Below are 72,089 nucleotides of genomic sequence, written 5' to 3'. Positions count from 1 at the left end.
GGATCTTATCTTGGGGAGGAGGCTAATCTTGAAAATCCTAGGGTTTTCAAACCCTAGATTTCGAAATCCTCAGGCTTAAGGAAAGGATTTGAAAACCCTTTCAAATTTTCGCAAATTAGGGTTAAGAAACCCTAATCTCGAAATTTCTTGCCTCCTAGGGTTTATTGGCTATAAACCCTAATATGTCAAGTTCATACAATTGTATAATACTTATTGAAAACAAGTTAACCAAAGGCTCTAATACCACTGATGGGTTTTATACGAACAATCCTATGTGTGCATGTAACCCTAGAGTTGGATCTATGTTATCACTATTAGTTATACAACATTATGAACACTTGAAGAACCCTAAAAGGCTTCTAGGAATTTCGAAATCCACAAGGAAAGATGAAATACATACCTCTTGTTGTTATATTCTAATAACAACTTAAATCTTGAATCTTCTTGTCTTTGAAAGCAAGTACCACAAGTGTAGTACCTCTAATGAACACCAAGAGCAAATGGAAAGGAAAGAGAGAGAGAGAGAGAGAGAGAGAGAGAGAGAGAGAGAGAGAAGAGGTATGAAATTCGTCCCTAGTAACCCTAGACAAGGCATGGACGAATTCTTCTGGCCTTAGGGGTCTTTACATAGGTGTAGAGATTAGGGTTTCAGTCCTTATCCTTATCTAGTTGCTTGCCCACCAAGTAACCATAAGATAATCCTTGAAAACTCTTATCCTTTATCCTTTGGACGATTTCAAGGATAACTTATCCCTTGAATTCGTCCAACCCATATCAAGGATAACCATTACCCTATTTTGTAACTATCACATAATTACAATACAGCCCCTCTAATTTAATTAATTACATTTGATCTCAAAATTAATTCTTAATTCATTATTGACCAATATTAATTAAACAAATATGATTTCTCCTTTAATATATTATTCTTATAACATATTAATAAATCATAATAACCTCTTTCTATATTATTTCTCCAGTCAAGTTACTTTGGTGAAGGCAACCCAAAAGGACCATGCACAATCGGGTCAAGTACTTACCAAATATGGTTACGGGCTTAGACACTAATCCAACAGTCCAAAGCCTTATTGACTCATTATGTATGAAGCCCTAATGAAATATTTTTAACGGAAATTTCCTCCTAATAAGTTGTATTTGCAATAGTCCTCGAGTTGTCTTTCTCTTCTCAGTTTGAGTTAAGAGATGGTTACATGGTCCTAATATTCATATAGTTAAAATGGATTTTTGTAACCAAACTTTTTCATCCTAAAGTTCCTTCACATGCACACACGATGATGCATACCCAAGACATTTTTGTTCAAACCTAATCAGGATTTAGCTATGCCACATTTACGTGTTTATGATCCTTAATCATTTTTCCATGATGAGGGTGAGACCGAACAAACTTCAAATTTATGAATTAATGGTGAAAATTTTTTTGTTCAAGATTTAATGAAACCGTATGTTTCCATGTACCTTTTTGTTTAAAATCTCATTCTTAATTCTTTTGAGTGGTCTTACTGAAATGTAATAAACCCAACTTATTTCTTCCTAAAAGATCTAGGTTTTTAATTTTTCATGAGATGAGATTTCTGTTTGAACATTCACTTAGGGCTTTACTTACTCAAAATGTTCCAATGCTTACTTGTTGTTGACTAAACTGGTCATACAAGTATTTTCTTACAAGCATTCGTTCTTATGTTGAGTTAAGAATTTATATGAAAATGAAACTACCCAAAGAGCTTATTAAAAGAGGCCCTTCAAAACTTCTTTATAAGTATTCGATTGTAATCCATGAGACACCAAACAAGGAATTCGACAACTCTTTTGACGACAAATTAAGAAACTTTTTCCACGATATTATTGCATTTATACCAAAGATCCTTCGATATCACTAAATCCAAAATTTTCTTATTTTGATTCTATCTTTTCGATTAGAACACTAAGTACTGAAATCCTTGAGGTTATGGGTATTACCAATTTAGACATAGATTTCACAAAGTCTGACGTATGATTTCGCTTACAATTCCCATAAGTGAATGAGCCCAACCTCAATACCGACAAATGGTTCTTAACTAGAAACGAAAAGGGGTCATGGTTCAATTTCATTTGGAATACATGATTAATCATTGGATGGGATGTTACTGTTACTTTATCGTGGCTCGATAAAGCACTCATTACTTCTGCATGTGGCAACAAGCGGTGATTTCATTTCAACTACCAACTTTAAATGTGGCATTTGGTTATTTAAATTTATTTTAAATTCAAATTTCATGCCGGTTATAAAAGATTGGGTGATCATTCCATCTAACTTTTCTGCTTCCCGGCATTTATGCAAGAACCCTAATTTTCTCTCTGCTATCAAACTCAAAGATTCATCCATCATTATGCCAATTTTTGATCAATGAAGATTCAATCGAATAATGTCTGGTTTGATCCAGTTGTTGAGAATTACCCTGAAGAATTGCAGATGCTTGCTTAATGTATGAAGGATTCTTGTATCGCTCATTCTTTATCTGTGTCGTTCCCAATTCCGATGAACTGGTTGATATTTGTTGCTACTATTGTTGTTCACCACAAACCGTCGGAGGTTATCACGTTTCAGATTGAATCTCACAAGACTAACTGTGTGATGAAGAAACAGTTCACCCAAATTTTACAGTTACCGCTAGAAGGTCTGTTTCAAACTCCTTCAACTGATACAATTCTTAGATGTTTTATGAAATGGGGTATTAACCTCCAATCACACTTGTAAGTAATTTCAAAAAGGCAAATCTTCCAACTGTTTGGTGTTTGTTCTTTCGAATTTTGCCTAAGTGTTTGACTGTTCGAACTACTAGTATGGATAAAGCAAAGCACTAGTTCTATTCAGTCATGGCAGGTATATACTATTGAATACATGTCGATTGTGCAACATTGCTTTAGGCAGAGTTTGTTGTGTCAATTTCATACTCTAAGATGACTATTGAGATCTCGAATACTCGATTTTGGAGTTTTATTTTAAAAGCGGTATATAGTCAATCATGTATTCTTATCCATCGCGTGTTGAGGTTGCACAATTTTCTCATATTTTCATCCCTAAATCTGATATCGATGATCCACTTACTTTCCTTATGGTTAGTCGAATTCCTGATGTTATCTTCAACCTCGTGTCTCATACGCATTCGATTTTGGTTGCTTACAAAGAATCTCTGAATATTACTTCTTCTAGTGCAATTCCTAAGAAAGTCACTTTTCAATAAGGAACTTCTACGAAATCTCAAGTTACAAAGAAGTAACTTATGTCTAAGCCTAAAGCTGTTGAGAAAGAGGCTTTTGTGAAAACTGTTTTTGAGAGGCCTTCAAAACGAGTTTCAAAGAAAGTTACAAAAGAATTGTCTCAGAAGTCTAATAATGTTAGTTCTAAGCAACCATTAGAGAATGCTGTTGATAAGCAAATTGAGAAGAGTGATATGGTGGATTTTACTTCAGAGGTTGTCCCTCTGAAACCTAAAAAGATTAAGAAGAAAGTCAAATCACGAAGAGAAAATTATGATGTTGTTGATCCAAAAATGAATAAGCGTAAAGTAGTTGGTGTTTTAAAATGATTTCAAAAGTTTTGAGCTTTATATGTTGATGAGTCTTCTAATACAGCTTCCACACCATTATGAACAACTGAAACAGACGAAGATAGTAAAGAAACAGAAGATGACACAGTTAAGAGTGATGCATGTTTATTTCACACTTCACCACGAAACGATACAATTGTAGAACCGAATTTCGAGGAGATATGTATTCCTGGTGTCATTGGTAACACATCTAATGTGGATCCAAACATCGATTCTGGTGAACGTATTATCACTTCAATCCATAAGAACAAAATGGTTAGACCACCCGAATTTGATATTTCCAGTTCCAATATTGAGGAGGGTATTACTTCAAAAATCACTAAAAACGTATCTAATATCAACTGAAATGCTAAATGGGTGAAGGGATTTCGACATCCATTCTCAGTAATTCAAATGTTACACCGCCACCTTCACCACCGCCATCTACTTCTACAATCATTCCTACTTTTGTTCCTATGGTTTCTCCAACTTTTCAAAAAGTGATGCAAGAACCTATTACAAATTTTTTTTCATCCCAATCAACAAAACCAAAGGTCACATTCATGATGATGAAGACAAAGATGATGTCATTGTTGGTTTGGTAGAATTGGAGTTTAATCTGTAATAAGATGATGTTTCTGATAATGCTATCATGAGTGGTAAACAATTCAAGATTTTGAATTCTATGTTGAATTTGTTTATTTAATTTTTAAATGATAGTGCTGGAGAGTCTTCTATTAGTGGGGTTGAGGTCCAGTACCTATTAAAGTTTCAAGAGTCGAGGATTAGGGCTTGAATTGAAGGTACAAAAGTATTGATGAAATATTGGCTATTCATTCTTGTATTTTTTTTTATTATGAACTTATGAAATCAGAAGATGCTACTCGTGAGTGTCATGCGGTATTTGAGAAGCTTTTGACTGATTCAAAGGATTCTATCGAGTTGAAGATAAAGGAGTTAAGTGAATTATTTTCCAAAGAGGTTGAGAAACTTGAAAGGTTTAGTGATGTTGTTACCCAAAATGTTAATGTGTTGATTGGAGCTACAACTCGTTTCGTGGAGGATATTTCTATTGGGTTTTGAGCATTTTAACACTCCTAAGTGTACATGCAACCCTAAATACCTTGGATCTATGTTTCCTCTATTATACATGCAAATATGAATATTCCAAGGTATTTTTTCTAACTAGCATACAATCATATGTATTAGGATAAAAAAAAACTAGGTAGAATACATACCTCTTTGTTGTAGCTTGATTCCATTGAGCTCAAGAGCCTAGTGCCCCAAGTGTGACACCTCAAATGGTTCACACAACATCAAATACACTTGGAATAACTTGAGAGAAATTATACACTTTATGAAATCGAATAGCACTCACCATTCACACATCGTGGCCGATTTTTGGGAAGAATAAGATTCTTATATAGTATGTCACAATTAGGGTTACAACATGTACACCCTAATTGTCATGGACTTTCATTTCCAAGACCCATGGGTACAAAACACCATGGAGCATCCATGGAGCATCCTATGGGTTTTAACCCAACTTGATTATTCGTGGAGCATTAGCGCACTATACAAGTATGGATGATTTACACAATCAACCCATATATTTAATTAATCTCCTTTTGATCACTTAATTAATTCCAGATTAATTCTTGAGCAATACTAATTAAATAATCTTATTAATATATATTAGAACTTATAATATATAATAAACCTTAAGTGTTATTTCTCTCATTTTAGTCTATCCAAATGCATGATGCCATGCAACCCAAATGGACCATGCCACTCGGGTCAAGTACATACCAAATATAGTTATGGACTTAGACACTAATCCAACAGAATCCCACTTGGATAAGTCTAAAACTATTATTGCGTATGACTTCAGGAACCGATCAGCAATCGTAGCTCTTAAAAGCTGTTGTCGAACTCTGACCTCGTCGATGAACTTCGACCTTTGTCAATGACTTGTCCATTAGATAAGGGATCATATATTCCTCCATTCTAGATATCATATGGATTATTAATCATTCTCTCTGTCCATTTGTTTCCCGATTTCCGATTTATGACGACTGACTGATTGAACAGATCAAATCAGTCATGGCTTGGCCAACCACTCACATGTGTCATCACTAAATCATCGAGGGGCCCACAGATATTGCTTTTATCTCGAAGATAAAAGAAATGGATAAACTTCGACTTATTTCGCTTGTTCTACTACTTGTTGAATCGTACACAAAGGCACATTTTATGACATCGAGTTGCCAATGCATCTTTCGCGCAATCAATGTAGAACCAACTCATAGTAACAACTCATATCTCTAGGTTTATAGAATATAATATATTATCGTCTCATGATCACCCGTGATAAAAATCCATGAAGTGATTCAAATGAGTGTGGGTTGAATCCAATACTTGAATCCCTTATTCCAGGAGTACTCATGAACACTTTAGCCCCTTTGTCCCAGACAAACTACAGACCCATTCATGACAGTCTTACCTTAATACCTACTTCCAACGTATTATTGACTGTGGATGCTTTGAATAACTTAGTCATTCGGGAAGAAGAACCTAGTTATTCTGGAAGTCAAAACATGCAAAGTGAAACACAAGAATAATCGAATCCAATATGGTCTCAGAACTTATGAATATAAATAAAACACCTTTCTTTATCACCAATTTGATTACACATTATTCATTGCATACTGTTTCAAACTATCAACTTTATACTTGAATGAAAACAAGAGTTGTCTCATGCTCCAAGCATGGACACTCTTTTTTCTAAACACTAGTCATGCCATACATCAAGTATGCACACTATGTTTGTCTAAACATTAGTTATGCCATACACCAAGTATGCATACTAAGTTTGTCTATGATCTTTACTTTGTGAAATAGATCGATTGAGCATAATCCCAATGATTCTCATTTCACAGTCCCAAATTCTTATCATAAATGTAAAAATTCCAAAAATCCTGTCATTTACCGAAATTTGTTAGATTCTAAACTTATATGCACTGATCCTCTATAATGATTGTGCACAAAGTCACAAAGACTTGTCAACAGTCATTACAAAGTATTCTAATGGATAACATTCCATGGAAATGAAGTCTCATATTCAAAGTCACTTGCTCTGAACATCCTTCTGGCATTAAATTTCCTAAGCTTACACAAATTGAATAACTTCCACCTATGGAAACATTTCCATATTCCCATTTTGACTATCACTTCTGAACAAGAGTTGCCTCTTTTCAGAATATGTCAATATGGTCCTTCCAAAATTAACACTATACTTCCAACTGTCCCTGAGCAACCAATCTTTGGTAAACCATAGATTGTCCTCGACACTTGCTTAATCATTTTAGTCATATCCAATTCTAGTTTTTTCCTCTTAATGCCCAGAGCATTTGGAAAATTTAGAAAGGATGAATATTATAGCACATGCAATCGATCCTATATCTGAAGCATATGGGACATGATTGATGATGTCTCATATAAAGACATGATACTAGACTAGTCCTTTTGCTACAATATTTCTATTTGCCAAGTTTTCACAATTCAAATGATGAAAAGGGATGTCGTAATCATAATCGAATTTTAGAACGCAAATAATGGACCCATATATAGAATTTCCTTATGTTGATCCATTCCAACACAAAATTCATATATATCCTTGACTAAAGATGATTAAAACCTCAGTCTAAGCTTTTAGAATTGAAATGAAGTGTAATTTGCTCTCCCTTAATTATAGCAGAACAACTTATTCCCAATTGAAACTTTTGTTTTCTATAATTAACATTGCTAACTTGCAATACTTACCATAATTATCATGCTCCCACTAACATGAAATTTATTAGCATAACACTTATGCTCCCACTAGCTTTGACATGTACTCAGAAATTAGCTGGACTTCTAGAAATCAATATTGTATTGACTTTCTAACCAAAGTTCAAATTTCTGATACGAGATGCTTTCATAAAACTTTATCAAAATCATACACCTTTTCTCAGATAGCACACAAGTGTGTCTAAACAATTTCAGAACTATGAAAAGGGATTTCGTAATCATAGTCTCAATTGTTTAGACCTTTTACATTTCTCACAAGTCTATGTTAATGTGTCGGTTAACCACACACGCTCCACTAACGACTTTAAGAATGCAAAGATCACAATTGCTATCTTACTTAAAATCTACTTGGTGGAAGTGTTTCCTCGGCATCATTTTCATGAATTGGAGAGCAACCTTATGAACCTTAGATTTTATGGTGTATGTGTTCTTATCCACATGAATTTGTCGAAACCAGAATCACAAGACTAGGTTAGTGACAAATCCAAACTCTTATCGATTGAACTTCTGCAGTCTTAACTTTTTGCCATCTGGCAGCACAAGGGCCAGCCATTGCTTCCAACTCATTATGCAACCAATTGAGAACTCTCAGAACTCATATGCAAAGCCAACTTTAACTACAATGGGCACATAAATAGAAATATGTCAACAAGATAGGTTAGAAACCTCATGTCGCATGCTAGTGATAAACCACAAGTTTTTTATTCTTGATTAGATCTTGAAACTCTTCCAGGATATTTTAGACTCCCACTGTCCTCTTGACATATAAGACTCACTTGCCAAATATTCAAGAAATAGTGTGGATCCTTTATCAAGACAAACACTTCACACAATTGGCCTAAGTTGGTCTTTGTTTTATCCAAAACATCACAACTTACCAATTTCAAATGTACAAGAGTAGAAAACATTTTACTCTTACATTTGACAAGTGTTCTAAACCTTCTTTGAGATGTATCACTCAAGTTACAATCTTGGAGTATGACTCTAACACTTGTTTTGGAACAAAGTATAACTCGTCTTCTTGATTTAACTCTTTCAACAATTCACGATTCCTCTTCTTAGCCATAGGAATGCACTAAGATTCCCTTAGAGGACTAATTGTGATATAATTTCTAAATCATCAAGATGATCACAAAACAAGATACTAAAGTACTCTCCCATCTTTTTAGATTTGAGAAACTTCTATCTTTCAGCCAAATTTGATTCTTCTCATTCATTCTGCCCTTCATCGAAACTTTTCCAATGTTTTAGAATTATACTTAAACTGGTAAGTATACCCATATTAACTAAACTTTAGTAAATCATGGTGAATAATCTTATCGATCTTCTGTGGTGGACTTAACCAGTGCACAAGAATGTGTACTCGATCCCTAAGTCCTTCACATGACTCACATATACATGTGGACAAGGAATTAGTCTTAATTTTCCAAACATGAAAATTCTCATTCATTATACTATACATCTTGCATGATTCCATGTTTCAATTCGATTAAAACTTGGGTGATGAGAATCTTTCCATATTTGGAAAATTATACATTACCACAAATGAAAGAAACAAATCCATTTTCCAATTTTGCAATCATTGGTATCATATAAGCAACAATTTTTCACAAATTCGATTGTAAGGATACTTAGAGTAAATAAAGTCAAAAAAATTCCCTTTTATTTAAAACTTTGCGGAAAAACATATCCTTATAGTGCAAAGGCATATGAAAAACTTGTTGTTATCTATTCCTAAGCAATATATCATAACTCCTAAGCAACAGCTCAAAATTCTGATCACTGAACCATGCGATCGAAATCCATCTTCACGATCAGAATCAGCATATACTTCCTTTAAGTTTCTTCACTTTTCTTCGATTCTTAAAACATCAACATGTGACCCAGTCACATCATGTAATAAGTGTTGGATATAGTGTCTAACCCATAACTATATTTGGTATGTACTTGACCCGACCCAGCATGGTCCATTTGGGTTGCACTTCACCCGAACAATTTATGGATAAAATTTGAGAATAGTACAAGTTATGATTTATTAATATATTATAAGTTCTAATATATTAATATAAGATCATATTATTTAATTAGTAGTGATCTATAATTAATCTAGGATTAATTTAGTGATCACAGATATTACTAATTAAATATGGGCTTCTATATTTATATAGTGTGGGCTTATGCTTATTTGGAATGGGCTAGGCTTGCATGGAGAAGTCCATGGATACTCCATGGAGCTTTAACCCATGGATCTCATGGAAATGAAGAGACATGGGTATTAGGGTTTACATGGATGTAACCCTAATCCACCACACTATATAAAGGAGGTCTTGGCTCTTGAAATCATACTAGTTGTCACATGTTGAGGTGAGGGCCGATTTCAAGAGAAGTGGTGACTATTCTCTCAAAGTTCCAAGTTTGTGGTGATTTGTGACTTTCATTTGAGGCATCCACACTATTGGTGATAGGCTCTAAAACTCCAAGCAATCAACTACAACTACAAGGTAAGTGTTTCTACTAGCTTTATTTGATTCAAGTTCCCCATGCCATGCTAGTTAGGATATAAGCCTTGGAAAAATAATTATTTGCATGTATCTTAGACAAACATAGATCCAAGGTTTATTAGGGTTGCATGTACACTTAGGAAGTGTTAGAATGCTCAAAACCTTACAGTGGTATCAGAGCCTAGGCTTTGTTTGTTTGATACTTGTTGCAATATGTTTGAAAAAGTCGAAAATTTTGCTGTCTGACTGCTGAACTCGCCGAGTCCATGGGGGGACTCGCCGAGTTCACTTGGATCTTCAACCTACTCACCGAGTAGGTTCATGCACTCGGCGAGTAGGGTCCACAGAGTGCAGATTTTCGACTTTAGTTGCTGGAAATGGATTAGAAACATTACCCTAAACTGTTTTGGTACTTGAAAACTTGTTTTAGAAGGTGTAATGTCTTTTCTAACTTATTTACAACAACTAGGTATCAGAATTACAAAGATTAAGTGTGATTTTGATATATGAAAGTGTTCATGTTCATGATCTTGTTCTTATGATGTTTAGATGATCATAGGAATTATTTGTAACCTATGTGGTAAATTAATTCTTGATCATAGTGTGATTTAATGGAGTCCATGACTTGTCCTCAAGTTATGGAAAACCAAAAGTCTCTTGGATTGAAAACCATTAAAATAACACAAGAGTTGGAAAAGTGAAGAGTCTTCATTTTATTACTCTATTAAACTCATAAGTTACAAGATATGAAAAGTTTTGAAAGTTTACAAAACTTGCCCTCAAGTTTTGGAACAAGTAAAGTCAAGTTAAAACATTAGTTCCAACCCTTAGAATTTTAAAAGTTAAAATTCAACCCTTATACTTATATTATTATGATTTAATAATTATATATATATATATATATATATATATATATATATATATATATATATATATATATATATATATATATATATATATATGTATAAGAACAAAGTCGTCTTACCGCTAGTACGCCTCATTCATGAAGCCGGTCTATAAGGTGGGTATAAGGTTGTTGCCTATAAAATGGTGACTTAATGGGTGTCCACTCTCACCCACCGCTTGCTTGACTGGTGGAGGGTCGTTAGCCGAACGGGTAAGACAAGGACTTATAAATTCTCATTTAAAGTATGATGAATATTATAAAGTAACTAAATGTTTTATTAAATTCCCAATCTTAGTTACTTTAGGAAAAATGTGAATAAGGTGCTAATCCATGAAATCACACTTTACACTTTGATTAAGTCGTTGGTGGAGCGTGTGTGGTTAACCGGCACACTAACTTGGACTTAACAAGGTAGGTAAAGGGTGACTTAGGGTTTATTATAGTATCGATGGAGCGTGTGTGGTTTACCGCCACATCGATTGAGTGATAAACCTTAAGGGTACCAAGTGATTTGCATGGTTACTTCACACCTCGTTTTGTGATCCTCGGCATCCCAGTCACAAAACTTGGAGGGCACACTCGAGATTGAAACATGCCTTTGAAAAGTTCATTGAATCTCAAAGAATTTAGGAATTTCTAAGAACCAATCAAAAAAACCTAATATTTATACATTTCGGTTTTCGTGGTGGAAATTGGTGAATCGTCATTCACCTACCTTTCAATTATGGTATAGCTTAGATTATGACATACCTCTTCTAAGTAATATTATATTGTGATTGGATCCTAGCCTTAATATTACATTTGGGTGTTTTATTAAGGACTCTCTTATATCTAAACTAATCTTGTTCTCTTCTTTTCAGATGTCTTCAAACAATGCTGCTTCTAGCTCTAATCCTAATGGCTCCTTTACCCTTATGAACTTGTGTGGGAAAGTCACCTTTGATGGATCCAACTTCAATGAGTGGATCAGAAACATCAGGATGATTACCCACTATGAGGACAAAGAATATGTCCTTGACAAGGAGCTTAAGGAGATTGATGAGACCACTGCAACTCCTCAGGAGATCGCTGACTTTCGGGCACATGAAAGGGATGCTACGAAAGTGGATTGCATCATGATGGCCATGATGACAGCGGAACTCCAAAAGTCTTATGAGGATTTCTACCCTTATGAAATGCACCAAGATTTGATGGAAAGATACCATCAAAGTGCAAGGCAAGAAAGGTATGAAATCATCTGCTCCATGATAACAACCATGATGAAGGACAGGGAATCCGTCACGAGCCACATGCAGAAAATGCAAAGGTATGTGGATCGTTTGCTGAAGCTTAGTGTGAACTTCCCTGAGGATCTTGCAATAGATATCATTTTGCACTCCTTACCATCGTGCTATTATCAATTCCGCATGACATATCACATGAATAAGGAAGAGGTCACACTCAGTAAACTTTAGGGACTTCTCAAGACCGCAAAATCAGGTCTTAAGGGGAAGTCGGTTGCTATCACTCCTACTCCAAACTCAACTCCGGTTTTGGCAATTGGGAAAGGTCGATGGAGGAAGAGAAAGAGATCCTCGAAGGGTACCAAGGCTCAGACCCTTGATGGCTCTTCTTCAAGTGGAACCAAGAAAGGTTTCGTCACTCCTTCTTCTGACCCAAAAGAGGCTGAATGCTTCTATTGCCATGAAAAGTCTCATTGGAAGCGGAACTTCCCAAAGTACCAACAGGATGTGAAGGATGGGAAAGTCAAACCCAACCATGCAGGTATTTACACTATCATTTCTAATAACTCACCCCATTCTAAATCTTGGGTCCTTGATACCGGTTGTGGTATTCATATTTGTTGTGACTTGTAGGGACTAAGAAGAAGTGAGAATGTGGAGCAAGGAAGAATAAACTTGATCATGGGGAATAAGAAAGCTTCACCTGTCACCAAGATTGGAGTTTATACTTTATCGCTAAGTAGTGGGTTTAATTTAGAATTGAATAAATGTTGTTATTCGCCAGGAATGGCAAGAAATATTATTTCCTTTCATGCTTTGTACAAACAAGGGTTTACCATTTCATTTAATAATGAAGTTGGTTCTACTGATGTTTTCTATAATAATTTCTTTTATTTTAAAGCATTACCTTGTGACGGTGTGTATGAAGCTGTATCTGTTGTAGATAACTTAGGAAATAATGTTTTGTGTATTGATTCTACTAATCATAATAACTTGGATAAAGCATCATTATGGCATTGTCGTCTTGGACATATAAGCAAGAAACGCATAGGCCAACTCCAAAAGGATGGAGTCTTGGAGTCATTTGACCTAAAGTCAGATGATAGTTGCGAATCATGCTTACCTGGAAAAATTACAAGGTCACCCTTCACAGGCTCGTGTGAGAGGGGTGAAGGTTTGTTGGACCTTGTACACATGGATGTGTGTGGACCATTCAAACATGCCACAAGGGATGCTAATCGTTATTATTTGACTTTTACTGATGATTACAGTAGATATGGATATGTCTATTTAATCAAGCATAAGTCAGAGACTTTCGAGAGGTTTAAGGAATTTAAACAAGAAGTCGAGAATCAATTGGGCAGGAACATTAAGATGCTTCGATCCGATCGAGGAGGTGAGTATCTTAGTTCAGAGTTCCTCGACTATCTTAGGGAATGTGGGATTGTCTCACAATTGACACTTCCCAGGACACCACAGTTGAATGGTGTGGCTGAGAGGCGTAATCAAACCTTGTTGGATATGGTTCGTTCCATGATGAGTCGAGCTACGCTACCAATCTCATTCTGGGGGTATGCCTTAGAGACTGCCGCCCATATTCTTAATCTTGTCCCTACAAAGAAAGTTGCCAAAACTCCTCACGAGATGTGGACTGGTAAAGTACCTAAGCTAGACCACATCAAGATTTGGGGTTGCGAGGCTTTCGTGAGACGCGAGACTCATGATAAGCTCGAACCTCGAAGCGAGAGGTGTATTTTCATCGGCTACCCACAGCAATCCTTTGGTTACCTCTTCTACAGACCTAGTGATAATGTGGTCTTTGTAGGAAGAAGAGGAGTTTTTCGAGAGAGAGAGAGAATTTATAAGCCAAAGAGACAGTGGGAGGCAAATTGATCTTGAAGAAATTCAAGAGTCAAGCGGTGAAGGAACTTCGAACCCAAGCCCTCAACTTGAGGAGGAAACTCCAGTTGATGTGCCTGTACCTCTGAGGCGTTCCACGAGAGTTAGGAATGCACCTGAGCATTATTATGGCTTCCATATTACTGCGGAAGGTGAGACACTTATTAGTGATGAGACACTAGTAGGTCTGGATGAACCTAACAGCTACATGGAAGCCATGGCAGGCCCTGAGGCTGCTAAATGGAAAGAGGCTATGGATAGCGAGATACAATCCATGTATGACAATCAAGTTTGGAACTTGGTTGAGAATGTACCTGGTCGTAAGACTGTAGGGTGCAAATGGATCTTCAAGAAGAAGACCGACATGGATGGTAATGTACACACTTATAAGGCACGACTGGTTGCAAAAGGTTATTCTCAAACTCCGGGAATTGATTATGATGAAACCTTTTCACCAGTGGCCAAGATAAAGTCTATTAGGGTTCTGTTAGCCATAGCTGCATTTCATGACTATGAAATATGGCAAATGGATGTCAAAACCGCTTTCCTTAATGGAAAGTTGGCTGAGGATGTTTACATGGTTCAGCCAGAGGGTTTTGTCAGTACAGAGTACCCCAATAGAGTGTGTAAACTCGAGAAATCCATTTATGGATTGAAACAGGCACCTCGCAGGTGGAATCTTTGCTTTGATGAGAAAGTCAAGGAATTTGGCTTTTCAAGGAGTGAAGATGAATCTTGCGTCTATATCAAGGCTAGTGGGAGCATAGTCAGTTTTTTGGTATTGTATGTGGATGACATACTACTTATAAGAAATGACATCCCAACCCTGCTGGAAGTAAAGTCCTGGCTTGGGAAGTGTTTCGCTATGAAGGACCTTGGTGAAGCTGTCTATATCCTAGGGATAAAAATTTTGAGAAACAGGAGTAAAAGACTAATTGGACTTAGTCAAAGTACCTACTTGGACAAAGTGTTGAAAAGATTCAACATGCATAACTCCAAGAAAGGTGAGTTACCCATTCAGTGTAACGCTAGATTGAGTAAGACACAAAGCCCTTGTACTGAGGCTGAGATAGCAGAAATGAGTCGATTTCCTTATGCTTCAGCTGTAGGATCGATCATGTATGCTATGACGTGTACTCGACCTGACGTAGCCTTTGCTTTGACCATGGTTAGCAGGTATCAGGCGAACCCTGGCAAGGAACACTGGACTGCGGTAAAGAATATCCTCAAGTACCTGCGAAGGACTAAGGAATGGGTCCTTACCTTCGGTGGGAGTGATGACTTGAGAGCTGTAGGGTATAGTGATGCTAGCTTCCAGACTGATATGGATAATTTCCGCTCTCAGTCGGGCTGGGTCTTTACCTTAAACGGAGGAGCAATCACTTGGAAGAGTTCCAAGCAGGAGACAGTGGATGATTCTACTTATGAATCAGAGTATATAGCGGCAAGAGAGGTAGCAAAGGAGGCTGTATGGCTAAAGAACTTCATCGGAGACCTTGGAGTTGTACCAGCTATAAAAGAGCCAATGGAGATTTTCTGTGACAGCAATAGTGCGGTTGCCTTAGCCAAGGAACCAAGAGATCACGGGAGATCCAGACACATCGACAGAAAATACCATTTTATCAGACATCAAATCGAAGAAGGACTCCTCGTGGCGAAGAGGGTATCATCGGATGTGAACCCAGCAGATCCCCTCACGAAGGGACTGAGTAGGGTTAAGCATCTCCAGCATGCTCGGAGCATAGGGCTAAAGGATGATATAAGTTTTAGTAGTTAGATAAATTATGAAATTTGTAAAGTGTAATTGACATTTGATGATGAATAAAAGGTGTTTTATTTATGAGTAAAGTGTTGCTATCTCTTGTCGATCGTTTACTATATTTCTTTTGCATGTTTTGACTTCCAGAATAATTATGTTTGGTATATCATATTATTCGAACCTCCACAGTCGGTCATATGTCGGAAGTAGGTATGAATCAAGACTGTCATGATTGGTTGCAGAGGTCCAAGGTGTTGGACATGGCTACAACAATCATGAGTGCTCATAAGTTCTGAGCATTGGACTTAACCCACGCTCACTGGAATCACTTCATGGAATTTTATCTCGAGTGATCGTGAAACGGTAATATCATATAAGTCTTCAAACCTAGAGATATGATTTGTTACTTACGAGTTGGTTATGCATTGATTGTACGAAAACGCATTGGTAACTCGATGTTATAAAACGTGCCTTTGTGTGTAATTCAATGAGTGGTAGAACAAACATATGAGTCGAAGTTTATCTGTTCCTTCTTGGATTAGAAGCTGATATCTGGGCCCCTCGATGATTTTGTGTTGACCTATGTACCGGGCCCGGTCAGAACTAAATTGATGTGTTCAGTTGGGTTTTATGTCAAACAAATCGGAAATCGGGAAACAAATGTTGGACAATAAGCAAGACAATGTTCCATGTATTTGTCCAGCTGATATCTAGAACAGAGGATTATATGATCACTTATCTAAATGGCGCGTTCTAGTTCAACAGAGTTTAAAGAGCTACGATTGATGATCGGTTCCCGAAGTTATACTTGCAAATATAGTTACTAGACTTATCCAAGTGGGAGACTGTTGGATATAGTGTCTAAGCCCATAACTATATTTGGTATGTACTTGACCCGACCCGGCATGGTCCATTTGGGTTGCACTTCAACCGAACAATTTATGGATAAAATTTGAGAATAGTACAAGTTATGATTTATTAATATATTATAAGTTCTAATATATTAATATAAGATCATATTATTTAATTAGTAGTGATCTATAATTAATCTAGGATTAATTTAGTGATCAAAGATATTACTAATTAAATATGGGCTTCTATATTTATATAGTGTGGGCTTATGCTTATTTGGAATGGGCTAGGCTTGCATGGAGAAGTCCATGGATACTCCATGGAGCTTTAACCCATGGATCTCATGGAAATGAAGACACATGGGTATTAGGGTTTACATGGATGTAACCCTAATCCACCACACTATATAAAGGAGGTCTTGGCTCTTGAAATCATACTAGTTGTCACATGTTGAGGTGAAGGCCGATTTCAAGAGAAGTGGTGACTATTCTCTCAAAGTTCCAAGTTTGTGGTGATTTGTGACTTTCATTTGAGGCATCCACACTATTGGTGCTAGGCTCTAAAACTCCAAGCAATCAACTACAACTACAAGGTAAGTGTTTCTACTAGCTTTATTTGATTCAAGTTCCCCATGCCATGCTAGTTAGGATATAAGCCTTGGAAAAATAATTATTTGCATGTATTTTAGACAAACATAGATCCAAGGTTTATTAGGGTTGCATGTACACTTAGGAAGTGTTAGAATGCTCAAAACCTTACAATAAGAATCTTAGAATAAAAACTTAACAGAGTTAGATAGTGAACTTTACTTGAAGTAGAGTCAAACTTTTGACTTTCCCATCCTTATGATCTTTTAGGTAAATTGGCAGCTTCGCAATCAATGCCCCTTCCTTTGGCAAGAGAAACATATGGACTCTTTGGGAATGGTACATGGGACTATCGCAGACTTAGCCTTTCTCCTTACCAATTGATCAACGGAGTTGATTGTGGCCGATCCCTTTCAATTGGTAAGAGAAAGCCTTTTCTATATATCCAATGTTACCATTGTCAATGTTCATGGGGAAGTTGATCTCCTAATCAAATTTGCCTTACTAGTCCTCAAACCATTGTTAATTCAGCTGCACCAAGCAAATAGATAAGATTATTAAGGGTCATGTCATAGTCTGTTTCATAGTAGTCCCAAAGGAAGTCACTATGTAACTTAGAAAGTGATTGAACATCCAACTTTCTTAAGACTTTGACACCCAACTCTCCAAGCTTTTCAGTATGAGACTTCATCTCCAAGATGCGATCACACATAGACCTTGCTTGCCAATAGAGGTTGAGTGACCTTGAACTTGTGGGTTAGGGAAAATAATTGGAGGGGGTGGAGGAAGTGAAGTTCCAAGAGATTTAGGAAGATCATAGATGTCTGAACTAGACATCTTTTGGGAGATATTCAAGATTGTTGATCTAAAGTCCTTAACATAACACCCAATATGAAATATTAAGGCTAGGACCCAACACAATACTTTTATAACTTGGAAGAAGGATGTCGTAATCCAAGCTATAAAATATTTGAAGGTAGGCGAGTGACGATACACCAATTTCCACTATGAAAACATAATAATTTAATTAGGTTTCACTTGGATTTGCAACTCCTAGATCTTTTGAGATTCATTAAACTGTTCAATGGCATGTTTCAATCTCGAGTGTGCCCTCTCAAGTTTTGTGACTAGGATGTCGAGGATCACAAAACAAGGTGTGAATAACCATGCAAATATACTTGGTACCCTTAATATTTATCACTCAATCGATGTGCCGGTTAACCACATGCGTTCCACCGATACTATGATCAACATTAAGTTACCCTTTGCCTACCTTGTTATATCCAGCAAGTGTGCCAGTTAACCACACACGCTCCACTAACTTACTTAAGCAAAGTGCAAAGTGTAATTTCATGGGTTAGCACCAAATTCACATTTTCCTAAGTAACTAAGATTGGGAATATATAAAAGTTTAGTTACTTAGTATTTATCTTTACTACTTTTAATGAAGGGAGAGTTCTAGTCCTTGTCCTACCTGTTCAGCTAACGACCCTCCACCAGTCAAGGAAGCAGTGGGTAGTAGTGGATACCCATTAAACTGCCATTTTATAGGCAGTAACCTTATACCCCCTGGTAGACTGGCTTCGTGAATGAGGCCTACTAACGGTAAAACTAACTTGCTCTTACATATATATATATATATATATATATATATATATATATATATATATATATATATATATATATATATATATATATATATAGAGAGAGAGAGAGAGAGAGAGAGAGAGAGAGAGACTTAGGTTCAAATGTTTTCACTATCTATTGTGTGCATGCATGACTAATTCTGGTCCAATCATTTTAGTTATTTTAATAAAGTAATTAATGCATATTAAATGCTGAAGATGTAATTAATATCCATTATATCTTTAACATGTAATATTCATTAATTACTTTCTTAAAATAACTAAAATGATTCGTCCAAAATCAATCATACATGCACACAATAGATAGTGAAAACAAAATAACCTAACCCTATATATATATATATATATATATATATATATATATATATATATATATATATATATATATATATTAACTTATCATACTATAAAGTATAGGGGTTGAATTTTAACTTCTGAAATTCTAAGGGCTTAACTTGGAATTAAAGTATTCATTAGGGAAAACTTTACAAATTCCAAAACTTGAGGGCAAGCTTTGAACTATTCAAGTTTAAAGTAGTTTTAATGAAAAACTCTTCAAGTTCCATAACTTGAGGACAAGTTATGGAAGACTTTAAACTATTAAAAGAATGTGACTCTTCCTTATTCATAACTTAGGGAAATCTTTATGAGTTTTATGAATCTTAAATGTGACTTTTCATATAACTTGAGGATAAGTTACAAAAACACATTTTATGATAAACTCTTAGATTAATTTGGATTTAAAACACATTATCACATAACTTTTCTATTAATCAAAACAACTCATAAGAACAAGATAATTCAAATCAACCTTTTTCATGTAATTAGCCTAATCCTTAAACTAATACAAAACATGAATCTATTGACAATTATCTTTGAATTTGGATTAGAATGAACATTACCACATCAAAAATAGGTTTATAAGTTCAACAACAGCTTAGGATAATGTTTCTAGTTTAATTCCAACCAGAAACCTCGAAAATATGTTGTCTGGGGGTCAAACTCGTCGAGTGGATGAACCAACTCGACGAGTTGGATGGTTTTCTTTATGGACTCTGCGAGTCCAGCAGTGGATTTGGCGAGTCCGGTGCCCAAAAAGCTAGAAAATCGATTTTTTCAGCTTTTTTCAGCAATTTGCATCAAGTATATTTGAAAACAAGCCTATGCTCTGAGACCACTTTTGGGTTTTGAGAATTCTAACACTCCTAAGTGTATATGCAACCCTAAATACCTTGGATCTATGTTTTCTCTATTATACATGTAAATATGAATATTCCAAGATATTTTTCTAACTAGCATAGAATCATATGTATTAGGGTAACAAAAACTAGATAGAATACATACCTATTTGTTGTAGCTTGATTCCATTGAGCTCAAGAGCCTAGTGCCCCAAGTGTGACACCTCAAATGGTTCACACAACATCAAATACACTTGGAATAACTTGAGAGAAATGATACACTTCATGAAATCGACTAGCCTAACCATTCACACATAGTGGCCGATTTTTGGGAAGATTAAGATGCTTATATAGTGTGTCACATATAGGGTTACACCATGTAAACCCTAATTGTCATGCCCTTTCCTTTCCAAGACCCATGGGTACAAAACACCATGGAGCATACTATGGGTTTTAGCCCAACTTGATGATCTATGGAGCATTATCCCACTATACAAGTATGGATGATTTACACAATCAACCCATACATTTAATTAATCTCCTTATGATCACTTAATTAAATCCATATTAATTCTTGATCAATACTAATTAAATAATCTTATTAATATATATTAGAACTTATAATATATTAATAAACCTTAAGTGTTATTTCTCTCATTTTAGTCTATCCAAATGCATGATGCCATGCAACCCAAATGGACCATGCCAATTGGGTCAAGTACATACCAAATATAGTTATGGACTTAGACACTAATCCAAAAATTTCTGCCTTCAATAAATATTACTCTGGTGATTTGAAGTTAAAGATTGAAGCAGTTGGCAAAGTGTTCGATAGAATTGAGAAGTCTCTCATTGGATTTCAAGAGACGTTAACGAAATTTAATCTTACTTTACAATCTTTGCTTTTCCAAGAATCTCATTATGCAATGGTTTCCTCTACTAAATCAAGCTTTAAGTCTATATTGGCACCCATACTAGATTTGTTCCTTCGACTTCCAACAAATTCTCTACATTTTGTGAATGTGTCACAAGGGAAAGAAAAAGGGGTTAGTTCATCGAAGGCGAGTAGTGAAGATAAAGGAAAATTTGTAGGGAAATTAACGTCTACACAAATTTCAACTTCAATACCAATGAAACCAGTGGTGACCACATCATCAACAACAACAACTACTCCAAATGTCAATTTCGACATATCCAAGTTGCAAAAGAAATGCATAAGTATTGGAGAATGAGGTTCGAGTTATGTCGTGGTTGAGAATACTTCAAATGTTGATCCCAAAGATAAAGGGAAGGCTATTCAATTTGAGCCTTCAACTGAAGAAAAGAAAAGCTTGCAAGAGATCCTAATGGAAAAGATGAGGCAGTTGAATAACATTATGTGGTAGAGGAAAGATGGTCCACCTGGTCTTAACAAGGGTGATCGAAACGATGTTTGGAATTAAAAGTTTAATCAACTGGATTTTCCTGTTAATTACTCATCATTTGTATTTTATCAATTTAAACTTGCTGAGAATTACAAGGAAAAAGAGGAATTTAAAAAGCTAAAGATTCAATTTCATGCAGTGCCTATAAAGAACAAGGAAGAGTTGTTGCCGTTAGTGAAAGTCATCAAGTTCATATCGATTACTCCTGATGTGTTATTTGAAGGATTGTTGCAGAATTTTCAATACATGGTTGTTCGTGCAAACAATATGCCATTTGAATTCACGATTGCAAATTTTCCACCCATGAACATGAATGATCTCATTTCGACTGCATTATTGATAGGCGATTTTAAAAATATTGAAATTCCAGACAAATCTACCAATGTTCTTGGATATTGGCATATCAATACTTTTCTGGATGTTTATTTTGCTCATTTGGCACTGATTGATATCGATCTGTCTACTCACTTCAAGAAAATATCGAAAGTTCCTAAGCCATTGTTAAAAGGAAAAATAAGAATAAAATATTATGAATATGGAGAGATTATTCATGATCCACTTGGAGTTGTGTTTATTGGTAAAGGAAACAAGGAGAAGAAGAAAAACTTCTTATTTTGTTTTGATGATGTTGAAAGATACATGAATTCACATCCTACCAGTATACTACTTCGCATAAACAATTGTCAAAAAACGAGAATGAAGACAGAGCGAAGATTAGGAAGATCATTATTAGTATATAGAAATACAATAGGTTCTGCTACAGACTATTAAGATACTACAGAAAGTTTGAAGATTCGAAAATTTATCACAAAGGGGAGAATATTGGGTCATTTTTTTTGTGATATTTCGAATAGGTAGTAAACTCATTATCGAGAAGTATGTAAATAACAAGTGGTCACATATACTCGTTATGTAATGTATTTAGTAGGCGTTTTACGATTAGCAATGTAATCTCGAGTCCTAGTATCTTTTGGTTCCGTGATTATCCTATAAATAGGGTAGGTACTTAGAGGGTAGAGTAACTTTCACAATAGCCTTTTTCACTCTTGTACTCAAACTCTTTGTGCTTATTCCAGAATATATATGCTAAAACCATATTTTATTTAAATTGTCGTGTTCTTACTATGTTTTTCTAATCAATTGGTTGAAACACATTCTTAAACAACTTATCACAACACCCTCAGAAAGTGTCAATATTGGGGCCTCACATAACTTTGGTCTCAGCATCTCAAATGTGGCATGCTACCTAGGCCCCCAATGGTAATCCACACTCTTCTTTTTCAAGCGAGTCAGAGGAGTGACAATCCTCGAAAAGTCATGAAAGAACGTTCGATAATAACCTGCTAACCCCAAAAAACTCTCGATCTCAGATGGAGACTTCGGGACCTCCGACTGCATGACTATCTCAATCTTGGCCATATCGACAAGAATCTCATTTGTATTGACGAGGTGTCCTAAAAACTGGACCTCTCATAACCAAAACACACACTCAGAGAACTTGGAATAAAGCCTATCCTGCCTCAATACCACATGTAACTCCTCCATATACTCCTCACGCTACTCCCTGGTTCTATAGTAAACCAGAATATCATTGATGATAGCAATAACCAATTAGTTGGACATCGGCTTGCATACCCGGTTCATCCATTCCATGAACATTTCCAGTGTGTTATTAAGCTCAAACGACATCACCACGAACAGACAATGACCATAACGAGTCTGAAATGTTGTCTTCTCCACATCCTCCTCTTTGAATCTCATTTGATGGTATCCTGACCTCCGATCAAACTTGGAGAACCAAGATACCCTGTAACTGACCAAAGAGATTATCAATCCTAGGAAGTGGATAATGATTTTTCATTGTTAACTTGTTCAACTCCCAATAATCTAGGCACATATAGTGAAACACATCCTTTTTCTTCACAAATATAATTGGTGCTCCCCAGGGTGAACTGTTCACTCTGATGAACTGTTTACCCAACGGCTCTTGAAGTTGAGAGAACGAATCAGTCATCTCTGGTGGTGCGAGGAAATACAGTGCCTAAGAAATTGGGGTTGCATCGGGCGTCAGATCAATCAGAAACTGTACCAACACTATGTAAATGCGTAAATGCATAAATGCTCCAGGAATACATGTCGAAACTCTTTAACTAATGGCACATCTGAAACCGAAGCTCTCCCCCCATCTTGAGTGTCAACCACATATGTGTGGTAATCTGAATATCCACTCTATAAATACTGCCTCGCCTTTGTAGCTAAACATAATGTTGAACCAACCCTAATACCCTCACCGTAAATGGTTACCTCTCTCCCACTTGGGGTTCGAACCACCACTAGCTGCCTCTCACAATCTATCACTGCCCCAAACCTGATCAACCAGTCCATCCCCACAATCACGCATACATCCCTATAGGGATGGGAATCAAGTAAATCATGTAGGACACCCTGAAAATCTCCAATGTACAATCACGAAAAACACTGTAAGTCCTAATATATAGATCCAAGTTAGTAGTCAATGAATTGCAAGCAATCGATCAGAGTGTAGAAGGAGTAGAATGAGAATAACATCAAGGATGCACACATCTATTACACATAAATGTCAGGTACACCTTGAAACACACATACACATATGTCACTTTGACTGACACACTGACACAACCTATTTATACTACAAGTAGTAGCACATAAGTGTGCAGCCGCACACACCCACTAACATGTTATGACCACCACAACACACTCTAAAATCTCACCAAGACCTATACAAGATGGATGCCTATCCCAAACCTTATATTTATGACCTAACAATCTCCCCCTTTGTTTGTGGCTAGCATGAACTCAGGTCTTCCTAATCAGCATCACAAAGGTGTGTATGTCTCGCTTCCTGGACTGCAAAAGATCTTTAGCATCAACAAGATGAATAGCGCAAATGCTATATTGAAACTTGATCTCTGTAATGGCACAAGGCTCTTCAACTGTGGTCTTGAACTTGTCACCAAATTCTGCAATAAGCTTGTTCTTTAAGTCAATGTAGCATGTTGATATGGCACCAAGATTAAGCTGGAGATCGGAGATCTGTTTAGACTTCTGAAAATTTTTCTTTTTCAAGCTCGGAAACTAAAATATCGCGGTTTCAGATCATAAAATCTTTCTCAATGATCTTCTGTTTAAGAGTAGTGATCTCCTCCTTGAGCTCTAAGATAGATGGTTCTGCTCCCCTTCAACTTCCTTCACCTGTTGATATTCATTCTCCATGAGGTAAAGGATCTGAATCTTGTTGAGCAAGAAACCTGGCAAGCCTCACATAGGCAGCATCATGTGCAGGTTGTGGAGGAGCGAAACCCCCAGGAGCAGAAGAACTTCCGACTTCAAACGTAGATCTAACATTACTTGTTCCTATTAGGGTCGGTTGAGTTGATTTAGCAGCTCTGGAGGTTTGTTGGACTAGTGGTGCTTGTTCTTGGATAAGTGCTCCCTTCCACAGATCAAGTCGTCTTCATTTCACTGGAGGCTGAGAGGTTTGTGTCAGTATCTGCTCACTCAAAAGGGAATAGTTACAAATAGAGTGTTGAGTTTTGGGAATGTCATCTACGCTCCTAAGTTAATGTGTAGCTTGTTAAGTGTCTTGCAGATCAACTTATGCACTACAGATAATGATATAAGGTTAAGCAATGAAGACCTCAAAGCTATCTTTGACACTGTCCATGATGTTGTGCAACCAAGACATAAGGAGTTAGTGGTCATCCCAAATTGACGTCTCCAACTTTTGATCAGATGGTCGATGCCTTTCAACTGATATGGATACAGCTTCAGGGATTCCTCCCCTTGTAAGTGCCAATGTATAGATCCAAATCAGTAGTCAATGAATTGCAAGCAATCAATCAGAGTGTAGAAGGAGTAGAATGAGAATAACATCAAGCATGCACACATCTATTAAACATAACTGCCAGGTACACCTTGAAACACACATACACATATGTCACCTTGACTGACACACTGACACAGCGTATTTATACCACAAGTAGCAGCACACAGCGTGTGCAGCCGCGCACACGTGTATGGCCGCACACACCCACTAACATGCTATGACCACCACAACACACTCTAACATCTCACCAAGACCTATACAAGATGGATGCCTAGCCCAAACCACACAATTATGACTTAACAAACACTCAAAGCAGAAATTTGGTGTTCGTTGGCGATGGAAGCTCGCAATAGAAACTCCAACTCCCCAACGATCATATCGAAATCTCTAAAGAAGGGATGAGATACAAACGACCAACTGGCACCCAAGTCAAAAAGCACAAGGCTAAGTAGGGAATTCACTAAGAAAGTATATATCAGAAATACCAACATAAGGATACAGAAAATAACTTAACATAATAAATAATAAATGCATAATAGTAACAACGTTAAGCGCCCCCTAGCTTCCTCTAATGTGATATGAAACGCACGACCCCTGACACTTAGGGTCTCGGCTCTCCCATGGCGTTAGCCTGTGATCTGAAGAGTGGTTGGATCAGATGCATGCACTGGTCTAGCGGCGAGCAAGGGACAGTTGGCATTCATATCATGAACCCGATTACAATGGTAAAAAAATCCAAGCGCCCAGTGGTGAAGCCTACTACCAACAACCCCTCTCATAATTCCCCTACCTACCGCAATTATTGCACGTTGTCGCTGATCGGTACACCCTCTCATGCATCTTCCCACACTTTGCACAAATGCAACCCCTTTGTCCTACAGATTGTGATCCAACGGGCTTAAACTGCTTCACTATTGGTCGTGTCTACAGTGGGGTTTCCCTTTTCTCTCTCGTCTGGGTCTCAATCTCAATCTCCCTCTGTCGAGCAAAATACTACAGCTCATAGAGAAAACTATACCTTTGGGTTGATACAAACTCACGGATCTCTGTCTTTATCATGCTCAAGTAGTACGACAATTGAACCTGCTCCGAAGCAACATACTTGTGGAAGAACAGGGCTCTCTCTTTAAACATATTGGTGATCTTCGTCACTGACTTTTTCATCTGCTTCAACGACATAGACTCCTAGGCTAACATCTACCTCTCAACCAATGGAACGTACTCAATATGGAACATCTATGACAACTACTCCCATGTCACTATGGCCTTCTCTGCAGGAGAATAAACCTCGGTAACCAACTTCCACCAATCCTTCGCTCCTAAGTGAAGAAGGTTCACAATGAACTTGACCTTCTAGTCCTCTAGGAATGAGCAAGTAAAGAAACAACCCTCCATATCAAATAGCCAACTCACGACAATGATCGGGTACTTGACCCGATTGAACTCTAGGTGCTTCGTGTTACAGAAGTCTCGATAGTGAACCATCCAATTCCCCTAGATTCCTACACCAACAGCTATTGTAGTGGTTGCGATAGCAATAGCCTTAGTAACGGTGGTGTATTACTTATCAAAAAGCTCAATTATAACGGTCTTGACAAACCGAAAAATCTCCAGGATCACCTCCTTAACTTCCATGGTCACCTGAGTGGTGATCATCTCGTGTACCTCATCATCAGTCAACCTTGTCTTCTCTGGGACAACGGCTCCTGATCCTGATCCTCTAGTGATCGCCATAGTGAAAACAAACTGGAATACATTAGAAAACCCACATTTCATACTAACACATCACTACAAAGTTACTAGATTCTTGTAATTCGTGACCTCCTTGACACACATACGGGTCCTATGCTTTAAGTGGTATGGGCCCATACTACCTTCCACACCTACCGTTATTTGTCTCAAAGGATCATCACGAACTCCACGGCAATAAAGCCTAAGAAACTAGGATACGCATACATCCTATACTCACCCTCTTGCGGTAGCTAATCAGTCCTTATGCTAACCTTCTAACAACCATAATCACTCATACAACTTCCACTAACCCTGCAACCACCTTGTGTATGCTAATCTTACATTACACTAGATTCGATAGACAGTCAAATAATTAATTATATCCTAAACCCAAAACCAAAAAAGGAACAAGAAATAAGGCTAAATTAAACATTCTCAGGCTATAAAATCTTAGTTATGTATAAATATGAGGCACACACTAAGCAACCATAGTAATAATGCCAATTCCATATAGCATATCAAAAAGTTCTCTTAGGTTATCATGCATCATAAATCTGGAAATTCTATAATGCAATTCATGAATATCCCTAGCCTACAACTAGTAAGTGAGTCTATCATGTCATCAATATACAAAAAAAGTGTGGGTAACTTGGGGAATAACTTTCCTTGGGCTTCGGTTGATTGTACACACCACATCCTCTCCTTTGTTTATTTTAAATGTATTTATGAAAAATTATTTTGCAGTTCCATAGTTTGAGTCTGGAATCACATGGATGTTCATCTAATTCTGTCAAATCCAGGGATCTAATACCAATTTTTAACAATAAAAAATCATGATAAAATTTTCATTTTTGTAAACCATTTCTAGAAACCATAATATATTAAGCCATTATTTTCAAAACAAATCCACAAAATAAGAGTTTCAAAAATGTCTTAAACATATATCTGCAGGAGGATGTGTACAATCACACCTTTGCTTTGACCTATCCATCTAATGTACCTGAAACCATGAAACCAAAAACTATAATCCAAAGCTTAGTGAGTTCCCCCACAATTAAACAATACACATACAATGCATGCATACTAGGCCCACAACATCAGACTGGATTGCCCCTGAGCCCACAACATGAGACTCGATCGCCCACTCCTGGCCTACAACCCATGACTGGCTTGCATCCAATCCCACAACATAATATTGGATTTCCCTCTCGGCCCTCGGCTTATGACTGGATCGCTCCCGGGATAGTTAGCTTATAACCTAAAGCAGTATCGCCTCAATCTAACCACACTATGTTGATATATGCAAAAGATAAACAATAACCAGCAAGTACAGACAATCATACAAATTAATAATCTAAAAGATCACTATGGCATAAAACCATCCTTTACACAAGGATACATAACACAATCTAGTGGCCCAACATTGGTGCCTTCAACCCCACAAGTACAGTGAGGAAAGCTCACCTTGAAGTCTAGAAGATTGTTAAACTAATCACTGATCCAAATACCGACTCTACAGGTCAGATATACAAAAATATGGACCAAGTCTCAATCTACATCTAAATGTTCCCCATTTGACCTAAATTCAAACTTGGTCAAACTCAATGGTCAATGGTCAAAAAGTCAACGGTCAACTTCTAGCTGGCCTACGCTTGGCGTAGCAGCTCTATCCCCTGCGTAGAGCCTAAGGTGGAAAAGACGGTGAAAATCAGGGCTACATCCAGGGTAAGGAATTTTACTCCTTACGTAGACACTTGATGACCTACCATAATTATTAAGTCATCAAAACATAAATGATCAACCATCCATACTTTCATATCTAAACTAAATGAAAATCTTAATAGATGAAGTCTCTAAATTTATCGATTTGCATGCATACCAAGAGAACTAATCCAAACCCTAAGTCCAAAAAGCCATTTATTGCTTAAAAACTCATGTATAGATGGATGACAGTGACCAAGATCTCCTTTTTGTGACTTAACAACCTTAAGAACGCATGGAAAAGATACACACATGGTATGGAGTAGCTCATACTCATAAGAACCATTTATGGGGACAAAAGCATGAAATTCTTCAGCGTTACTAGATCTAACACATGACAACATCAAGGTCGAAATTGTATACCTTATGGAGATGGATGAGTGATTGACACTTCTAGATCTACACTGATTTAAGCTCAAGTGGTTCCACAATGCTCTTCTTCTTTCAATGTTGAACACAAAATACTCCAAAGGCTCAATACTCACAAATGGGGATTAGGTTTTCTAAGGAGGTCATTTCGGATGATCGCGGATGAGAATGGAAAGGGCCTCAAGGGGTTAGAGCCTTTAAATAGGGCTCAGAACCCTAAGATTAGGGTTTTATTTATGGGCTATGTGGTTGTTATTAATCGAGTATATCAAAAGAGATCAGAGTTTTGAAAGAATATGAACACACTATTTAAATATGATTTGTATGGCTCGATTATGCTTTAACAAGATATAGAGAAAAATAGAGAGCACAAGTCGAAAACTCTAAGAACTTCTCTAACTCTAGTACCCATCCCATATTTATTGGGATAACTAAAGCGTACAAAAAATATAAGGGACTAAAACATTAACGCTTCAATACAAATATGCCCATATAATAAACAAACAAACGTGCTTCGAAACTAATATAGACTCAGATAGACTTCGACACCTCACAACTACTTTCGACCTCAACATTCTCCCCTTTTGTGAGAAGTGTCGAATCTAAGTCATCAGCATCTGAGAAACTTGATGTATCGTCCTTCAAACTTCTGCAAACCAATTGGTTATCTTCTTAATCTCTGCTTTGTCTTCATCATTATTCTTCTCACAACTATTCATTCGAGCAATGAGATTTGTATAATGAGACGTGGTGTATCTTTCAACATCACAAGCTTGAAACAGAAATTTTGTGACCTTCCCCTTCTTGTTTTTCCCAACAAACATAATCCCTAATGGCTTCAAACATATTTCCCCATCTTCATAACTTTTCAAACTAGCTTGACTCTTCAACATAGGTTGGGGCACTGTGATATGTTTCCCTATCGCCAAGGCTAATTCGACATCAGTTAATGCAAGATACTCATAGTAATTATCTATGAACAACTTGATGTGAGCAAATCCAATTAAGAAATCTTCTTTTCTTTTTAATTGAAGCTTTGAGATATCAACTCCTTCCAAAATCCTTGCAACACAAACCATCTCATGAAGATTTATCAAAGGGAAGTTAGCAACTGAATAATCAAATGATATGTTGTTTGCTCGGACTACACAAAAGAGATAATTTTGCAACACACCCATGAACAAAACGTCTTTAGAAATGTTGAGAACTCAAACTATCTTGACTAAAGACCAAATCTCCTCCTCCCTTTTTCCAAGAACTGCATGGAATTGAATCTTTAATCATTTATATTCTTCTATATCCTCATACTTATAAACGATTTGATATTGTGCAACCATGAACATCATTTTGTTGAATGGGAAATCCAACTGATTAAAATCAGAATTCTCAGTATCAAAGCTTTTCTTGGGGACCTTTTCAAAATCATGCATTTCTCCACCTAAAACCAGGGCTTAAATGTTTTCATAGCAATAATGTTTCAAAGGATCACCCTTATCAAGACCAGGAGGGTCATTTGCTCTTTGACGAAGAATGTTTTGTATATGTCTTTGCTTTTCCATTTCTTTTTCAATGGAAGCCTTTTTCTCTTCAGCAGTTGATTCTGTAGAGATACCCTTCCCCTTATTTTTCATTTCTTCTGTTGATGGAAGTGGCTTTGATGAACTTGATCCTTCAACAACATAACCAATCACTACACCTTTCATCAATGGCCTTGTTGTTGTTGTTGTTGTTGTTGTTGTTGTTGTTGTTGTTGAAGTAGTTGTAATTGAATTCTTTGGTAAAGAAGTGGGAATTTGAGTAGATATGACTTTCCCAACTACTTTCGCATCACTATCACCTTTCCTGAAATACTTCCTCCCAAAATTGTTTTCGAACTCATACCAACACCACCCTTATATCCCTTGCACCCCTGTGTGAACAGGTGGGCCATCAGTTGGCATCAAATTAATCAAATTCGCAAGTGGAGCTAGTTCAACCTTCAGTGTGGACTCCAAATACAAAAATTTTTGATACACAGATTTCGGAGTAATCAACAAAGATGATGAAGAACCAATCATCGAAACTAATTCCTTAAGAGTGTTCAACGTCTCTTCAATTTTGCTAAAACTCTGAACATCATGTTCAACCTTCTTATCAAGCTTAGGAAGTAATGAATGATACCACTTTAACGACATTTGTAACAACATCATAAATGATATCCAACTTAGTGTGAAGAGAAGAATAATCATGAGTAAGAGCTGCAAATTCCTTTGCCATATCAACCCTGAGTTCCTTAATCTTCATGTTTACATCCTCACGAACCTTTTTAACATCTTGAACAAACAAAAGATGCCTTTCTCCGGAAAGTTCTTTCAACTCTTTAAGATCATGAGTGAAAGAATCAGACTGAGCTTTCACTCTCAACTGATTACATTTATCCATTTGATCCAACTTGTTTTGCAAATGAAGCTACTAGGCCTTATGCATAACATCAACTTCAATCCCAGAAACCATATTCCGACTCCCTACATCAGCCTGAAATTGTGATAAGGAGTTGAGCTTTCTGTTGAGAATCTTGAACTATTTTCCAGACATTAACATATGATCTGGAATGTTCTCTTCTTCTGGATCAAATTGAATGTCAGCAAAAGATCCCCTAAATTCTACATCTTCTGCGGTATCATCATTTGCAATAGATTTGTGACCTTCTGTGGATTGTGATGGAAATAAAGAAGTGATGGGTTGATTGATGATGTTTTCAAATGTTGGGGAATGTGTGGATTGTGGCAATGTAGTAGAAATGGTGGAATGGAAAGGTGGTAAAGAAGTAGTGGTATTAATGGTAGATGTTTTGAATAAAGATGAAATGATAAAAGTAGAGGTACCTTGGGCTTCATTGGTTGACACTCCATCACCCTTGTTGACATTTGTGTCCATATCAGATATGTTCATAGCGATGCCTGAAGTCCAAACCTCCTCAGAAACTGATTTGGTATTCGAAACTTCGGGTGGTATGACTATAGTCTGCTCAGGAGTGGATACTTGTGAATGATCACCTTGATTAATGGTTGTGTCCACATTAGATGTTTCCACATTGCCACCACAACGCCCAGTCTCCTCGAAATTCGACTTGAGTGGAGAGCTCATTGAAGGTGACGGAAAGCCTAAATTATCATCATGTTGTGGAGATGGAAATTTATCAAAAACAGACTCAAGAACTACCTCATCCAAAGGATCAATAACCTTCTTTTTCTTCTTTTGAATCTTCTTCAACATATCCTGAGCTCTTCCTTCATAGATGTTGGAGATACAGGAGTTGGAATCTCATGAATTATAACACCCTTACGATTAAGTTAAGGCTTACGAATCCTCTTTGAGTTGGAATCAGACCGTTCCAATTAATGACGAGGTCTGTTGAGAACACCACACCTTAAAGTCATAGATTCCATTGGTGGTTGAGAAGCCTCATGTCGAACAGACTGAATAACTTCCTTTGGAATAGGAATCGGAACAGGTTTTGAATAGAATTTCTTCACAAGAATATTCGAACAGAACACCACTGCTTTCTCGTCAGAATTAATGATTAATACTTCATCTTCTGAACCCTCATTCTTAGCAGACTCTTTCTCAGCTTCTTTACTAACAACTTTTGACATCAGTGCCAAAGGATCTCCTAAACCACTTCTTGTTTCCTCATCTATCTCATTAACTTCACTTTCATGTGCCTTCAATGCATTATAGAGATCATTTAGAGAAAAGTAATCGAATATTTGTTTAGTTTTTATGATTAAGTTGACATTGCGGCATTCCTTGTGAACCCCATGATGAAAGTCAAGTTGAACTCCATTGTGACCTTGTAACTCCAGAACTGTTACATGTGTAAATGAGTTCATTCAGACTGTCGTAATAGACCTCAATAGATTCTCCTTCCTTCTACTTAAACTCTCCCAAGTCTAACAGACATTGCTTAACTGATCTTATCTTTGTTTTCTCGCTGTCTTGGTACTTCTCCTTTAGTGTATCCCATATCTCCTTTGAAGTCTTTTAACTACGCACATAGTTGTAAACAATTGGAGGAAGAGCACCCCAGAGATCAGACATACATTTCTTTCATTTTTCAACAGTTTCATAGCTTCTTGAGCAACATCTTGATTGTTAGCAGAAGTTCCAACATTTTGCATCACAATAAAAGAAAGAACTTCACTAACGATGCATTTCCAGAGATCCTCGTTGTTTCCATTCAGATAGTCCTCCATTCGATCAGCCCATTGATCATAAAACTCAGGAATTGTGACAACCCGAAATTTCCATTCTGTACAAACTATATCACTTCAATAGAAGTTATAGCAGTCACAGTTAATTTTCATATTTTTCGCGTAAGTTTGAGAAATTCAGGGTTTACATTTCAGGAAATATCAGGAGAGTGGGTGCACTGGGGTTTTATGCAACACTGTTATTCCAACACTCTATTATATTAGAGATCATTATAGGAATAAAAATATTTTCTGTCTAAAATATCTCAGGACTATAAATAGAATTCTGAACCAAATTCATTCATTATTCACATTTCCAACTAGAGAAAAGCCATTTTCTCTCTCACGGATCTTCGGGTTTTTATCCCAAATCGTGAGTACCTCTTTCTAGTAATGTTAGAAAGCTTTATATTTGTTTATAACACGATTTCGAAGGCTAAATCACTAGATCTAGGAGTTTACTCCCCAAGGTGTTCTTGGGCGGTAAACTCCCGAAACAAAGCCGAGACCGACCCTTGTGTTATGCAACTGCCTTAGATTCATATGTATGTGTGTTAGGGACAAGAAAACAACCAAGAATCACCCAAGTTTGGGAGTTCACGGCCCAAGAGTTTCTTAGGCCGTAAACTCCCTTTTCAAACTCAAAATGGTGCTTTTAAGGCACCTAAAGCTTAGGAATTTTATCTAGACTTGTTCCCATTTAATCTAAGGCCTTAAGCACATCAAAATCACTTATCAAAGTGATTTTGCGGCCAAGACTTTGTTCTTGGGCCGTAAACATGAAAGGAGGGCACCAAAGTGTGCCTAATGTCTTCATATGCTTGGAATAGAAGCCTAGAACTTATACCACATATGCTTGAGGCTTGAAATCAACAAGAACACCATTCCAAGGGAGTTTACGGCCGTAAACTCCAAAGTAAATGGCCTTAGGGCCGTAAACTCCTAAATGGAGTGTTTCTAGACCTTAAACCCTTCCAAGAATTTAACCACCAAGTTGGAATAATTCTAGGAATCATTTGGAACTTCAAAACACACAAAACACCCATGGTTGGGAGTTTATGGTCGTAAAATCAAGAGTTTACAACCGTAAACTCCATGTGTGTTAGTATATGAGGAGTAAACTCATATAGGGGGTCCTTTGGAACCCTAAACACAAGTACCTTGTCCCACAATAGCATAGATTCAATCCTTAGGGCTTAAAACACTTATATAAAGTGTTTATTATGTCTAGGATGTCTTAACATTATCAATTAGTGATTTGAGACTAATTGAGTGCATATATGTGTGATTATATGTTCATTAGGATCGTAGTGTGTGTACAAGTCCTCGCTTGACACCTAGCAATCCTATACCGTTCAGTTCATCCCAATCACCAACTACAGGTGAGTTCATACCCCTAATCAATGTTTTAAATGATTTTAAATACTTTAATGGGGGGAATACAAGTAGAAACAAACATGTTATTAAATCATTGATATGTATTTTATGACTATGTTTGTCAGTTAACAGATTTCACATACTACAAAATGTGATGCATGAAATGGTTTTTAAATCTTAAAAATACATTGCTATCAAATGTTTTACCTTTGAAATGTTTATTAAAATGAAATCAAGTCATTGTTAATTATTGTTCAAAACCCATAAGATGTCTTACAAAACCATTTTACATTGTTGAACTAAACTATGCATGTACACTTATATTCTTATATATGTATTGAGGTTATAGTTTACAACTTTCATTTAGTTTCTCACACCCTTGAGTAGTAAGAATGTATAAACCTACTTGAACAACCAGTTACCTTTCAGTAAATTATCATAGGGATAAGTTGGAGATATCAAACATAATTCCTATTACAAGGAATCACACAAGAGTCAGTTCATTCATGAGTCTATACCAGTACATTACCTGATACATGAGTACATTTACCTTTGATTACATGATACATGAGTACGTTTACATATACTTACATGATACATGAACACGCTTACATGAACGCGTTACATGAGTACCCTTACGTAGATACACTTACCTGTGTATATTAACATGAATACTTGTATCTCGAATTGCGAGGATGATTTATTAGTACCTTCTGTGTAAATCTTCCTGCATATCCCTAGTACCTCGGGATATCTAGACAGGACCCTATCTCTAGTACCTCGGGATACCTAGATGAGCTTCTATCCCTAGTACCTCGGGATATATGGACGGGACTAACCATTCTGGAACCCATCTGTTAGCAACAGTGGGTGATGAACATCTACGGATGCCTACGGTTATTACTTATACTAGGAGTACCTTTATAGGGACTAACCCTTCCTCCGCCCTGCTGCTGCTACAGAGGAAAATTGGACAATCTTCGGATTTTCATTAGGTTATATAGGTCATGTTAACCCTAGTACCTCGGGATAACAGTTACATATGTTGTGTTAGTCCTAGTACCCAGTGACAACACTTACAGTAGTACATTTTCCTGTTTACTTTATTTTGTGATACTTTCACATAAACGATGAGTTAGACTAAGTACTTTAGTACTAAACAATTAAAGGAAAACTATCATTTTACTTACAAAACATTCGGGTCTTGGTAGAAGACTACATTGTCATAACAAAACATTCGGGTCTTGGTAGAAGACTACAATTCATATTTATAGGAAATAAGGGATTTTCTAGGGTTTCCATACTTACATCAACACTTTCATTTAAAGGTTTACATGGCCTTCATAACAGATTTTCATAAGCAAGACAATGACACTTATATACTTATGAATTCACCAGCTTTAAAGTTGATACTCTCTTTCAAAATAACTTGTATTCCCAGGTCAACAGTAGACAGGTACGATGGCCAGGTTTTGAGAAGACAGAGCAGACAAGTCTCGTCTTTTATTTTGATTGTATATTTTTGGTGTCTTATTACAATGAAAGAACATACATGTATTAAACTTTACTTATAATGCAATGGATGATGTTGTTGCTTGTTTATTATATTACACTGTTGTGATACTGTACATGACGTCCTCCACCCCTGAACATTTCCGCCGTTCGTGGTTTTGGGGTGTAACAGATTGGTATCAGAGCATTGCTTATAGTGAATAAAATATATCAAACCATAAAAGATATACTATTTATAAATACATCGGGATTAAAACACTCTGTCTCAGAGTTATACTTTTAAATAATAAAATATTTAAGTAAGTATACATGCCTGCATTCATACTAAAATCAGTGTCACAATGACAAGAACAAAAGTATTACGATTGTTGAATATCACAAGTAAGCCTGGGGATATATGGTCAGTCTTGGGAATGGCATAGCCTGATCAACTATGCTGGTCCGAGGAGTGATTAGCATATGCCCAAGAATGGTTATGATATGGCAACAAGTCTAAAAACTTACCAACACAACCATAAAGAAATACCATATGGGTATTTAGTCTTACTGTAATTATCTTAGTTAGTGCGTCTAATTTTTAGCTATTTCTTATATCCCTTTTCTCGCGTAGATTAAAATGGATGGATTTCACCATGGCGATCCGTACTTCCCAAACCAAGGCAATGCTGGTTGGCTAGAGGCAGAACCAAAAGATGATCACCCAATCCCTTTGGATGATCACCATGCTGAGGGTTTTTACGATAGTTCTGACTCAGAGCCTGAAGTCAACAACCTACCCCCAGGTGCTCAAAACCCAAACCTGAACCCCCGCCCTGTGTTTCAAGGACCCACACCTCTGTGGGCCACGAACTTGAATACATGGAGTCATGAACAGGGTCAGCCCATTCCCTACAATGGAGACCGAAGTTTCTACAACCTCACTGAAGGAGGTTCTGCTGATAGAGTCCTACCGATCATGGTGCGTAGGATTTCTCGGAACATGATAATGGCTCAGGCGACTATCAATCAAGTCTTGGAAGTTGACGCCAACTCTGGTGTTAACACTGTCCACATTCACCAACTAGAGTCTGCTCATGAAAGGACTCTGGTCCGCAATGCAAATCTGCAGAGGGAACTTGCTGAAACCCGAGCTGAAGTTAGAGAACTTCGAGCTCAGCAAGCAAGGTTGGACAGGCGTATAAGGGACATTGAACGTCTACTGTCGGGCTCAAGGACTCATGCTAGCAGTTCTCGTCGCCGATAGAATATCGTCAACTCATCTTTTGGATATAACCTAGTTTATGTAAAACTTTGGTCTAATTTCCTGTCTTTATAAGTCTTAGACCTGTTATGTCTTTATCTAGTCTTAATTCTGTCAAAATTTTCCATCTTGGTTGATGTAAGGCCTACTTCTAGGCCATTTTTCCCGAACTTGTTACATCTGTAATTCCAGTATTATTGATAGATATCTAATCTTATGGAAATCATTATCTAAATGCTGTCATCTTCATTTAATCATTCTATTCATTTTGTTTTTGTACTATGGGGAGTTAGTCCATGAGACACATTCATTAATCGTTTATTCTTATCCATATCGTCATCTTTTAAATGTATAGTTAAAGATGTCGCCACGCAGAAGTACAAGACGTAACCCAAACAACGAAGCACCGATACCACCACCTCCACCACCACCTGAACCTCTTCAACCACCTAATCCTTTCGATGCCAACATGTTCCAGGCAGCTTTCACAGCAGCAGTTGCAGCTGTTGTGTCAGCAATCAACGCTCCTGCCCCTAGTGGATCAGGAACAGGTGCACCACCCTTGAACCACGCCGAAAGCCATGGACACCCTCGGGAATGCACCTACAAGGACTTCACGAATGCCAAACCCCGCAGCTTCAGAGGAACTGGAGGTGTTATGGTGTTGAGACAATGGATTGAAAAGATGGAATCCGTCTTTGAAATCTGTGCTTGCCAGGAGGGTAACAAGGTCAAGTTTGCAGCTTGTACCTTATCTGACAGAGCACTAACGTGGTGGAACAGCCATGTTAACTATCGAACTTTGGTGGTAGTGTATTCCATTGGCTGGGAAAAGTTGAAAGACATGCTGATGAAAGAATAATGTCCTTGAGGTGAAATACAAAAACTCGAGCAAGAATTTTGGGGTCTTCAAATGGTCGGATCCGACATCACGACCTACACAAATAGGTTCTGTGATCTGGCAAACTTATGCCCTGACATGGTTGCTCTCCAGAGCAAAAAGATAGAGAGATATATTTGGGGACTATCGCCCCAGATCCAGTCAAGTGTGATCGCTTCCAGGCCTATTACCTTTGATAGCGCCAAGGAACTGGCACAATCCCTCATCGATCACCGGAAACCTCAGAACCCAACAATCCCTACACCCGTACCATAGAAGTCCAACCCCGACTACAATAAGAAGGGGTTGAATAAGAGGAAAAGAGGGGCTTCACAAGGATCCTCCAATAAACAACAACTTGTGGCAATCAATGCTGCCACAGTGACTCCTGTTGTCCCTGCGAACCCCTTACTAGCAAAAACTTATGCTGGAACTCTTCCGAAGTGCAACAAATGCAGCTTCCACCACCACGGACCTTGCAAGGATATGTTCTGCTCTAAATGCAACAGGAAGGGGCACACCGCCCGTTTCTTCAAGGCTCCAGCAGCTAAAGCCGCCCAGGTTCCTAACGCCGGTATGGGCCAAACTTGCTACGATTGTGGCGAAATAGCCCACTACAAGAGGAACTGCCCTAAAGCAGGAATGGCTGGAGGGGTAGGAAGAGTTATGGCCCTAGGCCACGAGGAAGCAGTAGTTGATCCTACGATAGTTACTGGTACGTTCCTCCTCGATAACTCATATGCTTGCATACTTTTCGATAGTGGAGCCAAGAAAAGTTTTGTAAGTCACAAATTTTCACACCTGCTTAAACAAAAACCATGTGCATTAGATAGTTCATTCACGGTAGAAATGGCTAACGGGAAAACAGAGAGTACAAACTGCATATACATAGGTTGTACTTTAACTTTAGATGGCCATACTTTCAAGATAGATCTCATTTCAGTCCCAATTAAATGTTTCGACGTTATCATCGGTATGGATTGGTTGAGTCTTCTTCGTGCCAACATTATGTGCTTCGAAAAAGAAGTTTGTCTTAACCTTCCTAACAACGAAACCTTAGTTATCTATGGCGACAAACCTAGTACGAGCCTTCGCATCATTTCGTGCATTCAAGCCCAGAAGTCCTTGCGGAAGGAGTACCATGCATTCCTCGCACACGTCGTCGATACCAGTCAAGAACTGAAAGACATTCAGAACATTCCAGAAGTACGCAACTTCCCCGACATATTCCCAGAAGAACTTCCCGGTTTACCACCGCAACGCCAAGTCGAGTTCAGAATCGACTTAGTGCTAGGGGCTACTACCGTAGCCAAATCTCCTTATCGTTTGGCACCGGCTGAAATGCAGGAACTTTCTAGTCAACTTAACGAACTTCTCAAGAAAGGATTCATTCGACCAAGCTTCTCGCCATGGGGAGCACCGGTCTTGTTCGTCAAGAAGAAAGATGGATCGTTTCGCATGTGCATCGACTATAGAGAACTCAACAAACTTACCATTAAAAATCGTTATCCCTTGCCCCATATTAACGATTTGCTTGATCAACTTCAAGGACCCAATTACTTCTCGAAGATAGATCTACGATCTAGATATCACCAACTACGAGTGTTAGAGGAGGATGTTCCCAAGACAGCCTTCCGAACTCGTTATGGGCACTACGAGTTTGTAGTGATGCCGTTCGGATTAACTAACGCGCCCGCAGTATTCATGGATTTGATGAATAGGGTGTGTCGTCCTTACTTGGATCAGTTCGTCATCGTCTTCATTGATGACATACTCATCTACTCTAGAAGTAAGGAGGAACATAGCCAACATCTCCGTAAAAATCTTAGAAACATTGCGATCAGAGAAGCTCTACGCGAAGTTCTCCAAGTGCGAATTTTGGATTCGGCGAGTCGAATTTTTGGGCCATGTTGTTAGAGAAGAAGGTATACACGTGGACCCTTCCAAAATTAAGGCCATCGAGAACTGGTCAGCACCAAAGACACCTACTGAAATTCGTCAATTTCTAGGTCTCGCTGGCTACTATCGCCGGTTCATTCAGAACTTCTCCCGCATAGCAAAACCTCTTACAACGCTGACCCAGAAGGGCGTAGCCTTTGACTGGGAAGAGAAACAAGAAAGAGCGTTCCAAACGCTCAAACGATCCTTGTGCACCGCACCAATACTGTCCCTCCCCGAAGGGATAGAAGACTTCGTGGTCTATTGCGACGCATCAAACCAAGGGCTCGGATGTGTTCTGATGCAGAGAGGTAAAGTCATAGCCTATGCCTCGAGACAGCTGAAGACACATGAGGTTAACTACACAACCCACGATCTTGAACTAGGAGCAGTTGTGTTTGCTCTGAAGATATGGCGACATTACCTGTACGGTACAAAAAGCACGATCTTTACAGACCATAAGAATCTGCAACACATTTTCGACCAGAAGAAGCTCAACATGAGACAATGACGGTGGGTCGAGCTACTCAGTGATTACGAGTGTGAAATTCGTTATCATCCGGGTAAAGCCAATGTAGTAGCTGATGCTCTAAGTCGGAAAGAATATACTGGTCGTAGAGTCAAATCTTTTACTCTAACTATCCATTCACACTTGTCCACGTAAATAAAGGAGGCTCAGCTCGACGCTTTGAAACCTGAAAACGTGGCTGGTGAGTCCCTTAGAGGGATGGATAAGAACTTAGAAGTCAAGGGTGGCGGAGCCTTGTACCTCATGGATCGGATCTGGACACCGAAACACGGTGGCTTCAGAGACTTGGTCATGACGGAAGCTCACAACACTCGTTATTCCGTCCACCCGGGTTCAAATAAGCTGTATCTGGATCTTAAAAAGTTATACTGGTGGCCTAACATGAAAGCAGATATTGCTACCTTCGTGAGAAAATGCCTTTCTTGCGCAAAGGTCAAGGTCGAATACCAGAAACCCTCCGGTCTTCTACAACAACCGGAGATACCAGAATGGAAGTGGGAGCGGATCACTATGGACTTCATAACCAAGTTGCCCAAGACGACGGGTGGACTTGATTCCATATGCGTCATCGTCGATAGACTAACCAAGTCTGCACACTTCCTACTGATCAAAGAAACAGACAAGATGGAGAAACTTACCAGAACTTACATTAGGGAGATTGTAAGGCTGCACGATGTTCCTTTATCTATCATCTCGGTCCGAGATAGTAGATTCACTTCGAGGTTCTGGCAGTCATTACAAAGTTCCCTAGGAACTAGGCTAGACATGAGTACAGCCTACCATCCACAGACCGACGGGCAAAGTGAGAGGACTATCCAACCCTTAGAAGATATGTTGCGTGCCTGTGTGATTGACTTTGGAAAAGCTTGGGATACTCATTTACCCCTTGTTGAATTTTCCTACAACAACAGTTATCATACGAGCATAAAGGCAGCTCCATTCGAGGCCCTCTATGGCCGAAAGTGCAGATCCCCTCTCTGCTGGGCTGAAGTGGGTGATACCCAGTTAGCTAAGGGACGAGTTCCCGAAAGCACTCTCACGGGTTCAGAGATCATTCGGGAAACGACAGAGAAGATCATTCAAATTCGTGAACGGTTGAAAGCCTCTAGAGACCGACAGAAAAGCTACGCTGACAAGCGAAGGAAACCATTGGAATTCCAGGTGGGTGACCGAGTCCTACTAAAGGTCTCACCCTGGAAGGGCTTGATACGCTTTGGAAAGCGTGGGAAGCTCAATCCAAGATACATAGGGCCTTTCGAGATTCTCGCGAGAATCGGCCCTGTGGCTTACAAGCTCAATCTATCGCAAGAACTCAGTAACGTACATCCTACCTTCCACGTGTCAAACTTGAGAAAGTGTCTATCCAACGAGACTCTTGTTATTCCACTCGACGAGATCGAGATCAACGACAGCCTCAACTTCGTGGAGGAACCAGTAGAGATCATGGTCCGAGAGGTCAAGCAAACAAAGAAGAGTCGTATCCCGAGAGTGAAGTTGCGCTGGAACGCAAAGCGTGGACCGGAATTCACTTGGGAACGTGAGGATCAGATGAAACTGAAATACCCTCACCTTTTCACTTAGTTATTTGTAATTTCTTATTTGCTTAAATTCTAATTTCGGAATGAAATTCCTTCTAACGGGGGGATGATGTGACAACCCGAAATTTCCATTCTGTACAAACTATATCACTTCAATAGAAGTTATAGCAGTCACAATTAATTTTCAGATTTTTCGCGTAAGTTTGAGAAATTCAGGGTTTACACTTCAGGAAATATTAGGAGAGTGGGTGCACTAGGGTTTTGTGCAACACTGTTATTCCAACACTCTATTATATTAGAGATCATTATAGGAATAAAAATATTTTCTGCCAAAAATATCTCAGGACTATAAATAGAATTCTGAACCAAATTCATTCATTATTCACATTTCCAACTAGAGAAAAGCCATTTTCTCTCTAATGGATGTTCAGGTTTTTATCCCAAATCGTGAGTACCTCTTTCTAGTAATATTAGAAAGCTTTATATGTGTTTATAACATGATTAGAAGGCTAAATCACTAGATCTAGGAGTTTACTCCCCAAGGTGTTCTTGGGTGGTAAACTCCCGAAACGAAGCCGAGACCGACCCTTGTGTTATGCAACTGCCTTAGACTCATATGTATGTGTGTTAGGGACAAGAAAACAACCAAGAATCACCCAAGTTTGGGAGTTCACGGCCCAAGAGTTTCTTAGGCCGTAAACTCCCTTTTCAAACTCAAAATGGTGCTTTTAAGGCACCTAAAGCTTAGGACTTTTATCTAGACTTGTTCCCATTTAACATAAGGCTTTAAGCACATCAAAATCACTTATCAAAGTGAGTTTACGGCCAAGAATTTGTTCTTGGGCCGTAAACATGAAAGGAGGGCACCAAAGTGTGCCTAATGTCTTCATATGCTTGGAATAAAAGCATAGAACTTATACCACCTATGCTTGAGGCTTGAAATCAACAAGAACACCATTCCAAGGGAGTTTACGGCTGTAAACTCCAAAGGAAATGGCCTTAGGGCCGTAAACTCCTAAATGGAGTGTTTCTAGACCTTAAACCCTTCCAAGAATTTAACCACCAAGTTGGAATAATTCTAGGAATCATTTGGAACTTCACAGCACACAAAACACCCATGGTTGGGAGTTTACGGCCGTAAACTCTAGAGTTTACAACCTTAAACTCCATTTGTGTTAGTATATGAGGAGTAAACTCATATAGGGGGTCCTTTGGAACCCTAAACACAAGTACCTTGTCCCACAATAGCTTAGATGCAATCCTTAGGCCTTAAAACACTTATATAAAGTGTTTATTATGTATAGGATGTCTTAACATTATCAATTAGTTATTTGAGACTAATTGAGTGCATATATGTGTGATTATATGTTCATTAGGATCGTAGTGTGTGTATAAGTCCTCGCTTGACACCTAGCAATCCTATGTCGTTCAGTTCATCCCAATCACCAACTACAGGTGAGTTCATACCCCTAATCAATGTTTTAAATGATTTTAAATACTTTAATGGGGGGGGGGAAACAAGTAGAAACAAACATGTTATTAAATCATTGATATGTATTTTATGACTATGTTTGTCAGTTAACAGATTTCACATACTACAAAATGTGATGCATGAAATGGTTTTTAAATCTTAAAAATACATTGTTATCAAATGTTTTACCTTTGAAATGTTTATTAAAATGACATCAAGTCATTGTTAATTATTGTTCAAGACCCATAAGATGTCTTACAAAACCATTTTACATTGTTGAACTAAACTATGCATGTACACTTATATTCTTATATATGTATTGAGGTTATAGTTTACAACTTTCATTTAGTTTCTCACACCCTTGAGTAGTAAGAATGTATAAACCTACTTGAACAACCAGTTACCTTTCAGTAAATTATCATAGGGATAAGTTGGAGATATCAAACATAATTCCTATTACAAGGAATCACACAAGAGTCAGTTCATTCATGAGTCTATACCAGTACATTACCTGATACATGAGTACATTTACCTTTGATTACATGATACATGAGTACGTTTACATATACTTACATGATACATGAACTCGCTTACATGAACGCGTTACATGAGTACCTTTACGTAGATACACTTACCTGTGTATATTAACATGAATACTTGTATCTCGAATTGCGACGATGATTTATTAGTACCGTCTGTGTAAATCTTCCTACATATCCCTAGTACCTCGGGATATCTAGACAGGACCCTATCCCTAGTACCTCGGGATACCTAGATGAGCTCCTATCCCTAGTACCTCGGGATATATGGACGGGACTAACCATTCCGGAACCCATCTGTTAGCAACAGTGGGTGATGAACATCGACGGATGCCTACCGTTATTACTTATACTAGGAGTACCTTTACAAGGACTAACCCTTCCTCCGCCCTGCTGCTGCTACAGAGGACAATTGGACAATCTTCGGATGTCCGTTAGGTTATATAGGTCGTGTTAACTCTAGTACCTCGGGATAACAGTTACATATGTTGTGTTAGTCCTAGTACCCAGTGACAACACTTACAGTAGTACATTTTCCTGTTTACTTTATTTTGTGATACTTTCACATAAACGATGAGTTAGACTAAGTACTTTAGTACTAAACAATTAAAGGAAAACTATCATTTTACTTACAAAACATTCGGGTCTTGGTAGAAGACTACATTGTCATAACAAAACATTCGGGTCTTGGTAGAAGACTACAATTCATACTTATAGGAAATAAGGGATTTTCTAGGGTTTCCATACTTACATCAACACTTTCATTTAAAGGTTTACATGGCCTTCATAACAGATTTTCATAAGCAAGACAATGACACTTATATACTTATGAATTCACCAGCTTTAAAGTTGATACTCTCTTTCAAAATAACTTGTATTTTCAGGTCAACAGTAGATAGGTACGATGGCCAGGTTTTGAGAATCAAAAGTCTTGAATATTTTGAATCTAGAACGAGACTCAATAACTTTTGAAAACACGATCACATCAGATCACAGTTGAATGAGTCCTGCTATGATACCAAATGTAGTTATTATTAATTGAGTATATGAAACATGATCAAAGCTTTGAAAGAATTATGAACACGTGATGTAAATATGATTTGTTTGGCTCGATTACGCTTTAACAAGATAACAAGAAAAATAGAGAGTACAAGTCGAAAACTCCAAGAACTTCTCTAACTCTAGTTCCCATCCCATATTTATTGGGATATCTAAAGCGTAAAAAAATATAAGGGACTAAAACATTAAAGCTTCGATACAACTATGCCCTTATAATAAATAAACAAACATGCTTCGACACTAATACAGACTCAGACAGACTTCGACGCCTCACAAGTACTTTCGACCTCAATAGGCTCTTGCACCATGCGTACCTTGATCTACACCCTATGTAGATCATTTAAATCATGTGTCCAAACTTCCTCCTGCTCCCCAGTGTAGGGCTATCCTATACCCAACGTAGGCTAGAATTTCTTGAAACTAGCTTTTAAAATAAGTAAAAATAATACCTCAAAGACAGGGTGTTACACACTAGAGTACATGCTCCGTGCATATGTGATAAACTTTGGAAAAGCATGGGAACTCATTTAATATTGATTGAATTTTCCTATAATAATAGTTATCACACTAGCATTAAAGTTGCACCTTTTGAGTGCCTTTATAGAAGCAAGTGTCACTTACCAATATGTTGGGCAAAAGTCAGAGATACCCAGCTGGCTAGGAAGCACATAGTAGATATGCTGCTAACAGTACCATAAATAATTTGTGAGACTATAGAAAAGATTGTGCAAATCAAAGATATCTAAAGGCAGCACGTGATTGTCAAAAGAGTTACGCTGATAAGAGGCATAAACCTCTATAATTCCAAGTCGAAAACCGAGTCATGTTAATTTTTCCCACTTGGAAGGGAATGCTACGGTTCGGAAAATTAGGCATGACAAACCCACAATGCATAGGACCATTTTAAATTCTTTTGATAATTGGTCATGTTTCATATCGACTCAAATTGCCTCAAGTGCTTAAAAACGTGCATTATGTTTTTGATGTGTCTAATCTCAAGAAGTGTCTGTCTCATGACACTCTTTCCTTCCATATCAATGAGATCCAAGTCAACATCAAACTCTATATGAGGACCATAATTTACTTCGGAATGCGAGGATTAAAAAAAAGGTAAACACCCCCAACTTTTCAATGATACCCCGACTACAACCTAAGTTGTGAGACAACATTTCTTTAACAGGGGAAAATACGACAACTGGTAAAATTAGGTCATTGTTCGCCAGTCAAAATCACCGTCAAAACACAATGTAATAAACCTAATGTAATATATTCCATACTTTTAATGCAATTGAATTTTTTACACTTGGAAATGCATACAGAATACCACTTTAGTCTTCGATGGATCTTGATCATTAACAAACAAAAACTATTCACCATACATATGTAATGAACTGATACATTAAAAAAAGACTTATGTATTAAGTATTATTACGTACAAATAACAATCTAATCAAATAGAGAACGAGAAAACGACTCCATGGATATATAAAACATCAAAAACGAATACGACCGTTTATAGAAAACGAATTGTCAAATAACAGTATGCGACTTGTAACGACCTGAAAAAATCACTTCAAACGATATGTTGGAGTAGCTATGAATTTTGTTAAGTAATTTTGAAAACATTCTTGGAATTAGACAATATTATATATTTGATTCTACTTTCGAAAGTTTAGTATCACAAAGTTTTAACATTTTCGCGAAAATAAGTCGAATCACTTAACCAGGAATCCCCTGACAAACGATATTGAACCCAAATTTGACACAACTACGTCTTTTGTTAGGTAAATATGTTTAAATATTCCAAACTGTAATGTAACGCCCCGTTTATTTAAATAAATTAATTAAATGTAATTCTTAGATCAGTTTGTAAAGAAATTTGGATATTGAGGGTGGTTTGGTAAATTCTGGATTCGATTTTAAATAAAATCTTAAGGGAAGGGGCTAAGGTGTAAGTTTCAGATGTAATTTGAAAACGATTTTAGAAATGGGGGCTGTTTGGTAATTTTTAGGACCTAAATTGTAAGGACTTGGGAGTGGTAGGGGCTGAAATGTAAATTACGGATTTGTTTTGAAGAGTTATGAGAAGGAGGGACTGGAAGTGTCATTTCCATTTGAAGTTTGAATGAGCACGAGATTTGAACCCGATGGTTTATCATCCCCGTCTTAAGGCCAGTTCCCCCCAACCCCTAACCCTAGCTCTTCACCAGCCGCCACCCTTATGGCTCCTCCAGCCAATGCCGCCACACATCCGTCGTCGAGGTCGTGAGCCACCAGCGATGTCACCTTGATGATTGCCGGCAAACTGAGACATGCTGAAGACCTGCGTCTGGGCAGTGTTGTTGCCAATCTCGGACGTTCCTATCTCTTCTTCTTCTTCTTCTGGTTCGCGTTTGGGTGGTTGCCTCAGCCTACGACCGTCGTTGTAGCGTTGTGGAGCCGTAGCGTTGCCGTCAAGAACCGCCATTCCCGTGACTTTTAGCTTTTGAGGTTGTCGTGAGTGAAGATCGGAAGGGGTCCTCTTCAGTTTTTGCTGCTGCTGTCATTAGCGATGTCTCAACCCTTCTTCTCCATTTCTCCGGTGTGGCGCCGTAGTCATGACTGCCGCCGCCCGTAGGGCTTCTTCTTGTTGCTCCGGCCAACAGCCACCGCCCCGAGGAAGGTTTCAGTGGACTTTTCAGTTTCTAGGTCGCATGTATGTGTGTAATCTGATGTTCTTGTTCGTTTTGTTAGTTGTTGGGTCATATTTTGTGTTGCGTCTATTGGGCTCGTTAGCTAGTCCAATATATATCTCCGGTATGGGCCTGTCTATCCGTGAGTTTTATAGGGTTTAGTATATATAGAGATGCTTGCATGCATCCTAGAACAAAAGGATGATTAGTAACGATTAGAGTATTATTGTTCAGCAGATTTATCGTTCTTGTTCTCGTAACCCTAGAATCCTCTACAGTGGAAGTTCTTAGTCGAGCTCTACTAAGGATCGAGTAATCTAATCATTCGACACATCTTGATTCATACTTGTGTTTTGTTCATTGTTTTTACATTCATCGCATACCTGTTACAAAGATCTAATCGATCAAAGAGTTAATTAATAACTCATCATTTGGTATCAGAGCAGGAGGCTGTGTAATTCATACACATCTTTTCTGTGAAAGAGTTTGCGATTAGGGTTATTCCGCATTAACTAATATTTATTGAGCCGTCACTCCATTATTGACGTTACTCAGCATTTATTTGTTTGCCCTAATATTAAATATCACAAGCTTGATCTTTCAAACAGGTTAAAAACGATCAAGCATGGACGAGTCACAATCTAATCCCATCAACGTCTCTAACAACATTGGATCGACGACGAAGATTCCTATCCTTTACACCCAGGATTACGAAGTCTGGGCACATCACTTTGAAGATTATGTCATCGGATCAGAAGAAAATGGATACCTTATTTGGGAAGCAATCGTTTCTGGACCATTTGCTCACTCTGGAACGTCAAAAATCATTAAAACTCAAAAGGAGTACAATGATCTGTTAAAAGATGTAAAGGATATTTCTCAAGACGAAAAGGAAAAGTTTCAATGCAACATTAAAGCATTGAGACTGATTCGATTCGCTCTGCAATCAGATACATTCAGGCTAGTGAGTTCATGCAGCACTGCTAAAGAAATATGGGATAGGCTGCGAGAGCTATATTCTACAGATGAAGATTTGGAGCATTCTATTCAGACCTTGCTTTTGTCTGAGTTTGGTGAATTTAAGCAGAATTCAGATGAAACTGTTACTCAGACGTTCGATCGCTTCAATCATCTTCTTAGCAAGATGATCAAACACGATATAGAAAGGAAACTGATTGAGCAAAAAGTAACCTTTTTGAATGGCCTTAGATCCGAGTGGAGAGCGGTTGTGTCCACTGTTAAAGCTCATGAGCAATTTAAATCCTATTCGTTGGCAAAGCTGGTGGGGATTTTGAAATCCCAAGAAAAGATTGTTTTACAAGAGAAAAATGTTGTCTCTAGTTTAGGGTCCTTGGCTCTCTTGTCCAAAAGCAAAAGTGTGGTAGAAGATGAAGATCTCAATTTAGAAGACTATGATCTTACTTCTGAAGACTATGCAATGATGGTATCGAATCCAAAGAGGTTCATCAAGAAAAAGGTTCCCTACCAATAAGAACCGAAATTGGCAGGGAAGCTACAGTTCTGAAAAGGACAGGGAGGAACCGAAGACAGACGAACCAAAGAAAGAGGCGAAAGTTGAAGGAGATTCTGGTGTGAACTGCTACTACTATGGAGGAAAGAACCACTATGCCAAAGACTGCGTTCTAAAGAAAATGCTAGAGAAGGATGAGGAAAAAGATGAAGACGCCTTGTTGATGAAAAAGCTGGAAGAGATCAAGAGAAAGAAAGCTACTGCTAACCCTTCAATGAATGCTTTAATTGTGCAGGGTTCGGCAGCGGATGATGAGTTCGATGGCGTGCAGGTATGGTCAACCGACTCAGAGGATGATGAGGTCAGGAAGCCATCTCATGGAAAGGCATACGTTGCAAGAGGTGAAGAAAGCGGTGGGAAGTGCTTGATGGTGATAGATGTATCTCAAATGAGGGGATACAATGCGGATGGTGGGAATGAGGACACCAAGGAGCGAGAGGACCTATGCTTCACAACAAAACCTCTCAGCGTGCAGTTCAATGAGCTTGATGAATTAATCAAGAAGGTACAATCCATTTTTGTTTCATTTAAAGTCCCACAAAATTCGTATGAAAAAGAATTAAAAAGCTTAAATTCAAGAATCTCAAATCTAGATAGCAGTTTAACTCAAACACGGGTCACCAATTCTAACCTAACTGACCAAATAAGCAGGGTGTCTTCCAAGAGTGAGGAACGGAGGATGTGGATAGAGCTGAAGGAGTCGAAGCTGATTAAAACCAAAGATGAAAACATTTATTTGCAAAGAGACAATTTAAAACTTTTGAAACAAAGAAATGTCTTTTGTTTAATTGCTAAACATCTGTATGCTAACATCACTCAACTTCACTTGAACTGTGAAATAGGGCAGAAAATTCATCGCATGATTTTACCCTTCCTTGAATTTAAGGAAGATGAAAGCGACGCTGAAGCATATAATTGTGAAAGTGTAGTTTCGTCTAATGATGTGAATCCGACGTATATGTATGGTCCGGACAAAATCGAATCTTTTATAAAGTCCAAGGACCATAAGGACATGTTGAAAAACCTTTTGGATGAAAACGATAAACTGAAACTAAAGACCGAAACCATACAAAAGTTTGACTCATTGAATGCCAACTTAAGCTCAGAAAATAAAATCGATGTTGAAAACGCATCTGAGCTCAATGAGGATGATGATATGAGTGAAATTTATGTAGAGGATGAAGTCGACTGTTCTGAGTTTGTCAAGAGCGAACCCGAAAACCACAAAAATCTTATTTCTGAAAATTATGTGGAGTTTGCTCGTTTGTCCCAAAATAAGTCCCCGATTCTAGAAGAAAAGGCAGTTGTGTACCAAAAGGTGAGAACAACACCAAATCAGGTGTATAAGGTCACAGGAATAACCGAAAATCAGACAGCCGAACTCACCGCCATTGTAAACGAAGATAATGCAGATGGCTGTGGTAAATTTTTCTGGGCTGCTCCTATAGATAATGCTGACGAAACTGTTGTTCTGTCAGAGCGAACATCTTGGAAAACCAAAGGCAGATATGTGCCAGAGCCACTAAACAAGCCTGACAACTTCGATGTGCCAAGTACCAGTGGTGCAAAAGAAGTTCCTATAGAAGAAGTCACTCCTTCAAGCGAAACATCATCGGTTCAAAGTGAACCGGCTGACAAAAAGCAAAAGCAAAAAGCCAACATCCACAGACAGCCGAAGCAAGTGAAGGATCAAAAGAAGCAAAGGAATCTGAGATACAGAAAGAATCTCTCAGAGCGGAAACAGTTCTGGCGATCTCAAAACGCCCATTTTTCTGATCATGACAGAAATTTAGAGAAAAGAGAAGACAGACCGCAAGAAAGGAATAACAACCGAAGGTAAAGGTTCGGCTCAAAGAACACCAGCTACCGAAAGCATAGGTTCAGTTCCGAGAGCAAAAGCTGCCAAGGTTCAAGGTTCGGTCCCACTAATGACCAAAAACAAAAGGGCCACCTAGAACGTCAAGTCAAGAAAACTTCTCAGTCTAAATTCTCTCATTCTAATTCTTCTCAACCCCATTCTAAATCTAATTCTGTTCAAAATCAAAATGCAAAATCTTCAACAGATTTGAAAGGAAAATTGAAGGTTTCCTCAGTTAAGATTGATCAAAAGCATTCCAAGGCCCAAACGCCTGAACCTGAATCCAAACCGACTGTATCAAATCCCAATAAAATTAAAGTTTTCACCATTAAGAAGAAAGATGAAACAACTTTAATAAAAAGAACATATCTTATTTACATCTCTCTTACTATTCCTGTTCCTGTGAAAGACTCACGTGGACCCAAGAAACTTTGGGTTCGTAAATCTGCTTGATTTTTTCAGGTAATCAGTGACGAGCAGTTCGACGAAGAATGGTATATTGACAGTGGCTACTCACGTCACATGACTGGAAGGAAGGAAGAGCTGAGGAATTCCAATCTCTTCCAAACGGCGGGAATGTCAAGTTCAGGAACAACTCATATGGCATGATAAAAGGTTATGGGATGATAACAAATGGAGACTTCACGATTAGAAAAGTTGCATACATTGAAGGACTACAGCATAACCTCATCAGTGTATCATAGCTTGTTGGAGGTACCGGTCTTAAAGTTTCATTTGATGATAAGAGTTCGGAAATAATAGAGAAGAAAACAAAAAGAGTGATTCTCAAATCAGAGCGCAAAGGCGAAATGTTTCCTCTCAATCTCAAACCTATCAAAGGAAATCCAGCTATCTGTCTATTATCCAAAGCACATTCTGACGAAAGCTAGCTGTGGCACCGAAGGCTCTCCCATCTCAATTTCAAGGATATCAACAAACTTGTCACGGGAGGTCATGTTCGAGGTCTTCCATTGCTCAAGTTCGATCGAGAATATTTGTGTGCTGCATGTGAAATGGGGAAGCAGAGTCGTCAAAGTCACCCATCCATAACCAACACTAAAGTCATTGAACCACTTGAGTTAATTCACATTGACTTATGTGGACCATCTTATATCGAAAGCATTGGCGGTAGCAAGTATATTCTTGTTATTGTTGATGACTTTTCACGCTTTACATAGGTGTTCTTTCTGAAGCACAAATCTGAGGCAACTCTCAAGCTAAAGATGTTTATCAAGCAGGTTGAAGTGCAGCTGAGGAAAGTCGTTCGCAACATCAGAAGCGACAATGGGCTGGAGCTCAAGAATAAAGAATTTGAAAACTTTTTAGCAGAAAAAGGAACCAGTCACAACTTCTCAGCTCCCTACACCCCTCAACAAAATGGAATTGTCGAAAGACGAAACCGGTCTTTGTGTGAGGCGGCCCGAACCATGCTAATTTTCGCTTCCTTACCTCTATATTTATGGGCTGATGCTATTGCTATAGCATGTTTTACGCAGAATAGGTCCTATCTCAATAAGCGTTTCACTCTTACTCCTTATGAGATCATCAACAATAGAAAGCCAAACGTCAAATTCTTCCACGTATTCGGCTCTCGATGCTTTATCTTCAATTCTAAAGATCATCGTAACAAGTTCGACGTTAAAGCCGATGAAGGAATTTTTTTGGGATACTCTCTTACTTCGAAAGCATACAGGGTTTTAAACAAGTGTTCGAGGAAGATTGAAGAAACGTATTATGTGACTTTCGATGACAGCTATGTCAAGAAGCTGAAGGCCACAGAAGAATCAGTTGGAGAAATCTTTTCTCAAACAGGCCAAGTCACAGCCTCGATTGCAAATTTGTTTGAGCAATTTGTGGAGTTATTCGATGAACCGGAGAAGGATACTCTCTCAGAAGCCAATGCAGCAGACAACAAAGTTGACCATCTGAAGCAAATTGTCGATGACGCTGACAAACGACTGGGTGAAGGAGAATCAGTTCTAAATAAATCTTCTCAGCACGATGCTTCAGTTGAGGGACAGAATCCATCTTCATCAAAACTGCCAAGTTCACAGGTTGAGGGGGAGAACTCTTCTCCAGCTGCACCCGAAAGTACTGTAGCTCCCGAAAGCTCAAATGCACCCGAAAGCTCTACTGCACCCGAAGGTACTGTTGCTACCAAAAGCCCAAATGCTCCCGAAACTCCTGTAGCACCAGAAAGTCAAGATACCCCTGAAACCTCATCAGTCGAGGGGGAGAATGCCAATATGTTTTGTGATGATGACAGTCAATCTGAATTAGAAGAGATGGTAAATGTTGAATTGGATCCATCCTATGATCCGAATTACCCTCCTTTTGTCAAATGGACCAGAGATCATCCTGTTTCACAGATAGTGGGAAATGTCTCTGAAAAGGTCCTAACCTGATCTCAACTGAAGGCAAATCAAGCATCTCTGTTCTCAAAAGTAGAGTTCAGCATGTTTAACTCTTTCGTCTTAAAAGTTGAACCGAAGACAGTAAATATTGCTCTTGATCAATCTGATTGGGTTCAAGCTATGCAAGACGAACTTAATGAGTTCGAAAGAAATAAAGTTTGGCGTCTCATTCCAACTCCTCAAGATGCCTCGGTTGTTGGTCTCAAATGGGTCTTTAGGAATAAAATGGACAAGGAAGGCAATGTAATAAGAAACAAAGCTCGTCTGGTTGTGAAAGGATACTGCCAGGAGGAAGGAATCGATTATGAGGAAACTTTTGCTCCTGTAGCTAGGCTGGAATCTGTTCGAATATTTCTTGCCTATGCTGCACACAACAACTTTGAGGTCTACCAAATGGACGTGAAGTGCGCATTTCTAAATGGAGAACTTGAAGAAACGGTGTACGTGGAGCAACCTCCGGGATTCGTGAATGAAAAGTACCCCAATCACTGCTATATTCTGGACAAAGCGGTATACGGACTGAAACAAGCACCTAGAGCCTGGTATGAAACGCTGACCAAGTTTTTAAAGATGTCCAAATTCAAACAAGGTTCGTTTGACCCAACCTTCTTTCGTAAGGAGGAAGGTAACCACCTTATGATTGTTCAAATTTATGTCGATGATATCATCTTCGGCTCAACGAATCCTAGCTTAACGGCTGAATTCAGAAAGCTGATGGAGACTAAATTTGAAATGAGCTCAATGGGTCCTATTAACTTTTTCCTTGGCTTAAATATTAGACAGGGACCCGAAGGCATCTTTATTAACCAGGAAGCTTACACCAAGACTCTCCTTGATAAATTCGGCATGATGGGAGACTCAAAGGTTAAAGTTCCAATGACGTTCGGCATCAAGCTCACTCCATCCTTGGACAAGCCAGCAGTCGATATTACGCTATATCGCCAGATGATCGGTTCTCTAATGTACCTTACTACTAGCAGGCCTGATATAATGTTTTATGTTTGCTACTGTGCTGGATTTCAGGCGAATCCTCGTGAACCTCATATGCTTGCAGTGAAGAACATTCTTCGGTATCTGAAACGAACTACCTCTCTCGGCTTATGGTATCCATCAAACCCAGGTTTCTTCGTTCAAGCCTACTCAGATGCAGACCTTGGAGGTTGTGGACTAGACAGGAAAAGCACCACTGGAGGCTGCCAATTCCTTGATGGGAAGTTGGTTAGCTGGCAATCAAAGAAACAGACTTGTGTATCTCTGTCTGCAGATGAAGCAGAATACATCGCAGCTGCCTCCTGTACATCTCAAGTGATTTGGATCCAAAGTCAACTCCGGGACTATGGACTCAATATGAAAAAGATCCCACTATATTGGGACTCTGAAAGTGCAATTAGGATTTGTCATAACCCAGTGCAACACTCCAAGACTAAGCACATAGCACTGAGGTATCACTTCATTAAGGATCATGTGGAAGATGGAAACGTCGAAATTCATTTTGTTCGAACCACGGATCAACTGGCTGACATCTTCACCAAAGCTCTTCCTGAAGCTTCTTTCAACAAAATTCTACAAGGGCTTGGAATTATGGAATCGGAGTCAGTACCAAAAATTACCTCTCAAGATCAAACGTAAGAAGCGAAATAGACCGAACGCTCGGGTTCGGTTGTATCATCTGATTTTCGCCTATCACTCAAAGGTAGTTTCTATGGTTGTAAATCTTTTGTATCATTTTTCTTAATTCATTTATCTTATTGTCAAAGTTCTTCTCTTTTTTAATCTTATTTTTATTTGGCAATCGAAATAGACCGAACGCTCGGGTTCGGTTAAAAAATTTTTCTCACCCGAAATAGACCGAACGCTCGGGTTCGGTTCCAAAGTTTTCTCAACCAAAATAAACCGAACACTCGAGTTCGGTTCCAACATTTTTTTTATAAATTTTTTTTATGTCTTATTTATTTCGATCAAAAATTCCAATTTTTTTTTTTCGTAAATTCAAAAACTCCAAAAATATTTTTTATTTTGGCTTTTATATTTTTTTATTTTATTTTATTATTTTATTTTATTTATTTCATTGTGGTTAACTTATTTCACTAGCTAAGTGTCCCTAGAAGCATGCTGCTGTATGTGACCAAAGCCTCATCTGATTCTGAATAAAAGCCTTACTGACTTGGTACAAACAAACCCTGTCTTCCCAATTAGGCTCTCATATTTATTCTAATCATGAGCTACCTAACTCTCTTCTCACATGAGATAAGAGTTTTCTGCTTAGTCCTATTTTTCATAGCAGAGGTACTTTGGGTTTCTTTACACCATCTACATCATTATTCACCATCTCACTCGTTTCACAAACGTAACCCTTGAGACTCTCAGACATTACCACTGAGGTTTATGGTTGCACAATTTTAATGTTCATGATCTTAGCTTCGTGTCACTACGTGCTAAGTGAAACCCACAATTCAATACCTACTATGCATTGACGGTGAACAATTAACTTGCTCTAGCTTTCACTAATGAATTGACGAACTTATCCATGGGAGTCCAACATGAAATCTCTATTTTTCTTTTGAGTGATTCCTATGAAATTGTTAAATCCAATAACATTTCTTCCCTTGGGATCCAGTTTTAATTTTTTTTTTTTTTTGAGATTTCACATACATTAGTTTACCTTGCCACTTAAATTATCTCCAACCTACTTGTTCAAACAGACTACACTGGTCTCACAAGTACTTCGTTCGATTTCTATCTTATATCAAGATCAGGAATTATGAATCGAAGCGAAAGCCACCTCATAAGCCTAATTAAAAGAAGCCTTTCAACACTTCTTAATAAGTGTCTGATCGTTATTCAACGGGAAACCACACAAACACTTTAAAGTCTCTCTTGACTTTGAAGGAAGAGATTCGTGCCCGGGATCCACTGTTTCGTGTCTTTATTGACATCACATAATCCCTCAAAAGTGTTGCTTTATTTCTTTTTCTTTTACACACTCAGCACGAAAATCTTTTTGATTTTCCAAAATTCTGGTATCATTAATTCTAAGGAATTTTAATTGGGTTGGCTGTTAACAAAAGTTGTGGTTAATATTGATCCACGTGGCGATTTTATTTTGAAGATGCCGTTTCACTCTAAAGGGATAAGATGACGAAATGTTGACTCAGGCGGGAGTCCAATCGATTTGATTTCAAACGACACAACAGGGAAAAGCGTGCGAATAGGAACCATTTCATCTCCAAACGGTGCCTGATGGGAATGCGTGTAATTAGGGACTGACACTCTCTCTCCTACGTGATCATCGTCAAACCCAACTGTCACGCGTCAGTCACCTCCGAAAAACCCTTCGTTTTTCAATTGAAGATTTGGGAAAGATCTTTCCCTCTCCTTTACCCACAGTATAAAAGGTAATGTGATCCACAGTTTACCTCTTTACTGCACCTAAATACTCAGAAAGCAAAAAATTCCTCTAAACCTCTACTGTTCATCATCGCTCCCATTTTCATCTCAACAATGGCGGATTCTTCATCTGTTCACGCGACCTCTCACATCTTTCCTATTCGTCCCCAACAGAGTTTGATCATTGATCTCACTCCTCAGGCGTACGCCGCTTTCATGTTTCCCATCATCGAATGCCTGAAGTTCTCGCCTATCGCTCCTGCTCTTACCAGGGCTGAAGTTGTTCCAATGGAGTTCCTGTCACAAATCTTTGCCACGGCTCACTACGACAAGGTCGTCGATAGGATTTTCTTCGATGTCTTTGAGCAAAAGGCGTCGATTTCCAAACAGAGGTTCTGTACGTTGTTAGGGTTTGCCCCTGATTCTTCGAGGGTTAATCCGGAAACCATTCCAATGGGTCATCTGTTTAACATGTTCTACAACATGGGGTACACTGAGGTGCTCACTACTGTCACGAAATTCAAGAAGTCGTGCATGCCCCCTCAGTGGAATGGAATTTTCACTGTTCTTTTCAAGGGCTTGTCTAAACGAAGTGCTGGATCCGATGGGGCAAGTCATTTATTTCTCTCCATCATGTACGGGATCTACAATGGCATCAACATGGACTACGGGTCGGTCCTATGGCAACAACTCATTCAGAGTCTCTCTTCGACTTCTCGACACTCAGAGATTTCTTATGCCCGATTCTGGACTATTGTCACGAAATGGGTGATCGACAAGTACCACGTTCCCAGTGTCGCTGGTGCTCCAATGTCTTCGATTGGTACTTTCCATACCACGAAGATCATTGTGTCGGATGCTTCGAAATTTCCCTTCAATGGGTCTATCCCGGAAACGATGTATGGTGATGTTCCTGCTGACAGCCGGATCATTCAAACGTATAAGGAGTTCAGACGTTCTGGTCCGAGGGATCTTACTCCAGAGATGCTGAAATCAATTCATGACGCTGACAAGCCTGCTCCTCGAGGCAAGAAAGCTGATAAGGGAAAACAGGTGGCAAAGGGAGCAAAAGGTCCATCTCCCAAGAAAAGGAAACCCACTAAGGCTGCTCAGACTCCACCGCAGAAGAGGAGAAAAACCCAACCGCGACGAAAGTTGATTATCGCTTCATCCTCAAGCGAATCTGAGGACGAGGGTTCTGATTCGGATGGATCTCAACGTGGCAACACTCCACCACGTTCTCCTACCCCAGAGATACATATTTCTACTTTTCCTATCTCCTCTCCACCCGTTACAATTCCTATTTCTATTCCCCCCATAACCTCCACCACTCAAATACCACCTACTTCCATCCGAATACCACCACCAATCTTTACCAAAGCAACAACCACCACTGCTGCAGATGTTAGAACCAACATATCTGATACAGGGGTTCATACTGACGCACCAAAAACCACCTCAGCACCCGAACCCACACCAACATCCGAACATACCACCCAACCCAAAACTACTACTACTACCGAGCCTACAGTTTCACCACCACCATCTTCTCCTGCTCATGCTTCAGAGGAAGAAGAACCACTCCTTGGCGGGGAGAACATGACTTTTGATTCGGTCTACTATAGTCCGTTTCAAGTTCAAAGTGATGACGATGACGATGCTCCTGTCACAAAGAGACATCTCAAGGAGCTACATGACAAAATTGATTCGCTCATCGCTTCGTCTTCCTCATCTCAGTCCTTCATATCTGAAGCTGCAATTCAGAAAATTGTTGAGGCTTTTTCCAAAGCTCATCAAGTTTCCCTTGATTCCGCCACTGCAGCCATAAATGCCTCAACCAAAGCTTGTGAGGCAGCGACCGAAAAAGTCGATAAACTATTCACTGATGCTTCTTTCTTGTTGAAATCTTTCCAGGAAAGTGCTGAAGCCACCAAGACTACGCTGGAACCCATTATCAACCAGCTAGCTACATCAGTCGCTTCTGAGCTGAAGTCGTTTGCTTCGCTTCGTCAAACCATCTCTGACGACAACTCAGCTTCCAGAACCACCATTGAGGAGCGTCTCTCCAAGCTTCAAGAAGACTTAGCTGCCGAGAACTCTCTCATGGACGCTCTCGCAAGGAAGACTACTGCTCTGAAGGTTAAGAGTACTCAACTCTCCAACTGTCAACAGGAGATTAACTCTCTTCGATCTGAAAGAGAGGTGGTTAAATCGTGTGTTTCGGATGTCCACTCTGCTATCTCCAACATCCTTGAAGCACATGACCCAATCATCAATTATTCAGTACGCCGTACCCTTGCAGAGAAGCTCGCTCCCGCCCTTTCTTTACTCAGCAAAATTGAGGGGCTCCCCTATTACGTGTCCATTCCGAAACAAGGGGGAGAAAAAGAACAAGTGTCTCAACCACCTCCTACTTCAGCAACTCACACAACCGAACCTCCTCCAGTAGGCCAAGCCTCCGATTCTGGTGTGAAAGACAAAGGCAAAAATATTGTTGAGGAGAGTGATGATGATGATAAAGAGACAATTGTCGACCTTCTGAAGCGTCAAGGTCGAGATAAAGAGGCTGACATCAGTGCTCGTGTGGCTAGAGAGGCTGAAGAAGCCGAAAGAAGACAGAAAGAAGCCCACGACCTTCTTGAGAGCAGGAAAACTCTTTTTTCTCCGTGGACTCTTGAGAGGCTGATTAAAGAAGCCATTGACACACCAAGTATCTTGTGGCTAGAACCTGTGATCTCTTTAGATCGTTCTAACACTGTCGACTCACAGTTCGACATGCCACTGACTCGAAAGGCATTTGTTTTTCATGCCTTTGACAACATTGCAGAGTTCCCTAATCCTCATCCACAGGTTGATCGGGACTTAATCGAACTTTATCTGAAGGCCGCTCAACCCCAATACCAGACTTGGAGCGCTCAGAAAATTGTCAATGTTCGGGTCCTGAAGCCGTACAGGGAAGGCAACTTCACCAACGTTTGGTTAAAGGTACTAAGGGGATCTGCCAAAGCCGAACACGCCATCTCACTTGCAGATCTTCCCAACCTTAATCCCTCTGATTGGATTATCTTGCACAACATCCTTCTTACAAACGAAGCTGAATATGGTCCGATCATCGACCATTTTAAGAGGATGCTTGTATGCTATATCATGGAAGTTGCTTTGATGGATCAGGAGATTGCGATCATATTTAAGAAGAAGCCTACCATATCTCCTGTTGGCTCTGCCAGTGATCTCAACATGATGCAGATGGGGAAGATTGACCCAAAGAGAAACTTTGTCATGTTTACCAGGGACGAAGGACAGAAATGCCTTTTCGCCTTGGCAGACAAACATCTCTACACCACTGTATGTTTGGAACACGTTTTAGGGATCATCCATCGATGCAAGCAGAACACAGCGGATGATATCAAGTACTTTGATGATATGATTCAATGGTACATTTGGTTCAGAAAGACTATCCTTGCTTTTATCACACGTCTATTTGATACTGTAAAGAAGGCTCCCGCTGCTGGCCCAAGCAAGAAGAAGAAGTAGTCACGCTCCAATTTGACGCAAAGGGGGAGATTGGTTGGTCGTATTTTGTGTTGCGTCTATTGGGCTCGTTAGCTAGTCCAATATATATCTCCGGTATGGGCCTGTCCATCCGTGAGTTTTGTAGGGTTTAGTATATATAGATGCTTGCATGCATCCTAGAACAAAAGGATGATTAGTAATGATTAGAGTATTATTGTTCAACAGATTTATCGTTCTTGTTTTTGTAACCCTAGAATCCTCTACAGTGGAAGTTCTTAGTCGATCTCTACTGAGGATCGAGTAATCTAATCATTCGACACATCTTGATTCATACTTGTGTTTTGTTCATTGTTTTTACGTTCATCGCTTACCTGTTACAAAGATCTAATCGATCAAAGAGTTAATTAATAACTCATCATTAGTGTTTTGCATGGCTAGAAAACCTAGAAGGCCACCACCACCACCGTGAGGTGGTGGCTACCGCTAAGCACCGCCGCCAGCCACCATGGTGTGGCTGTGTGTGTCTTAATTAGTGTGTAAATTAGTTAGTGTGTGTGTGTTAGTGGGTGTGTGGATTATTTTGGATAAAGCATTGTAATTGTAAGTTCCAAAATATTAATGAAAAGAAACTCAAACCACCACTGTAAGGTGGTGGCCGCCGCCGTGAGCCGCCATCGACAACCACTACCCGAGGTGGTAGTGGGTGGTGCCCCGCTAGCAAACCCTAATGGGCTTAGAGATTGGTTTTGGGCCTATTGGGCCATGTTTGGGTGGAAAAACCTAATTATGAGTATTGGGCCTTGGACTTATTGGACCCATTTTTGGGCCATTGAGATTGGATTGTATACTAAGCCCAAATTCTCCATACCAATTATCTAGTAGAGTAAAGGACTTAATGGACTAAGTCCTTAATGGGCTAATTGAGAAAATACTAATATTTGAGAAATTATCAGGACTCACACACGGGAATTATTTAATAAGTGAAATATTAAATAATAATCAATGTCAGAAATTAATCTAAGCAATATTGGACTTAATGGATTAAGTCCTTAGTGGGTTAAGCCCTTAATGGGTTAAGTGAGAAACACTTAACACTAATTATTATTTTATGAGAAACCCTAATTTCACTTGGGCTTTGTGTTGGGCCATCCAAGAATAATCAAATGGACTAGAGTAATTAGTTTGGCTTAAGGGTAAGGCCCATATGAAGGATTGGGCCCAATTTAGAAAATTGGGCCATATGTTGGGCTTTGATCCCTAGTTGACTATGGGCCTATGGATTGGGCCTTGGGCTTGGGTAAGCCAATATAGGGGTAATGTAGTAATTACCCAAAGTATGTATTTATAGTTATGTGTTAGAACCCAATTATTAATTGGGTGTTATTTTGGTGTTGCCAGTTCGGGAATCTGTGATCCAGTAGCTAAGGTTGAGTCTGCGGGACTTCAGCAGTATGATATTGTGTCTACGGGATGTCAAAAATGTGAGGTGAGTTTCCTTCCAGTAGGAACGGGTCTACGGCCACAATGCCGACCCGTTTAGTTAGCAGTAGTTCCGGACTTCAGTCCGATGTAGTAGTTCAGTATGCTTGGTGTCTTTGTGATACAGATATGGTATGAGTTATGTGTACCAGACTATGGTCTGATGCGGTATGCAGTATATGTGTTCATGTTATATGCTATGATTATGTTATGCTATGTTCAGTTAGTTCCGGACCTCGGTCCGATGCAGTAGTTAGGGTGCTTGATGACTCTGTCCCGATGCAGTATGCAGTATATGTGTTCATGCTAGTTGACATGTTATGCTATGTTATGATTCAGTGAGTTCCGGACTTCGGTCCGATGCAGTAGATCCGGACTTCGGTCCGATGCAGGGGACAAGGTCCTAGTTAGTTCCGGACTTCGGTCCGATGCAGTTAGTTCTGGACTTCAGTCTGATGCAGTTTACGGACTTCGGTCCGATGCACAGGGCAAGGCCCTGGTCAGTTTCCGGACTGCGGTCCGATGCAGTTTCCGGACTTCGGTTTGATGCAGTGGGCAAGGCCCAATATTTGTTTATATGTTATTGTATGGTATGTGGTAGTTTGGGGGAGCTCACTAAGCTTCGTGCTTACGGTTTTCAGTTTTGGTTTCATGTACTCAGTTTTCAAAAGAGGAGCTCGGGAAGATTGCAGTGCACACACCATTTGTTCAGCCTGGGATGTTTATACTCTGATATATTTGACAGTTGTTAAGATATTTTGAGATACATTCTTTATGATTCTTATATGACGTTTGATGAATATGGTTTTATTACTAATTTAAAACGAAATTTTCAGACTGTATTTTTGGGATGTTACATGTAATTGTTGGGACATTGAACTAGTGTTTTCGAAAAAAAAAATGTGAGATGTCGTTTTTCGTCGGATTTTTGCACGCGGATCGAAGAAGCAACACGTGTCATCATTGGAATAGTAACACTTGTTACTCATTGGATGGAGACACTTGTCAAAATATTATGGAGCAAGACTTGTTATAAATAGAGAAAGGGGGTTGACCTCTCTCTAATCTGTCTTTCATGCAATCTCTCTCTCTCTGTCTCTCTTTTCCAGCGTCGAAGCCTCTAACCGCCACCACTACTCTGTCGTGATTTGCCACCATTCGACCATCTGCTGCCCTGACCACCATCTAGCCCCAAAAACCCCTAACCTGCTTTCGTTGTCCTTCGTCGCAGTAAACAACCGCCAAAAACAACCGACTACCGACCGCTGCTGGAGATGATTCCGGTAAAGATTCTGGTGACCGAAAAGTATTTCCGAATATTTTTGATGAAGAATTTTACATTTTCAGATCCACTTTGACTCGAGCTACAACCCTCTTTCAAAGTTTCATTAAATTGAGTGATGTCCATTTGATTTTTGGGAAAAATTCGAATCCCGAAAAAAAAAGACGAAACGATTTAAAGCATACAATGAATGTGAGTATTCACGACCCCACTTTTAAACTCTTAAATATTTTTCGAAACAGAATGCATGCTATATATTCGATAATTATTAATTAGCTAAATGTGAAATATTTATTTATAGTTATATAATTATAAATGTTAAATGTTTATTTATGGTTATATGATTATAAATCGGTAAATATTTGTCTTATCGTTAAATTTTAAATTAAACTGATATATACATCTATTTAGACTTATTACACACATTCGGAATTACTGGTTTTACGTTGTTTTAAACTTGGTTTTATTCAATTTATAGTCGTTTTGATGCCTGATTTTTGTTTGAAACTTTATACTGTATCACACAGTCAAACCTTTTGCCTAGTGAATTTAGTATTTAATGTTTAAGGCACATATACACACTTACTTTTAGATATGTTAAACGCAGGAGGATCTACACGAAACCTATTCATCTGTTAAGCGTAATGCTATAGAAAAGACCTCTGACCTATAATCGTTAATCATGAGAGAGCAAGGAATGTCATGTATACATCTATACTGTTTGACACCCCCACCTACGGTTGTTAGCTGCTACCTTGATAGATATGTCACAGAAGGTGATAACTATCCTCCACAGTAACGAACTCAATGAAGTGCCATGATAATTTTTTGCGGAACACCACAATAGTGTGGGGCGCACCATGATGGTGCCAAACAGAAGCATGAATTTGTCATATAGCTCGATTATAGGGTCTTACTGTAACATGAGTACGATCTAAAAGCACTTATATAAGTTGAAATAGTACTATATAGTTTGGACACATACTTAACGGGTTTACAAGTATCTATATTTTATATTTGTTTCATAAACAATTATATACTAATTATACAAACTTTTGCTGTTATAAAACTTAAGTTTTATTATAAGTAAATTCTTTTACACAGAATACCTACTTATACTATTTACAATCATGATTACACATAGGTCATGTAGTATATATACACAAAAAACATACATGTACAGTTTACAAGTACGACTACACATATGTCATGTAGTAGTTATACACAACACACATATTTGTACGATTTACAAGTACGATTACACATAAGTCAAGTAAACACTTATACACTGTAAACACATATTTTTTGGTTATAAAAGTACATTTTTTATAAGATGGATGAGCAACTATATATTGAATAAACATACTTTCATTATAAAAGTACACTTTAACGTCCCAAAATTTAAGACGAAAATTTCTTTTTTATAATAATAAAACCATCATCTAAATATTTTTTCATAAAACCATAATGAAATCAGAGTATGTCATTAATCATCCAAACACATCAGAGTCAAATAAAATGCGAGACAATATGGTGTGTGATACGATCATCCCGAGCTCTTCCCCTTCGATCTGGAAGTACCAGAAACATAAACTGAAAATTGTAAGCATGAAGCTTAGTGAGTTCCCCAAAATACCTCATACCATACATATCAGACATACAATAGGTCATGCCTAACAGCCATCGGGCCCTGGCCGACATCGAGCCCCACTCGGAACAGGTCTGTTAGAAATAAGAGATGGGCCTCACCTCATCACATTCATCTGACCCCGCCTAGTACACATATAAACATATAAACACAAGCAAGAATCACAAGATAAATAGCATATAATATCAAATACTACACATGCAAGAGTCACATAGACAACCAGCATCCTAATCATAATATATCATGGGCCGACATTGGTACCTACGACCTAACAAACACAGTGAGGAAATTCACCTCAATCTGCTGATAACCAAGTAACTGTTCGGGTTGCTTAACTGGATAATCTTGCACCAACTAACAATAAATATAAACTTAATTATTAATTAAACCGATATTCCAAAATCCAAGGCCCAATCTATAATCCATCCTTTCTAAAGCGTAGAAGACCATTTTACCCTTTCCCAATACTAGTACAACATAGCATGGCCCAACCCCTGAAATTCCCAAGGCCGAAAAGGCCCAATTTGAACTTCCCCGGAGTACGCCCCACGTACCCGAAGTTTATACCCCACGTACTCACCCCCTAAAGCAAAAAGTAAAAGTTGTCGATGCATAATGCAAACATTACGCTGAGCATACCCCCCATGTATGCCCAATGTGCTCATCAGAGGCCCAGAAATCCATATTATGCTCATATTGGGTTAAGTCAAAATGTCTAAACATAGATCTGTCCTTAAGGGGTGGCTTAACACATAAAGTTTGCAACTTTACTTCTTTGCATGACTTAAAGGAACCCAAAATCCATTTTTATCTATCTAAACTCATAATATGAACACCAACTTAAACATGATTCAACCAAGCCCATCAAGATGACATTTTTATGACTTAATAACCTCAATAGAGATCAGATATGATGCTCAAAGGTCCTAGAGTAGCTTCTACTCACAATAACTGCCATCTTGGGACCAAACATGCTTATAACAATTCCCATAACTAGATCTACACTAAAGAACCATAATGTTTGAAGCTTTATATCTCCAGAAGATAGATCAAGATGCACATAGTCAGGATCTACAAGCTTCAAGCGTTCCAGCACTCCTTGAAGAAGCCCCTTCTTCCTGAGTACGCACATAGTCAGGATCTACAAGCTTCAAGCAATCCAACACTCATTAAAGAAGCTCCTTCTTCCTGAATAAGCACCAAAACACATGAAATTACCCTCAAGAACTCAAGAACCACTCAAATTGGGGCTAGGGTTTCATATCTAGGGTTTAATGGGATGGAGGCAGAAGGTAGGAAGGGTTGAAGTTGAGTTGAGCCCGTTAAATATGGTCCAAGTCCAAAAATTAGGGTTTGTACTTGACTTAAGTACGCCCTCCGTACTCCTGGTACGCCCAACGTACTCAATAGGGCATTCGCGATCCATCTATCTAGTAGTCCCAACATACAAGGCTTAACCCTAATACCATCAAACTTGCGAAGGCCATAACTTGTTCTTTCTAAGTCCGATATCGACGGTCCTTGTATTCACGGAAAGGTAATGAGAAGCTCTACACTTCTATCCACTCACTCTTGCCTCAAAAATTTTCGAGCTTTAATCCAAAATTCATAAAAAGCCACGAACTGACACTTTATGGTTATACCCTTGGGCTCCAAAACACAAACTGAATTCCCGAATCACCTAATATATCTTGTCCACGCCCAAATGGGTCTAAATCTCTTTTCCCCGAGACCTAAAGCCTTTTGACAACTGATATTCGGGTCACGACCCCGAGTTAGGAAATGATTTGGAACAGGGTGTTACAACTCTCTCCCACTTAAATTAGATTTCATCATTTGAATCACTCTTTACCACCCTCTTGGAAACCAAACGAGCCAACCAAAACCTCCTTATGAAGAACAAGTTACTGATCCTTTATCTAATGAACCCACAACTTACTACTATAATTCCAAAGCCCCATAATTTTCCTGGCCTCAACACAGAGAGAACCTTTTCAAAACACAATCATGATGACCGCTTACTGTAATCCAAACTAAGAAACATCCTTTTGGTCCTGAACAATCCAACTAATACCCTTGGCAGACAGATTCCTCAACCATAGCTTGCTGATGAAAAGACCTATTCCTTAAACATAAATGATGAGTCCCAATGCGAGTCTCAACCAAATGCCAACCCGATACGTAAATCATACCCTGAGGTCCAAAGCTTTACACTAGCATTTCATCCGAAATTTTCTGATTTCACAACAACCTTCCACCAAAATTAAATATAAAATCTCCAATCTATCACTCTAACTACCAGCCTCACCCCTGGTCCAAACATAGGAATACCAATCACTGACCACAAAGTTGACCCTAGCTTATACATCATAGGAATACCCATCACTGACCATAGATTTGACCCACTCTAAACATGATCCTAAACCATGTCCATCCAATCTCTATTGGGTCCCACCCATACTATCATAACCATATGGGACTCACCCACGGGTCTCACCCATACCGCACAATCGAACAGGCCTCGCCCACGGGTCTACCCAATCGAGTGTTGTACAGGCATAACCTCATCTCAGTTCCAATGATCCTCATACCAACTAAGAGAAATTTCTAGACATTACTATCCACCTCGACCCGATCATCCACTAATCATTCCTCAATTCTACGACCAATCATGCACCTCATTATGGTGAATTCTACGATCCCATCGCAGACTTACAACACTTCCCTAATAGCGTATCATCCTTTTGTATGCTACGCTTACCCTGTAGGCTTACAACACTTCCATACTACCATAAAACCAACCCATAATATTTATAAGTCAAAGCCGCTTCTGACTATACCCAATCATATGTTCGGGTTATGCTTCGAATCTTGAAGCCTTAGTCTGACATGAACATGGAGAAAGGATCTAACACAACCCACAACCTAGATCCCTTCACATGTCCACCATGCATTACTAATAATGTGCAAGTAAACATAAATATCTACTCTCATGTAACCCTTAGACCAAATGATTCTCCCCCAATTGGGGCTCCAGCCCAAGCCTCACGACCACTAGTGAGTCTCAAAGCAACCGGAGTAGGTGCACACACTTCTCACCCCTCAACATCGGATAGCCAGCCTCCTTGAAGCCCACTTGATTGCAGTAAAGTACATCGAAACCGACCCACGGGGAAATCATACGGAAATGACCCATTTGACAATAATTGAAACATCCCCGGCCTTTCTTCCAACATTCTCACTCATGGGTCCTCCCACACTTGTCACAAAGGTCCCGACCCTAATGGCCTCTCAAACGTGAATCCTGAATCATTGGCCTCTTTGCCTGCCCACTGCAATTTGAGTCTGCTTTGGCTTTTTCTTCTCGAGGTGCTCTAAACCGATTTTCCAATCCCGAGCTCCATCAATCATATCATGATACCTTACCTTCTTCTTTTCCTCATCTACTACATACTATAGAACCAACAAGGCCCTCTCCCACAACTTAGCAGTGATCACTGTCGTAGTCTCGATCGTCTGATGAAGGTTATGAAACTCCCTCGCCAACTGATGTATCTCAATAGCTGATGCAAACTCTTCCCTAAATCAGGTCACAACTGATCCCATGTCATCATCTCAAGGGCTTCATTCCCCAATGAGAAGTCTACCTCCTCCCACCAATCTCGAGCTCTATCCTACTGCAATCTCAACCCTAAAATCCCCAAAAATATCCTCCAAGATCTCCATGATCCCTCCTTGATGCTACCAACATCACAGGAGTCTACTCCAAAATATTGTGGGTGATCTCCAACGAGATGAACTCCCACATCCACTCATCCATCGGTACGGTACCAACACCTGCGCCCGAACCTGATTTTGAACTACCTTCACAAGTGTTTGTCACCATACTAAAAAGCAACCATACACGAATGATCAGAGTGTACCCAAACTAAAATTTCAAATAACTGCTAAACAGCACGACCATCTCACTACAACACATCCTAGGCTCTCCTAGGTTCCCGACCTCACCCTACCATCAGCTGGTAAAGAACTCCCAAGAATGTGAATTAACCACCTTATGAATACACTCACATGCAACAAAGCTTAGATAATCCTTCGAGTAAAATTCCCAGACCTACAATGGTTAGACTCATAGAGAGCTACACAATACGACCAAATCAATCACTCTGAGATTATTTAACCCATGTAGCATGTGGCATAGCATATTCACCTAATAGTTAATTCACACTACAAAAGTCCCGTAAACTACTACCACTCTACTCCACACCATCAACTACAGAAGGAACTCCCCTTAACACCCTCTAACTATAGGGTTTTGAGCATTCTAACACTCCTATGGTGTACATGCAACCCTAGAAACCTTGGATCTATGTTTTACTATGATACATGCAAATTTGTTTTTCCAAGGTTCTTAACCTAACTAGCATGGCATGGGGAACTTTGAAACTTAATAAGCTAGTAGAGGTAAATACCTTTTAGTAGTGTTTGATTGCTTGGAGTTTGAGAGCCTAGCACCAATAATGTGGATGCCTCAAATGGATGTCACAAATCACCACAAACCTTGGAAACTTGAGAGAATAGTAGCACTCTTCTTGAAATCGGCCCTCTTAGTTTTCACACTAAAAACTAGTCTCATTTCAAGTGCCAAGGACTCCTTTATATAGTGTGGTGGATTAGGGTTACATCCATGTAAACCCTAATACCCATGACTTTTCATTTCCATGAGATCCATGGGTTAAAGCTCCATATACTATCCATCGCTTACCATGCAAGCCTAGCCCATTCTAAATAATCATTAGCCAACACTAGATAAATACAAGAGTCCATATTTAATTAGGCACACTTTTGATCACTAAATTAATTTTAGATCAATACTAATTAAATAATATGATTTCTTATTAATATATTATAACATATAATATATTAACAAATCATAACTTATACTATTCTCAAAAGATTATCCATATAAATTGTTCAGGTGAAGTGCAACCCAAATGGACCATGTCGGGCCGAGTCAAGTACATCTCAAATATAGTTATGGACTTGGACACCTTATCCAACACTAACTAGCTCAGAAATACAATTACATATCTCTGAAACCAAATAATTCTTTGAATGAAAGGTCTCACACACTACAACGGTTGGACTCAGACAAGAGCTGCACAATAGCGTTAAAACCTAACCTTCTAAAATTATTTAGTCTCAATAATATGTAACTTAATATATCCGCTTACTAGTTAGCTGAAGTTAATAGGAACTTCTAAAAGCACAAAGCAAGCAACATTCAAGCATCAAGTGATCGGAACAAGCAAAATCTAAACAGACCATCCTATCACTAACGGATCAATACAAGCATGCAATTCTACGTCATACAGCAAGCATACAAAGGCCTATCTCCTAGATCCCTAGCCCTAATCTAGCATGCAATTCACAGATTCACAGATCAGGCATATCATAAAACATGTATGAGTATTTTGGTAGAACTTACCTGAGTTCGATTGATTTCATGCACCACACCCTTCCTTTTATTGGAGAAAACTCTTTTATAAAAATCTACCAAATTCTCAGTTTGAGTTCAGATGTAACACCCATAAATGTCATGACAATTTAAAACTTTTCAAAACATCTAAAACCATTAAGTTGTTGCAGTTTTTTTCAAAATAGTTCGAACATCAGAGTATCCCCAAAACCAAAGCACAAAATCAGGAAATATGAGGAGCTATACAATCACGCCTTTGCCTTCCCGCGACCATCAGAAATACCTGAAACAGTAATTGATAAATGTAAGCTCGAAGGCTTAGTGAGTTACCCCCAAAATACCAACCTCGTATAATCATAATCATAATCAAACCATATCAACAAATGTAGAATAGTCATGCATATCAAGTCTACAGTGTGACTGTTCCGCCCGCACCGGGCCTTCAGTCCACCTGGTCCACTTTCTGAGTCTACAGTATGACTGAACCACCCGCACCGGGCCTTCAGTCTGTCTAGTCCACTCCCCGAGCCTCGGCACGTCTGGACCGTCCTCTCGGGCCTTCAGCCTATCCGGACCGCTCACTGGGTATGTCGTCCTACAGCACGAAGCAGGACCCGCCTCAACCTAACCCCCATACCAACAATCATGTGCGTATAAACAGATAATCACATAATAGTCCATATATAAACAAATGAATCTTGCAGTTCATATAGCAAAACAACATCCTAACCAGGATACTGACCTAACCGGTCACTAACATAGCATCATCCTATATACCAGGATACCGACCAAAACTAGGTCACTAACATAGCATGATCCTATATACCAGGATACCGACCTAAACCTGGTCACTAACATAGCATCATCCTATATACCAGGATACCGACCTAAACCAGGTCACTTACATAGCATCGTCCTATATACCAGGATACCGATCTAACAAATCCATAAGCATATCAAATAAATACAAGTATATAATCCGAGAAAGGGTCGGCCTTGGTACCTTAGACCCTGTTGATATAGTGAGAATAACTCACCTAGCAACTGTCCAATTGAACCATGAAATTACACTCCCGAAGCATTGCCCGAGACTAAAACACCTATAACCAAGAATGGTCCATTGACATAATATCCGAAATACCAAAATGCCCCTCAGAAGTCAAACTCAGTCAACCTCGGTCAAGGTCAACAGTCCATGTTGACCTCAACTCGTCGAGTACCCTCAGCTACTCGCCGAGTTTCTTGAATAACTCATCAACCCCCCGAGTTTCTTGCATAACTCATCAACTCGTCGAGTTCCTAATGTCAGTTGCTGCCACTCCTTGGCCAACTCGCCGAGTTTTCCCGTTTAAAACTCGTTGTGTTCTTACATG

Source organism: Lactuca serriola, chromosome 8 (assembly GCF_051521515.1).
Source record: "Lactuca serriola cultivar US96UC23 chromosome 8, Lser_US96UC23_V15, whole genome shotgun sequence".
Lineage (NCBI taxonomy): Eukaryota > Viridiplantae > Streptophyta > Magnoliopsida > Asterales > Asteraceae > Lactuca > Lactuca serriola.
The sequence above is the reverse complement of the archived record's forward strand: the minus strand, read 5'-3'. Positions refer to the sequence as shown.